The 59,469-nt window shown below is 42.2% G+C and overlaps 1 long non-coding RNA gene across 2 annotated transcripts; it reads right to left on the bottom strand.

The window, feature by feature from the left end:
• Positions 1–11,665: 11,665 nt before the first annotated feature.
• Positions 11,666–44,224, bottom strand: LOC115292880. 2 transcript variants are annotated; one of them, XR_003909196.1, is made up of 6 exons: positions 44,155–44,224; positions 38,960–39,047; positions 27,931–27,985; positions 20,862–21,003; positions 12,286–12,356; positions 11,666–11,804 (listed from the first exon to the last, which is right to left on the bottom strand). It is a non-coding gene; the product is annotated as an uncharacterized LOC115292880 (long non-coding RNA). The 2 variants fall into 2 exon arrangements; XR_003909197.1 differs by lacking the exon at positions 27,931–27,985.
• Between the last annotated feature and the right edge of the window lie 15,245 nt (positions 44,225–59,469).

Here is a 59,469-nt window from a genome sequence, read left to right as displayed (position 1 = left end):
CAGGGAAATGTGAGTTGATGTAGGGTACAAAAATGCACGTGTGTGCTTTCATGTGGGAGTGTGTATTTGTGCTCTGGAGCAAAATATCATTAAGCTAAGATTATAGAATATAAAATATGATTGAAATAGAATGATTTGGTGACATCTAATATTTCCTTTAGGGACTCTTCTGCTCAGAGCTGTCAAAACAGATTGTCTAACTAGACTATACCGAGGAAGGTGACCCTAGTCATTGATGAAACACTCTTCTGAAAAACAGAACATAAAACAGAAGAGGGTCTCTGGGAATACAACTAAATCCTGATCCGGAGGTGGGTGCCTTAAATAACTCCTTCCCATTACTCTTTCCCTTTCAGCCAAAAGAATTTAGCTTGACTCTGAGGAAGAAAGGTCCCTGCAGGAGTCTAGAGTCAGGTCAATCATCTCCACTGAGTATTCCCTTGCTTTCTCTATGTTTCTTAGCCCCCTTGTACTTAAGTGGGGGTCACTGGAACCCAGAGAGAAAGAACAGTATGGATAAGGCCATTTTCCAAAAGCTGCAACAGAGAAGGACTTGGCCAAACCGCATTAAGCCAGAAAAGAGGAAGCCAGACTCTTGTCTTGCATCCTCCCTCCCTGGCCCCTTGCCAGTGTCCATGATAGCCTGAACCCACTGAGAAGCCAGAGAGCCAGGCAATCTTCTGATGCAGCCATACAGGTCAACCTCCTGGGCACAGGGAAGGATGGAGAAGAACAGAAGTGCAAATGGGGGCAAGGAGGAAGATGAGCCCGGCTCTTCCCTTCACCAACCGACCCCCAATGCCTTGATTACTAAAAGTCAGCTTCCTACACACCCTAGAATTGATTTGAGATATTTCTAGAAAAGATATTTCCAGCAGAGCTGGAAATCTGGATTCTTACATGAAAATTCCATGATTGTTCAGGATTGATGACTTATTTGAAAACATTAAACAACCAAACACTCCTGAAGAAGTTTCAGCTATGGAACAGCTAGCTTTTGATCCCTGACCTAGATTTAATTCTAAATTTAAAAAATATTTTTTAATGTTTATTCTTTTGTGTGTGTGTTGGGGGAAGGTGGAGGGGGAAGGAGACACAGAATCTGAAGCAGGTTCCAGGCTCTGAGCTGTCAGAACAGAGCCCAGCATGGGGCAGGAGCCCACAAACTACAAGATCGGTTCTGAGCCATGGTCAGACACTTAACAGATTGAGCCACCCAGGCGCCCCAAGATTTAATTCTAATTGAATCTCAAAAATGTCAAAAGCAGGGTTTCTGCTCCAAGACAAGATGGAGGTACCAGGATATGATTTATCTTTAAGCCTGGAAAAAATTTTTAACTGAAAACTAGGCAAAATATCAGGGAAAAAATGGCTTCCAACACACTGAACATTATGCAATGTAGAATAAACGTCCATCAGGGAAGAGAAACAGGTGAGAGCCCTAATGTTGCTCCAACTTACTGCCTGGAGATTTTTCAGGCTGCAGTTCAGGGTCAGGTTGGGGCCTAGACAAAGTCCAGCCATCTCCTCGAGGTGGGGACACAGAGTTGTGAGGCTGGGATGCCAGATGGCTGGAGCTCTGAGGGCAGAGTTCCAGAAAGGAGACTGCTGCACAGAGACACAGCGGAGAGCTGAGCAGGTGTCCTTGGACTCTCAGAGAGCTGATCAGCACATGCCTGTGAGAAAACTACCCAAAGCCCAGGGGGCAGACCACCCAAGAGGATTAGGCAGGGTTTCTCAACCCCAGCACTACTCTGGGACACATATTTCTTTATTTGAGGGGCTGCATTATAGGTCATTTAATGGCATCCTGACCTCTCCTGACTACAGGTCAGCAGCAACACCCCTTCCCGAGTTGTGAAAACCAAAAGTGTCTCCAGACGCTGCCAAGTGTCCTTTGTGGGGCAGTATTGCCCCCGCTGGGAACTACTGGCCCTTAGTGTCCCCTCTGACCGGCGCAGTCCCTGTGCCCACTAGCCAGGGTACAAAATGTCAGATTCACGAGGTGTTGGGAAGAGTACTCAAAAAGGTCCTGTCTCAGGAGTGGGCTAAAGTAGCCCGATACTATATGCTGCTTCGGTCTCATCTAATAAAGCCAAAACGTAAAAGCTAAAACTTAATTGCATCTCAGAAGAAAGCTCAACTATGTTGATAGTAATGAATGTAACAACCAGCACAAAACAAGAAAAAATAAATAAAAACTTGTGGCCTTTAGGGGCGCCTGGATGGCTCAGCTGGTTACACATCCTACTCTTTACTTCCGCTTAGGTCGTGATCTCATGGTTCATGAGTTTGAGCCCCACATGGGGCTCCACTCTGACAGAGCCTGCTTGGGATTCTCTCTCCCCTCTTTCTCTCTCTCCCAGCCCCTCCTCTTACTCTCTCTCTCTTTCTCTCAAAACAAATAAATAAACTTAAAAGAAATTGTGGCATCTAAGGAAAAATACCAAACATGCAAAGTAGCACAAAATATGATCCAGAAGAAGGAGAAAATAGAAATTATCAAAAGCAACACAAAATGACACAGATGATATAATTAGTAGATAAGAATATTAGTTATCATTATTATAATTTATTCCATATATTCAAGAATCTAAAAACAACCATTGAGCACGGCAAGTAAAGACAAAAATGATACAAAAAAGAACCAAATTGAACTTCTAGAGGTAAAAACTATAGTGTCTAAAATGAAAAATACCCTGGAGATTAGTGTCTTTAGTGTATTATGCAGAAGAAAAGATTAGTGAACTTGAAGGCATAGCAATAAAAACTAAAAAATGAAACATAGAAAGAAAAAAGACTAAATTGGTGGAAATTTAATCTTGGAAACTGGAAACACACTTTGGAGGATCCTCAAAATATTAAAAATAGAAATACCATATGATCCAGCAATCCCATTTGGGGGTATATATCTGAAAATAAGATACTAAAGTGATATCTACACCCCATGTTCACAATAGGCAACACATGGAAACAACCTAAGTGTCCATTAATGGATAAAAGGATAAATAAGATATGAGATACACACACACACACACACACACACACAGACACACACACTGTGGAATCTTATTTAGCCACAAGAAAAAAGGAAATCCTGCCATTTGTAACAATGTGGATGGATCTGGAGGGCATTATGCCAAATGAAATAAGCTAGACAGTGAAAGATAAATACTACATGATAATGCTTAAATGTGGAATCAAAGAAAGAAAGAAAAAAGAAAGGAAGAAAGAGGGAGGGAGGAAGAGAGGAAAGGAGAGGAGTGGAGAGGAGAGGAGAGGAGAGAAAGGAAAAAGTAAATCTCATAGAAACAGAGTAGAAATGTGGCTGTCAGAGGCTGACAGGAAAAATAGAAAGAGGTCTATAAAGGGATACAAACTTTCAGCTATAAAATGAGTAAGTTCTGAGGATCTGATGTAAAGCATGCTGACTATAGTTGATAACATGATTTAAGTAAAATTTGTTGAGAGTAGAACTTAAATGTTCTCACACACACAAAAGATAAACGTGTAAGATGATGAATGTGTTAACTAACTCAGGGGGGAAGTTCTTTGACAATGTATATGGACATCAAATGACTACAGTGTATACTTTAAATATCTTACAAATTTTTTTGTCAATTATACCTAAATAAAACTGAATCTTTTTTTAAATACCAAAAAAAAAAAAAAAAACCAGGAATAGGGCTTCTGTGAGCGCTCTGGAAAATTTCAACTACCTCACTTACATGTACTTGAAATCAAAAGAAGAGAATGGTACAGAAAAATATTTAAAGAAATAATGGTCAATTTTCTCAAATTTGATGTAAATTTACCAATCCAAATGGCTCAGTGAGGCCAAACACAGAAACATGAAGAAAACAACAAAAAGCCTTATGTTAATCAAATTGCTGAAAGTCAGCGATAACAAGGAAAATGCAAAAAGCAGTCAGGGGAAAAAAGAAAAGACACACTATGTACCAAGGAACAGAGATTAGAATAACGGCAGAAAATAGGTACACTAAATGACAGTGACACATCTTCGGAGCACGGATAGAATAAAGCCACCAACCTAGAATTCTATACTCAATGGAAAAGCTTTCAGAAAAAAGTGACATGAAGACTTTTCAGGCACACTGAAGCTGAAAGAATTCATCACCAGCAGACTTGCGCTACAAGAAATGTTAAAAGAGGGGCAGCTGGGTGGCTCAGTCCGTTAAGCCTCAGACTTCAGCTCAGGTTGTGATCTTACAGTACATGAGTTTGAGCCCGCATCAGGCTTTCTGCTGTCAATGCGCAGAGCCTGCTTCAGATCCTCAGTCTCCCTATCTCTCTGCCCATCCCCTGCTTGCACTCACTTTCTCTCTCTCTCTCAAAATAAATAAACATTTAAAAAATGTTAAAAGAAATGCTTCAGGTAGAAGGAAACTGAAACCAGGCGGAAATCTGGAATCTAAACCAAGGAATTAAGACCCTTGGGACCGGTAACTACCTCAGTAAATTTAAAAGACTTGTTTTCTTATTTCCAAAGTCTTTTAAAAAGAAAATCAATTGTTTACATTGAAAATATGATATTGTTGTATTTGGGTGCCTTGTTGGCCTAGTTAATGATCCGACTCCTGATTTCAGCTCAGGTCATGATCTCACAGTTGGTAAGATCGAGGCCCACGTAGGGCTGCCTGCTGACAGCGCAGAGCCTGCCTGGGATTCTCTCCTCTCTCTGCCTCTCCCCTGCCTGCACTCCCTCTCTCTGTCTCTCAAAAAAATAACAAAAATAAATAAACTTAAAAAAGTAAAGATATTCATGTATTTATAACAGAGTAGTAAAATGTATGACAATTATATCACAAAGGCTGAGAGTAGAGAACTGAAGTACATTATTATGATTACAGAAGTGGTATATTATTTGTATAGTAGACTATAGTATCTAGAGTATAACATAGTATTTAACTGTGAGAAGTTAAAGATATTCACTAAAAATCCCAAGGCAACCATTAAAATAACACAATAAAGAATTATAGCAGGCACCTGGGTGGCTGAGTCAGTTAAGCATCTGACTTCGGCTCAGGTCATGATCTCACAGTTCTTGAGTTCAGGTCCTGCATTTGAGTGAGCTCAAGCCTTGCTTGGGTGAGTCCCGCCTCTCTCTCTCTCTCTCTCTCTCTCTCTCTCTCTCTCTCTCTCTCTCTGCTTCTGGTGGGAATCTCTCTTTCTCTCCCTCTCTTTTTTCCTCCCCCTTGCTCACTTGTGCCCCCCCCCCAAAAAAATTATAACTAATAAGCCAAAAAAAGAGATTAAATGGAATCATACAAAATATTTCATTAATCCATGGGGTGCCTGGATGGCTTAGTTGGTTAGACGTCCGACTTCAGCTCAGGTGATGATCTCACGGTTCATGAGTTTGAGCCCCGCCATGTTGGGCTCTGTGCTGACAGCTCCAAGCCTGGAGCCTGCTTGGGATTCTGTGTCTCCCTCTCTTTGCCCCTCCCCCATTTGCATCTTGTCTTTCTATCTCTTAAAAATAACCAAACATTAAAATATATATTTCATTAATCCAAACAAGGCACAAAAAGAAGAAAAAGGAAACAAAGAATAAATTGGAGAAATAGAAAACAAATAACAATGTGGTAGGTTTAAACCCAAAATACCAATGATCACATTTGATGTAAATGGTTTAGCCACCCCAATTAAAATTCAGAGATTGTCATTTTTGGATTACAAAGCAGGACATAACTATATGCTGCCTTATAAGAAATATAAAGACATACATAAGTTAAAATGTGAAAGATTAAAAATATATACATGCTGGGGCACCTGGGTGGCTCAGTCGGTTAAGCATCAGGCTTCGGCTCAGGTCAGATCTCAACGATCGTGGGTTCGAGCCCCGCTTCGGGCTCTGTGCTGACAGCTAGCTCAGAGCCTGGAGCCTGCTTCCAGTTCTGTGTCTCCTTCTCTCTCTGCCCCTCCCCCTCTCATGCTCTGTCTCTCTCTGTATCAAAAATAAATAAAACATTAAAAAAAATTAAAAATATATATATATATATACATGCTAATACTAATAAAAATCTGGAGTGGCTATATTAATGTCAAATGGACTTTATTTTTAAAAATTTTTTAATTTTATTTTTAGAGAGAGAGAGAGGATAAACATGAGTAGAGGAAGGACAAAGGGAGAGACAGAGAGAATCTTAAGCAGGCTCCAAGCTCAGCGTGGAGCTGGACTCCAGGCTCAATCCCACACCTCTGGGATTATGACCTGAGTCATAGAGTTGGACAAGAGCTGAGTCAAGAGTTGGACACTTCACAGACTGAGCCATTCAGGCACCCTCAAAGTAGACTTTAGAGTAAAGAATAAAACAGGTTACTCTGTAAAGATAAGGAAATAAATTGATCAATAGGTCATAATAATCCTAAGTGTTTATAAATCGAGTAACAAAGATTTATCCCAGGTTTGTGTAATGTTAAACAAATTAATGAAATTCACAATGTTTATAGACTAAAAATGAAAAATTGTAATTATCTTTATAGAAGCAGAAAAAGCATTTGATAAACGACATCATTTATTCTTGGAAAAACCTCAAGAGGTTTTCAATCTTGAAGTAGAACTGAATTTCCTCAACCTGCTACAGGACACCCGTGAAAAACCTAGAACTAACATCATACTTGATAGGGAAAAGTAGAATGCTTTCTTCTCTAGACTGGGAACGAGGCGAGAATGTTTCCTATCACTGTTTCTACTCAACATGACACCAGAGGTTCTATCCCGTGTAAAAAGAGAGAAAGATCCATATAAGCCTCCCAGATTAGAAAGGTTGAAGTAAAACTGTCTTTGTTTGCAGGTAACATGATCATATACAGACAAAAATCCTATAAAGAAGCCATTACAACTAAGAAACCATTTTAGTAGAGTTGTAGGATAAATGTAAATGATCAATGCAGACAAGTTTGTTGTATTTTTTACATACCAGCAACAAACCATCAGAAATTAAATTTTGGATGTTCCTTAAAACTGGTATCAAAAATATGAAATTCTTAGGAAGAGACCTGACAAAAGATGTAGAAGACCAAAGCTCTGAAAACCATAAAATGTCGATGAGGAAAATTAAAGAAGACCTAAATAAACAGGGAGTTATATTGTGTTCCTGGATCAAAAGTCTCCATATTATTAAAAAGTCAGTTCTTCCTAAATTGATACATAAATTCAGCAGGATTTTTTGGGGTAGAAATTGATAAGCTGTTCCTAAAATTCCCTGGAAATGAAAAAGACTTAGAATAGCCACACACACACACACACACACACACACACACACACAGAAATGAAAGGGAGGGTACTGTCTTCAAGATTTATTATAAAGCTGCACTAACCAAGACAGTATAGGTATAATGTCATAAATGGAAACAAACAGACCAATGGAACTCAGTAGGGTGTCTAAATGTAGACTCTCATGACTGATACCTAACTTTCAGCAACAGTGCAAAGCAATTCAATGGAGAAAGAGGAGTCTTCTTACAAAAGGTAGTAGGACACCTGATAATCAATCATATGCAAGCTATACTTCACATTGTATCCAAATACTTCACATTGTTTTTAAATATCAGTCCACAATGGGTGATAGACTTAACTATAAAGCTTAACATTACAGCCTTTATAGAAGAAAACGTAGGATAAAATTTTGTAATTTTGGTCAAGCAAAGATTTCTTAGGTCTGGCGTCAAATTACTATTCATAGGAAAAAATATTGATACATTGGACTTTATAAAAAATAAGTAAGAATGTCTACTCTTTGAAAGACATTGTTAAGAGAACGAAAAGACAAAGCATAGAACAGTGGAGTTAATAATCTATACAAGTTTTACACCTTCTCCTTACTCGTCTGCAGGAAAAAAAAATGAGTTGTAATTTTTAGTTGTATTAATCTGGATCAAATTTATAATTTTGAGATATTAAGGCTTTCTATGCAGGATGAGCTCTCTACTTACTGAAGTCTTATTTTGTATCTTTTAATAATATGTTATGCTTTTCCTTTGTAGATCCCAATTTATGTTTTTAAGGTAGTTTTTAAGAAATATTTTTAAAGTCTTAAAAATGTTGATGTAATTTTGAAAGAAAGAGAGAGAGAGAGAGCACCAGCGGGAAAGGGCAAAGAGAGAGGGAGACACAGAATCTGAAACAGGCTCCAGGCTCTGAGCTTTAGGCACAGAGTTCGTAGGGGCCCCACACCTGTGAACTGTTGAGATCATGACCTGAGGGAAAGTCAGACGCTTAACAGACTGAACCACTGAGGCACCGCTGAAGATTTTTTATTTATTTTGAAAGACACAGAGAGAGCATGAGCAGGGGAGGTGCAGAGAGAGAGGGAGAGAGGGAGACTCCAAGCAGGGTTCCTAGGGAAGAAGCTGTGGCAGTTGGGGACATAAGGGAGACACTGGCTATTTACTAAACAACCTATTTGTATATTATTCTTTTAAAAATTGCTTCAAAATGTCTACCTCTCTTTGGGTTTATTCTAGTGATATTTTACTAAAAATCATTCATTTCTTTCACTATTCCCTTATAACCACTTTATATTCAGACATGTCTGTTTTATAGCTTTTTTTTTTTTACAATTTCTAATTTTGTGTATTTTTAATTTTTCTCTGGTTTTCCATGGTTTTCAGAGTTTTACATACATACAGTTTTTTTAATAAATCAAGGTTTTTCTCTATTTAATTAAGTCCTAATTTTATTTTTTATTAAATTCTCCTAATTGGGGGTTTATACTATTCATAATTTCTTATGCCTACTTTGTTCATTTATTTTCACTTTTTAACTTTTACCGATAAAAGCATTTAAGGCTACATATTTTCTTATAAGTATTTGATTGTCTTAAATATTTTTTAACCTTTGTTCTAGACTCAGCTAAATTCCCGCATTTTAATTTGTTGATGTTTCTCAAGTTCCTTTTAAGTTTTTTCAATGTGCTTCTTTATTTTGAGAGAGACAGGATGCAAGCAGAGGAAGGGCAGAGAGAGGGGAAGAGAGAGAATCCCAAGCAGACTCTGAATGCAGGGCTCGACCTCATGAACCAAGATCATGACCGGAGCTGAAATCAAGAGTGGGGTGCTTAGCCGACCAAGCCACCAAAACAAATTTCTTTGTTTAAAACCAACTTTACGAAAGTGAAACTTACATAAATAAAACGAACACATTTCAAGTGTGCAGTTGAATGGGTCTTAACAAATGTGTACCCATGAAACATTCCTCGGACCTCAGAAGGTTTCTTTGTGTCTTTTACCAGTGGAGCCCAGGGGCATCCGCCGATTTGGGTTCCACCCTTTCATCTTTGCACAACCTCACACAAAGGAATCGTACGGTGTGCGTTGTATTGTATCTAACTGCTGCTTAACGTTAATCTGCGACAAGGAAATACATAGTTCTAAGCCTGTCATGTTAAGTGCTTAATAAATCCTTGCTAGTTTTAATGTTATTCCCCGGCTCAATTATAAGCAGTTTAGTACCTCTAACTCTGTGCTGTGCACTAATATGGGCTCAACATACACTCCTTAGTTCAACTGTGGGATATGATGAATTAAAAAAATTTGTTTAATGTTTTTAATTTATTTTTGAGAGGCAGAGACAGTGCGAGTAGGGGAGGGTCAGAGAGAGAGGGAGACACAGAATCCGAAGCAGGCTCCAGGCTCTGAGCTAGCTGTCAGCACAGAGCCCGACACGGGGCTCAAACCCCCACCTGTGAGGTCATGACCTGAGCTGAAGCCGGACGCTTAACCTACTGAGCCACCCAGGCGCACCGGATATGATGAATTTTTGAAAAGTATTCACAAATATTGTGTTAGGTATAACTACATTGCAAATATTGATTCACTAATTGCTCAAAATGGCCCAAGAAGAAAGCATGTTCTCCGCGGCCAGCAGGAGGAACTGAGGTACAGAGAGCAGAAAACACACCCATACATCTAGCAAATGGCAGAGCTGAATTCCAACGCAGGCAGTCAGACTGCTGAATGCAGATGCTTAAACACTGTGCTAAGGTGAATCATAAAGTGCAACCTGAGCACAAATAAGTACCCAGAATGTCCTTGATTCTCATGAGATAGCTACCATTTTCCCAATATGACAGGTGAGAGAGCTGATGACTGAATGACCTGAAAGTCACACAACTTCAAAGCCACGCAAAGCTGACTCCGAAGCGGATGATTTCCGCTTCTCGATTCCGTGTCTTAACTCTCCCACAAGCTGCTCCATTTATAGAGCCACAGGTCGACTCTTGGGAGACGTGGTCTGCATACTCCGTCTGAGCCGTATTGGCAAAAATCTTGACTTGCTGGTCAGTTTTGGGGAATGTGGTAAAATCTCTGCTTTCTGGGAGCTCTCTTTTCCCCCACGCCTTATGTTCTTCTCATTGCCCACTGGAGGGCAGATTTGTGCCACTCCTTTCTTTTCCGAGAGAGGAAAAATGATGCCCAGTCAAGCAGGCAGCACCGCAAGCGAAGGGCGGACATTGCCCTGAAAACGTGGATGATCTCACCTCGTTGGTAGGCAAATGATGAGATGGAAGGTCAGTAAAAAAATCCTAAGTGGGTTTAGAGCACTCGTGCCCTATGATCACTTTCTTCCTTCTGTGGAAGGTGAAGGAAATGGTGATTTGGGAATGCCTGTGTCTGTTTTCTGGCTCATGGGGAAATCTTCCCCACTAGGGTAAGGACCAGGAGCCAGGAGCGAAAGGCCTGGGGACAGGGTGAGTTCTTCCGCTGGCTTAGCCTTCTCAAGCCTGGTGCTGGGAATAAGGCAATGTGCTGACGGAGCTGTGCACCTGTTTTCAAGTGCACACGGATGCGGTCTGCTCCCAGCCGAGTTCCAGTGCGGAGCTGTGGGGCAGGTGTCCGTGGCCTGGCTTGCTGAGCACGCTCCACAGGCAGCTGGAGCCCCGACGAGCCCCAACAGGATAAGACAAGGGCCCATGTCTGTGTCATTGTCAGTCTGGCAGGCCCTGGTTCCTATTATAAGCTGCTTGGATTTGGGAGGGGACGGGAGAGGGGAGAGGGATGATCCAGCTGCATGAGCTGCCTTTCTGAAGGTGCCAGCAGCCTGGAGCTTCTGTCTCTCACAGGCTTTTCTAAGTGGCTTAGAGCTGAACTTGATCACAAGGTCTCCAAGGACAGTCAGGGTGAGTGCAAGGGCATCGTTCTTTTCTCCAGAACTGGAAGTAGAAACAGTTTCAGAAAAACAAAATTAAGAGCAAAACCAACACTGCAGTCTTGGGGACTAAATGTCTATATGTCTGAGAATGGGTGTCTCTTGTCGGCTCCCTTCCCAAACAAAGCTGCTATTTGCAGCCCATTTCGGGCAGTGGAACCTGGGCTCACCTCTGTCATTTGAATGTATGTGACATTCTTCTGGTTCTGTTTGTTCCAAGCACCTGTTTCTCTGAGCTCAACTCTTTATGTCGGATGACTCACCCCATACCCTCATCTGTTTAAATACAAAAACTATCGGGGGAAACAACAGGCGACTCACCATGCAAAGAGGACCACGGGTTCTGGGAGCTGGGAATTTAGGCTGCTCTTTTAAAGTCACTTAAAGGCTATTACTAACACTGGGGGTCCTTAGGAACTATGACTTTTGTAATTGTGTGGTGCATCTTCCCCAAGGTTTTCTGCCAAGAAAAGAGAAAAGCGGTTTCTCTGGGTACCATTTATTTCACAAAGTACACACTTACAGTAAATACTATGGGGAGCTTAAAAGGATGGAGCATGGGGATCCTGAGTTCCAGGACCGATTCAATCTTTAATAGCTGCTTACTCTCTCTAAGCCTCAGTCTTCCCATCTGTAAAATGGGAATTTTGAAATGATCTAAGGGATAGCTGAGGAAAGGGCTCAGTGAAAGGACATTTATAAAGTGCTTAGTGTGGTGCTTGGCACATTATCATTCTCAAGAAAGGGTAGCCATTGTGTTATACCTTGTGGAATTCTGCAGTCGGTGACTTCTAGACCTTGAGTGTTCCCACTCGTTAACTGTTTTCTTGGAAACGCTTCAATTAATTAATTTATTAATTAATGGATTTGATTTTTTTGTGAGTATACTTGACTTCACTCCCAACACGGAGCCCAATGCAGGGCTTGACCCCACCACCCTGAGATCAAGACCTGAGCTGAGACCCAGAATTGGACGCTTCTGATGGAGCCATTCGGGGGCCCCCTTTAAGCCATTTTTAAAACTCCTTGTCTCTCCGTGGTAGAGGTTGCCTTATGTGCCTTTCAGAGCACCGCCAGAGAAGCTGGAAGAAAGGGAGGGAAAATATGCCTACCTCTGCACGGGCCTTTTCCATGCTCCCCGGCAGGAGTGATGACAAAACCGAGGTCAGAGAGTTGGAAACGCCTGCGGGGCAGAACCAAGGCCTGAGTCATATTTTGTGTGGCTATTAAAATTCTCACCCACCCAGATCCTGTTCCTTATGAGTCCTGTGTAATTTATTTCAGGGCCTGTGCCTGGTGAATGTGCGTGTTTGCTCTAACATGTACTTATGATGCAGCAAATCTTCCTTTCGCCGTCTTTCCTCCAGAGCTGGTTCACAGCCCAGGCCCTCCTTTGGGCTGGGTATTACTCACGTGGATTCTCCTTTCTCTTCGGCTTGTCCTCTCCCTCCTGCTAGTCAGGACAGGGGTAGAGCACTCCAACCCTCTGTCACAGAAGTCAAGACCTTACTGATTTGTGAGGAGCTCAGGTGCGACAATTGTCCCCTCCCAGACGGGCTTTCGAGCCAGTCCACAATATAGACCACAGTCTGCTTCAGCGACCTCAAAATATGTGCACATCTGGGGGTACATGTGTGCAGTATAAACATGTTTGATTGGGGGTATGTGTATTTGTTGGGGGTACTCAAGATGAAATAATAAAGCCGGACCACGGATGTGTAGTCTTTTATATGTATCATCAACAAACATTTATTTAGCCCCTAACCTGCACAATCACTGAGTTAAGGAGACGCATTACGTGTGGCTGTTAACCTTGAGATCCATTCCAATGAATATGGAGAGAGAGGATATGTGACTGTATTAGAAACAAACATGGATAATAATCGACAGTAAGGAGTACTTCAGGAACTCAGATGAAGAAGACTCACGAAAGACTGGTGGAATTCTAGAAGGCTTAGAATAAGGATAAAGCATTATTTTAATTGGAACTTATAGACAAATTAGGAATCAGATTAGCAGTGTGGACGTACAACAACGTTGTGTGCAGGCTTGCTTCACAAGACACTAAATATACTGTGTTCCTGGTGTTATCAGTCAAAATTCTTTTGGCTGCCCAGTAACCAGGATTCCACTCAAATTAGAAACAAAACCAAAATAACCCATATAAGCTGACAAGTTCAAGGCATCACGCGCACTTCAGTTCTCGGCGCTGCCGTTAGGACACTGCCGCGATCCCTTTGGCCCTGTCCTTCCAAGTGTCGGCTTTATTTTCATGTGGACACGCTTTGTAGATAGGGCTACTTGGGTAGAATTTAATTCTACCAGCACAATGTATGCATCTTGCCCCCAGCAGTGTTAACAGAACTTCAAAGATCCTCATTAGCCTGACTTGGGTCGACCATTCATCCATGAGTCAATTACCACGATCAGGGGCATGGAATTCTCCGATGGCCAGATCTGAGTCATGTGCTCACTCCTAGAGCCAGGTGGGGGGAGTAGTCCAACTCGTACCGCATGACCTGGGAGTGGGAGAGGGGAACTCGAGATGGTACTGCCAGGAGAAAGGAATGGTATCTGGGCAGACGAAAACAACAGATGTCCTCTGTCATCTCGCCCATTAGCAATCTGTTGGCAGCGATCTATATCGACTCCTTTCTTGAATTTCATCTTTCCTTTATACGAATATCAGAGGTTCCTGAACAGAACCGGTCCCCAATATTTGACTCTAGATCTCAGACAACAAGGGTCTGTTCTACTGTTTTATTGCTAGGAGATCCATCTGATGATTCATTCAGGCCCTCAGAGAAAGGAGCATTAGAAAATTCTCATTCATGAAATTAGGACCGCACTATTTCCTTCTAACTATGAATGTTTGACCAAATGATCGAGATCGAGTAATACTTTGGCAATCACGGTATATCCCAGAGGGGAAACCTCCTAAGAGGTCACCAGAGGACGGTTCAACCCAATAGGAAATGGGAATCTACATACATTTCTGGATACTTTTGTCCCTAAGGATGGTAGCCACCAAAATCATAACTCTCTGACCAAGGGACGAGGTCATTGTTCTATTATTTTTTTTAATAGAGAAACACTCAGGATCAAGATAGAAGTGCAAATGAGCTGAATTGTGCTTGCAAATTGGGACTTGGCAAATGTATTTTGACAATGAGCCATGTTCTTTTTTATTCTGAAGGCTTGGCATTGATGAGAGATGCCTGAAGCCACACTCAGCATCTGTATCATTAGGGTTTTGGAAACTTAGCAAATGCACGAGTCTGCTGTTTCAGACTCCAAGCAATTTGTTCCTCTGGACATTAACACTCAAGCCTTTAACTGAAGTAATAATACATATCTTATAGACCCAAAACCATGTCAGGGTTGAAATAAACCTCATGTTTATTTGTATTTTTGTTTCCAATCTTTGTTTTGAACAGAGAATATTTTGGACTTCTTTACTGTCTTCACCAGGCAGTGGCAGATAAGTGCTAGGTACATGCAAATGTACAAACAATATTTTTAATGTCCCTTTTAGTCCCAGACCACACCTATAAAATGTCACCACATTGAAGTTTCTTAAATGAATCCAAGGTTTTGACATGTTTAACAGGCTTTTCTTTTCTTAAAAACATAATTTAAGTTGGGGGTCTTGGGTTGGCTCAGTCGGTTAAGCATCCAACTCTTGATTTCTGCTCAGGTCACGAACTCACAGTTGGTGAGATTGAGCCTCCTGTTGGGCTCTGCACCGATAGCACAGAACCTGCTTGGGATTCTCTCTCTCCCTCTCTCTCTGCCCCTCCCTTGCTTGCTCTTCCACGTGCATACATGTACTCTATCTCAAAATAATTATTAAAAAATTTAAATTTGATGCTCTACATCAATACATTTTCCTTTTTAAAAAATGAACTATTATAAATCAAGCTAAAATTCTCCTTCCTCTCCCGCCCCTAACTCCCAGTCCTGGTATTTTACCCCAGCTTCTCCCTGGCCAACTTTGTTCCCTGTTTTGGAGTATGTCCTCCATACCCATGTGCCATATACCCATGGAAACTTGAGAGTATTATTCAATGTGCATTTATTTACATCAATGATACTATACTAAATGTATCTATATCCAACTTGCTATTTCTGTATCCCCGTATGCTTTCTGGATCTGCTGATATTTTTACAATGTATACATTTAGCCAGTCTTCAGTTATGGACATATGGGTTGTTTCTAATTTTTTACAAATATCCTTGAACACGTCTCCTTGTGTATGTGCATAAATTGTTCTGTAGCTAGATATGGAAAGTGTCTAAGTCAGAGGGAGTGTTCACTTTAGGTTTTAATAGATAATAGTAAACTGCCATATAAAAATAGCCATAATAATTTTTCCCTACTAGAGTCCCCATTCTCGGAACATTGTTAATATTTTACATTTTGTCAATCAAATATGGATTCGCCAACGTGAAATGCTATCTCACTGCTCTGGTTCAAGTTTCCTCAAGTGTTAGTGAGGATGTTCCTAAGATACACTATCACCTGAGACAGGAAGGGGCTTACTGTGCTGCCAGTAAGGGCCAAGTTCGCAAGAGGACTTTTCTGTGGTAGATATGATTTCTTGTTCACTTAAGAGAAACTCACCTCAGGTGCCCGAATATCCTATGTTTAGTGTTGTAGATATCTAAGAAAGCAATATTTGATAATTACTCACACAGAAAAGAAAGTTCCATAGAGTTGCAATTCTGGAAACCCACAGGCAAGACGATTATTGACTAACATCTTTTTTAGTCCATTTCTATTTGTAAGAAAACAATGGATTCTTTGTTTATGGGGTCAAAAGGCTAGATTTGAAAATCTGTGTGACTGCCACCTGTAAATAATTTGTTTTTGTCTTGCCCAGGGGACACTGTGTCCCATTATTTTGAAAGATTTCCAGGAAATGATAATATTGAATCCAGAGTACTTTTGTGATGTGTACTGAGCCCTCTAAAAGGAAACATTGAAAACTGATGAGCTTTATCATGATGGTGTCTCTAATTGACAAACATTCCCTTTCTTTAATCTTTGACAATCCCATTCCAACCCAGACCACTCCCAAAGGTAGGTATTTGAAGGTTATCAGGAATCTGCAATGGTCAAATCAGTGGCTTCTTGAGACATATTTTTCTTTGCTGCTTGCCATCACTGGACTTTGTTGATACTTATCTCCTTAAAACACTTTTCTCTGCTGCTTTGCTGTGATGTTCTGTGAGAAGGAGCACCGCTTAGGAAATCACAGCACCCAGGTTTTGGTCCCACATCTGCCATTTGCAAGCTAGAATGTGCCCTCTAGGAAATCCTCTTTATCTGCAAATTGGAACACATTTCCTAGATAATCTGCAACAGTCTTCCAGGCACTAAAATTCTATGGCCCAAGATTCTCTCTATCTTTTTTCTGGTTTTTTTTTTTTTGATGCTCTGTTGGTCCCCTGACCCACCCACCCCCTCTTCAGCCTAGTGAAGTTTCTGGACTCATCCCTGGCTAATATCATCTACTCCAAATGAGAGCTTCCCAGTCTCCAGGATCGACGGCTCTTCCAAAGGCTGGTGTTGTATCTCCAACTGTATGCAGGGTCCCTATTTTCCCATAGGGTAACGTCTGAGCCTTTTAGCCTGCCATTCAGGGCACCACAATCGGGTCTCAGTCTCCCCTATATGTCCTTAACCTCCGTGTCTTCCTTTGACATGCCACCTGGTCTCCTTTCCCTCCCCCAGATGCAATTTCCATTTCCTTTGCCAGGTATTTTTCTTACATGACTCATTCATCCTGCTCATCTCTTCCAAAATCCCTCTCATTCTTTAAACACGAGCCTCAATTCTGCCCCCCATAGGAGTCTTCCATAAAAACCCCGGGGTCCTCTTCTGTCTTGAAACTTTTCCTCTCCTACATTTAAGCAATTATAAGGAACACTTTTTTTTTCACATTTCAATGCTTCTAGAATTTAGACTCATGTTACAATCACTATTGGCCGTGTAGCACTCATGATACCGTTATGTTTGTCTGGGTGTATGCATCAAAATTTGTAGATGAGGGGCATCTGAGTGGCTCAGTCGGTTGAGCATCTGACTTCAGCTTGGGTCACGATCTCACGGTTCATGGGTTCGAGCCCCATGTCGGGTTCCATGCCGACAGCTCAGAGTCTGGAGCTTGCTTCGGATTCTGTGTCACCCTCTCTCTCTGCCCCTCCCTTACTCAGAATCTCTCTCTCTCTCTCTCTCTCAAAAATAAATGAACATAAAAATAATTTTTTTAAATTTGCAGATGAGTTTTCAGCATCTCAGAAGAAAATTTTGGAATCAGTGGAACACATTCCAAGATTGCTGTATCACCAAAACCTTTGACAGGACAAAGGACAATACTCTGTAAAAGATTTGGAAGAGTTAGACTATAGTAAGAAAAAGTTTCTTTAACAAATTTATTTCACTTTTTCTTTTACTTCATATATCATGAAAGAGTGATAGATGATAAATGTCAATGTATGAGGTCTTTCGTTAAGTACAAAATGAAAATTCTAAATGAAAAGGAAGCATCATGCCATAATTTAATTGGCCACATTCTTTTCCTAGTGACACACCATGTAATTTGTGACTTAAAATTAATGATGTTTTAGATTTGGTGAGTTGCAGTGCGTTGGTGAGATGGCAATTTTACCACTATGTTATGATTACTGGGAACCTTCTATCTCATCAGCTGAGTTAGAAACTCTTAGAAAGTGGAGCTGTGTGGGGATCAAAGCCCTCTGCATATAATAAGCATTTTACACTTACTTGTCTTTTTTTCCATTTTCTAAAAATGCTTTATTTATTTTTGAGAGAGAAAGAGTGCAAGTGGGGAGAAGCAGGGGGTCGGGGGCAGACGATTCCAAGAAGTTCTGCACTGACAGCAGTGAGCCCAATGCAGGGCTCGAACTCCATGAACTGTGAGATCATGACCTCAGCCTTGCCTTTGTGGAGTTTACTGAAGATACACATAAGGCAAATACAATGTATTCGGAGAAAATAAATTTTAAAATTCAGATATCCTATCTAGACCAGCACGATCACAGAGAACAATGCTAAGAATTCCTGCAGATACCCATCTAATATCCATGCATGAGAGATTACCAAGAAATGGTGGCAAAAAATTATGAAGGCTTACTCAGCATTGATGAGGTGGTTCTGAAATAAATCGTGGGTCCCTGTTCACAGAGGTATCTTAGGTCAGGTCCCCTAGAAGCAGAGCTCCTGAAAGTTTAATTAAGGCAGTTTTCTCAGGAGAAGGGAAGGGTGAGAGGCTGCGGGGGAGGGAGAAGGCTTTGTGTTACTCCTGCATCCCACGCAAATGTATTGAGAATCAATGATGTGTCAATTTTGTGTTTAATATCACAAGAATAATTTGGTCTCAATGACTGACTGACTCCCTTTTTCCTTAAATTCTAGGAAGCCGAGAGCTTAATATTATGCTCAAGGTAACCATAGAATTTGTCTACCTTGGGCGGATGTAATAATCATCAATTACCACCACTACTTCCCGCCCCACATACACATCCCTTATATATAGATTTTAATTTTCCACATAAGTTTTGCTCTTACATAGGTATGACTTATAACTACACGATAATAGTTCTCATTTACAGAGAAATATTATACTAAATTCTTTGTATCTGCCATCTTATTTAATCCTCACAAGATTCCTGTAAAATCTAGATTGCACAGATAAGGAAACTGAGGCCCAGAGGGGTTACTTGATCAAGATGATAGTGATCATAGCGACATAGCCTGATTCACACCCAGGCTGTCTGACTTTTATTCACCCTTTTTTTTTTTTTAAGTTTGTTTATTTGTTCGAGAGAGACAGACACAGCACAAGTGGGGAGGGGCAGGGGGGTGGGAGAGAGAGTCTCGAGCAGGCTCCCTCCTGTCAGCACAGAGCCCAATGCGAAGTTCGAATCCACAAATGGTGAGATCATGACCTGAGCCGAAACCAAGAGTCAGACGCTTAACCGACTGAGCCACGCACGCAGGCGCCTCTATACACTCTTCTTATATCATCACCCCTACTTCCTTTATTTTTTGCTAATTGGTAGAACTAAATTAGAGGTAAACATGAGCAGTAGAGGCGATGATGGTCGCCTGCCTGTTGATACAGGTTTTCTTGCGCAGCAGTGGGTGAGCTGCGAGTCCTCCGCCGCATCCAGGACGCGGAGCAGAACCACACTCTCTGCGCAGGCCCAACGGAGCAGCATGGCTTTGCTCCCAGAGGCCCTCGGAGACCCTGGCAGACAGTTCCGCCACCTTCCATCATCATCTTGCCGGCGGTCGCAGCCTCAGGGAGGACTTGCCGCCCTGGGCCACACTTGAGCTGCCTCCCGTGAGTCAGCGTCCTGTCTGAAGCTCTCCTTAATGAGTCTTGCCAGCCCTAATGAGCTCTGTTTGAGACCCTGTAAAAGGCCCTCTCTCACCGTCTGCCCTCAAATGACACCCATGTCTTCTTTGTTCTTGCGTTTACTTTCGTGGGCGTGATTCCTGGTGTTTTGATAATCCTGCTGTGCTTTTGAAATTTTCCGACATCAGCCATACTTTCCTGTCCCATCCAAGGACAGGAAATATTCTGAACTTGCCAGAACTCCTCGAAGATGAAAAGGTAAATGAGGCAATGTCTGGAAAGTGACTTGAGCGAGTGGAAGGTGTGCAAATGTCCTGTGGCAGTGTGATCCGCATGTGATTCTAATTTGTCTCTGTTTTGACAAGTTTACATTTGATATCGACTTCTTAAATCAGTCCACCTGTGTTTGTTTCAATATCAGTTATAATTTTTTACTTTTTTTTAATGAGACAGAGGAAATTTTAATTTGTCAAAGGAAGTGTGTGCCAACCAAAGGAGCTATACTAAGAACTCAAGTCCCCCTTGGGGCGCCTGGGTGGCTCAGTCGGTTGTGTCCAACTTCAGGTCATGATCTCACACTTTGTGAGTTTGAGCCCCGCATTGGCTCTGTGCTGACAGCTTAGATCCTGGAGCCTGCTTCGGATTCTGTGTCTCCCTCTCTCTGCCCCCTCCCCTGCTTGCATTCTGTCTCTCTCTCTCTCTCTCAAAAATAAACAAACATTAAAAAAATAATAAAAAAATTTAAAAAACTGAAGCCTTCTTCTGTATGTGTCTGAAGTGTCTACCTGTCTTCACTCAGCAGGTTTGTCACCTGCTTTCTGCCATCAAGAAGTTGGATATGCAAGATTGCCTTTAGGTTTGAAAAATGCATTGACAGTATCATATATTCTGGAGTACTCAAGAAATTCTTTTTTTAAATGTCTATTTGTTTTTTGAGAGAGAGGGAGAGAGCATGCAAGAGGGTGGCAGAAAGAGAGGGAGATATAGAATCTGAAGCAGGCTAGTCTCTGAGCTGTCAGCACAGAGCCCGATGCAGGGCTTGAACCCATGACCTGAGACAAAGTTGGACGCTCAACCGACTCAGCCACCCAAGCATCCCAAGAAATTCTTTTAATTTAATGGTCTGGCCACATAGCCATGGCATCAGTCTCTGAGGTAGCCCTGGGAGCATGCTTTGAGACAAAAGCAAAAACTGTTCTGCACAACAGAACAGTCTCTGTGGGTTCATTTCCTTTGATCCCCTACTGGAGCCTTATTATTAGTTTTTATTTGTTCAAATTGAAGAATCGATAGAGACCTACCTTCATAGAACATGGTTGTGATGGAACACGAAACACTTGGCCAGACCAGAGCTTGGTGGGGTGGGAAGATGAGGGGGACTCCAAGGCGAGGGGGAAGGATGGGTGTGGGAAGGAATGTTGCTTCTCAGATAAAACTTCACAGCTGGGGAACAAAATCTCAAGTTAGTCTCTGGTTCCATTGGGTTAGAAACTGTATATGCTCTTCTAGGTTTTATACAGTCAGATACCAGAGCTGGGTTTGGGGCTTGCTAGTTTTAGCAGATGACTTTTTTCTCCCCATACCCCGCTCCACCCCGCCTTCTTCCTCTTCCTCCTCCTCATTCTTCTCTTCTGCTTACTCAAGCTCTGATATAAATATTGCTTGATAGAATTTCCAGCTTTCAACTTTGAATGATATTATCAGAAGGCACCCATACTGTGTCCTGAAGTTTTCTGGCGCTTACCCAAATGATAAAATTCAGGGTCTAGAACGCCAACTTTCCACAACTGAGAACACAATCTCTCGTGGAGAAAGAAAACCATGTCTGAGTCTTAGTGAGGGTAAGGAACTCAAGGGGAAAGTTCTTTTAGGAGAAGTGACATCTCATAATTCAGCTTCTATTCTCTTTCCACATGATTGCTTTCTGACCCACTCACCCCTATTCGCATGCGTGCACGTGACGGTCAGCATGCCCCAGTGATTTCTGGGTGCACCCCTTCCCCAGCCGCGCCAGGAAATGAACACCTCCCCAAGAGCAAGCCTCAACTACGGACCGATGGAATTGGTGTGCAAACATCCCAACTCCCTCGCTCTTCTCACGGGATGACTAAGGTGTGTGTGCTGTACGGACTCTCAAAGTTGCCCCTTGGGGGTAAGCTCCTGTTGCCCACAGTTGTAGCTGCCTTGGTAAATATCTTCCTTTTCTATCTCCTTTCCCACTTTCTCCCAGGCAAGTACTAACCAGGCCTGACCCTGCTTAGCGTCCGAGATCAGCTGAGATCGGGCTCATTAAGGGCGGTATGGCCATGGACTCACGTCTCACTTCCTACTGGTGCTCCCTGCACCTCCTAAATAAACTCCTTGCTATGGAATCCTTATTTCAGGGTCTGCTTCCAGGGGAAGCCAATGAAGACAGCTTGAAAACATTCATTTAACCAATATTTATTGGCTGCCTATTGTATACCAGGCACTGTGATGAACCAGATGATGTGGGTCTTGCCTGTTTTAGGAATTTTTTTTTTAGAAATGTTTACTTATTTTTGAAGGAGGGAGAGAGCATGCGCGTGAGTGAGAGAGGGAAGGAGGGGCAGAGAGAAAGGGACAGAGGATCCAGTGCAGAGTCCACGCTCACAGCCCAGAGCCGGACAGTGAGATCATGACCTGAGCTGAAGTTGATCTCTTAATGGACGGAGCCACCTTGGTGCCCACCCCAGGTCTTGCCTGTTTGAAAAGACAAATCCTCTCCACCTTCTCTCTTCCTCCTCACCGTCGAAATCTTCAGGCTATTTCTTCTCCATTCTATCCCACACATGGATTCCCAAGTCACCATCATAATGTAATTCTCATTATGACCCGTTGCAGCTGAAACACCCATGACAGCTTCTCATGACCCCAAAATCCCAACTTCAAACTTTTTTAAATGGCACATGAGGACATCATGATCGAGCCCCAAGCTTTGCTTCTCAGTGTCTTATGTCTTGTTTCTTCCCTTCTTATGTGTCCTACGGCCTGGCCTTTCCAGAGCAGTCAAGTGAGCATGGCACCAAGGTTAGGAGCATGCGCTTTGGAGCCAGAAGCATGGCCCTGACACCCAATGTCAATACACCATGACCTTCGGCAAGTGATTTTACCTCTCTGTGCCTCAGCTACTTTACCTGCAAAATGGCATAGCAGTACTTAGCCTATTGAGTCACTGGGACAGAACAGAAGCTGGGCATGCCATAAGTGCTGTTACTATTGGTAGTTTTTGAGAACATCACAACTGAACCACACAACGTGTGCTTGTGTTGTGTGCCCTGCCTGGGCAATGTTCCCCCTTTCAGTCCATTTCACAAACTTCTCATTCAAAATTGCACTCAAGTATCAACCACTCAAGGCAGCTGACCAACTCCTTATACCAACCCTAAGTAGTAATTGCTCTTCAATTCTATGGTATCTTACATATATTTTTTGTACTGACACTATATTATGGCTAATTGAGTGTGTGTGTGTGTGTGTGTGTGTGTGTGTGTGTGTATCTCCCATGTGGACTATAAGCTCCCTCAGGGTGGGGACTGTATCTCATTTGTCTTTATATCTCCAATGTCCAATATAGTACCTGGCATACAGATGGTGCTCCATAAAATTGAGTTTAATGTAAGAAGGAGCAAGCGTATAAATAAGTGAAAGAAAGAAAGAATGAATTAATGAATTAATGAATTTATTGCAGGATATAGAGTCGGACCTACATCTAAAGCCCACCCATCTTCTGTCTTTCTCTTGAGACCTCCCAAAGAGCAGGTGACATCTGTCCTGATCCTCCAACGGTCTATCTGCTTCATGCCCCTCCCCAGCCCTGTCCCTTCCCTCTCTGTGCATCCACTTTCTCGTACTTCTACTCTGGCCTGTAGAACATAAGGATATGATACTGAAGGACGCAGAGCATTGGAGCAGAGAGGCCGGTTCCCATGGTAACCATCCACAAGAACAGCGTCAGCAGGTGCTACTGCAGATGGTCCCTGACTCACGGCTCTTCATCTTTCTATCTTATCATGTTGTGAAAGCGATACACATTCAGTAGAAACTTTGAGTTCTGAACTTGGATCTTCTTCTGGGCTGGCGCCGTGCAGTCAGATCCTCTCTGATGATGCCAAGCAGTGCAGTAGGTGCCGCTCCCTGTTGGTCATGCGATCCCCAGGGTTGACAACCAGTGCCCGCATAGCCCTTCTGTGTCATTTTTAGCGCAGTATTCACCAAATTAGGTGAGATGGTCAACACTTCATTATCGAAAAGGCTTTGTGGGAGATGATTTTGCCCAGCTGTAGGCGAATGGAAGTGTTCTGTGCACCCTGAAAGGCAGCTGGGCTAAGCTGTGACGTTTGCTAGTTTAGGAGTACTAAACACATTGTGACTTAGGATATTTTCAGTTTGCGATGGGTTTCTAGGGCCGTGACCGCATCATAGGTGAAAGAAGACCTATTTCTCTCTTTACGCCTCTGCTCCCTGCCTGGCCGAGGCTGGGGGCAGGCAGCACAGGGGCACTGGGTGGCATCCACATTACTGTGCCCCTGCCTCTTCATGTCATGCTGCTCTTGCGAGTTTTTAGAGCTTGCTTTCCTATGGGGATTTTGTTTCCGTAAGACGTGAGGCCGTGGAAGAGGGGAGGCATGGGCCCAGTGACCCCAAGTCACCTTCTTAAGTGGTTTTTAAAATAGCAGGAGCCTACCCTTGATCTCCTGTTCTCCTGCTATGGAAATGCTTTGGGGATTAATGAGAGAAAAGCTCCTTTGGCACTTAAGGACTCTTCGTGGGGAAGATAGCATTCCTGTTGAGCCAGAAACAAGCCATAGGTGTGTTGTATGCAGTCGAGCATTGGCAGATACTGGGAAGGACTCTTTCCTCTGACCTTGATCTCAAGACTGCTGTTTACTGGGTCTTGCACCAGAGTCACATGGGAAATGTCTTAGCATTTCCTGTAAAAAACGACTGTAGGGAGACTTCCTTAGAATAAGCAAGAGTCTGATGATACATTCTGAGAACTCGGAGCCCAAGAAAAGTTTGTTTCCTTGTCTTGATGAACCATGGCTTATTTTTTTTTTCTACTAATGGACAATGAATGTCATATGGCTGCTGGAAGTTCTCAGCTACACATTATGTTCCTGGTGCTGTTGTCCTCAGCCCAGCAGGTCTTGTTACAAAAGATTCACATATATACATATTCACACACACATTTTTGGCCTTTTTTGGAAGCTGTAATTTTATTAGAAATTAGTTTCTCTCTGATCAGTGACTGGGAATGGAGCAAAAATGTATGAGTCCCTGGTTATTGAAGAATTCCAATCATGATATGCTGTCCCCATCAATTCAACCGACTGTGCTGGATTAAGGCCCCCGTCTAACAACGCGGCCTTTGCCTTTGTAAAACAACCCGTTTTCTTGTTTAAATTTAGCCTGACTTATTTAAAACTTCAGCCTCATTTCTGATCCACATGAGTTCTCCTCCTTCTCAACCATCCCCCGTAGACTAGACGTGGGGGTCTGCCAGTTAGGGGTGAAATGGGGGTTGGGGATTTGGGTTGGGAGGATTTTAAGCCTTTGCCCTCACTCTTTGCAGTGAGCTACAATGGGCGCTGCTGACAGAGGGCACCTCTAAGTAGCTCCCCACGGTGTGAGTGGTCCCTCTGGCAGACCCCCAGCTGGTGGCAGCATTGGTCACACGTGGGAGCCCCCCTCCCCCACTTGCTGTGGTAGTCCCAGGCAAGGCTGTAGCTGGACATCTCCCTTGGGCATTTGGGCATGCAGGCACCTCCTGCTTACCTCTGGGGAGCTGGGAATGATGGCTGTGGTGCAGGATGGTGAGTGTGCATCCCTGAAAGCCCGCACTACACTGCGTCTCTCCCATGTCACTTCCCTAGTCCTGGTGGCACACAGGCAGGCGGGCAAGTGTGGTAGCTACACAAAGAATAAAATGCCAAACTGCTCCAACCATCATAGATGACTCCTGTACTTGGGAAGCAGGAGGAGGAAAGACAGAACAGTTTCACTTTGCAAACGCTTCACGCCCCTCCACCCCAAAAGCAGACCCCTCCTGTCTCCTCAGGCCCCTCCTGTGTACAAGGCCGGGGTACATTGAGTCAGGAGGTGGTTCTGCCAACATGACCCCTTCTGGCAAGTCCGGGAAGGAGGCCGTTGGCCCCAGCGTCTGTGGGTTCTCTGAGGTGAGACTCTGGGTGGAATTTTGTTTTCAGCGATGACCCTTATTCGCAGTTCTGGGAAAACAAGGGGGAAACATCACACACGACCCACCATCCCATCCTGTGACATAAGCACATTGTCAAAAATCGTTTCCTGATTACTGAAGATTTTATGGCACCAAAAAAAAAAAAAAACCACCTAGACTTCTGTTTTGTTTTCTTTAGTTATTTTTAAGCAGGCTCCACACCCAACGTGGGGCACAAACTCCCAACCCTGACATTGAGAGTCACACGCTCTCCTGATAGCCAAGCGCTCCTTGTTTTGTTATGTGGGAGTCCTTCCCTTTAAGGAGGTCACATCTTATTTTAAAGAAAGGACTAATGAAAACCTGGTCATTTGCAGTCTTCCGTCTGCCTGTAGGGGGCAGTCGCTCCATCTAGAGTTCCGGATTTTGTGACCTGTTCGGTAGGCTTCAGACGTACTTGGAGGCTCACTCCTTCATTCTCAGTTCTCAGGTATGCGTGTTGCTAGGTATCTCTGGCTATGTATCAAGGACTAGAGAAAATTTCCACATTCTCCTCAGCCCACGAGTTGGGAAACATGCTGTGTGGTGAAGTTCAAGAGGAAATTGTATTTCTGAGGAATTAAGGAAACTGATAACGAGCAGTTGGGTAAATCACTATCAAAAAAGGACAAAGGCCTAGAAATGTGCGGGAGAACAATCCTCTTCCTGTAGCTCTATAAGCCTAGTTTGGAAGTTACATTTGTTCTGTGGCTATATACCATTAGGAGAGAGCGAAGCCTACCTCCTCTAGATAGATGGGCTGGGCTGAGGGGGAAGGGGTTGTCTGTATGGTCGGTCATCTGTGGAACACACACCCTTCAGAATCTCAACTGAGATCAATGTCCCCAGGTAACATAACAGCGACCGTTTGTCAAACATTAACCGTGTCAGGGCGCCTGGGTGGCTCAGTCAGTTGAGCATCCAACTCTTGATTTCAGCTCAGGTCATGATCTTGTGGCTTGTGAAATTAAGACCAAAGAGATCCTGCTTGGGATTCTCTCCCTCCCTCTCTCTCTCTCTCTCTCTCTCTCTGCCCCTTCCTTCTCTCTCTCTCTCAAAATAAATAAATAAATAAACTTAAAAGACAAGACAAGAAACCACTAACTGTACCAAGTTCCAACCTAAATGGTGACTGGGTATTATTTCATATATTCTCAACAATAACAGCATGAAGTCCCCCCCCCCCCAGTAATACAGGTGGGAAAGCTGAGAAATAACAGAACCAGTCAGCCCTAGAGTGTGGATTTGAATGTGAGTAATTTCCGATCAGAGCCCAAATACAGAAACCTCTCTGATTGTATTACTGCCCCGGGTGTAGACAGGATTCTTTGGAGCTGGAGGTGTGGAGCAACCTAGCGATAGCAAACTAGGATAAAGCCCGCCGGCCAGAGGGGCAGAAAGCAGTTTATTGTATGGTTCCTGCTTTTTTTTTTTTTAATCTACATATTTTTTCCTTTTTTTTTTTTTTTTGTAGACCTGATTATACCCTTTTTAAATTTAATTAGGGAGTCTGTGAGAATAGGGTTTTTACAGTTGGGTCAGACGGACACAGAGGGGTCAGAGTACCTTGAGGCCACCATGATAATGGCAAGGTGGGTTCAAAGTGAGACAACACAGGGGCGCCTGAATTGAGCGTCCGACTTTGGCTCAGGTCATGATCTCATGGTTTGTGGGTTCAAGCCCTGCATTGGGCTCTGTGCTAACATCTCTGTGCTAACATCTCAGAGCCTAGAGCCTGCTTCACATTCCATGTCTCCCTCTCTCTCCCTCAGCCCCTCCCCTACTCACTCTTGGTCTCTGTCCCCCCCCAATAAACATTAAAAATAAATAAAAGACTCTTCTTTTAAAAAAATGTGTATGTCTAAGACTTAAAAAAATTCTTTTAAATGTCTATTCATTTTTGAGAGACAGAGAGAGACAGAGCACGAGCAGAGGAGAAGCAGAGAGAGAAGCAGGCATAGACTCTGAAGCCAGCTCCAGGCTCTGAGCTGTTAGCATAGAGCCTGACGTGGGGCTCGAACCCATGAACCATGAGACCATCACCTGAGCTGAAGTAAGATGTTCAATTGACTGAGCCACCCAGGCGCTCCTCAGACTTTTTTTTAAACAAGGTAAGCTGTGTATGAATTTACCTTTTCGGTGGGTTTCAGGGTCATCCATCTGAGGAGAAAGGAACTCATGTTCTCTCTGGTAGAGGGAAGGTAATGAAATAACATAAATGCCAGGACCCTGCATTATCACAGGCCTAGGAGTGCGAGCTTCAGCTGAGCATGTTTGAAGTGGGGAGGGAGGCAAGATTGTAATAAGGAAATATTTGCATGCAAATATTTCTGGTCAGTTGCCAAGAAATCTCGGAAAACCCCTTTTTTCAATCTGCAGAAGTCTAGAAATTTGGTGTGTATTCTCCTATCTGAAATAAATACTCACTTTTAAACCTACTTGTGCATTACGTATTTGTATTCTTTTTCTTCAAGAAAGTCCCTTAAGTTGTAGACACTTTAGATCCTACAATGATCCAGGTCCACTCCCACTCAAGGGCTAGGGAGTGGTGTAGGGCTGTCCTCTGGTTGTGGGGCTGGATTCTTAGAGGGTTTTTTTTTTGTCATCACTCCGTTTTTTCCCCCTGTGGCAGGATGCTTAACTCCAATAATACTAACATTTTCTTTGTTAATTCCCTTCTGATCTCGTTGGCGCTGGAAAACCATATAATGAAGCTTTTTAGAGTTACTTAACTCTGGGTAAGAGATTAACAAAGTTTCTTGTGTTCGACCACAATGCCTAGAATTTTTTCTGCTCACTTCCCAGCTCCCACATATACTTCGGATGGTTGATATTCCTACACAAGTTATTACCACATGAGTTAGCTTTTTATCATCTTTTGCTTGTTAATAAAACAGGACATTTTATTTGGAAAAAGCAAAGTAGGGTGTGAGGACTTCATACATTTTTAGGACAGGTTCTAAACCTTTAAGCGGCTTCTTAACAGCCATCCTGATTCTCCAAAAAGCACTCAGCAGGATACAGGCAGACGCACACTTTCCATTAACAGTTTGTGGTTTTAGAGACCCTAGGCGCGGCTGGCCCTGTCCATGTCAGGCTCTGGCTGTAAGAAGTGGGGCGAGCTTTGTAAGCACATCACATCTCCATTCCATGGTCCCCGGTGCTCCTGTTCCTCCAAGCCCTGTAATTCTAATGACTGTCTCGGGATTGGATCTTCAAGGGATGATCAGTGATGTCACTGCAGCGTGTGGCCGGCAGGAGGCTCTGGCACTTGGTGGCCTCCCAGGCTTTAGGCCTCCAGGCTGCAGAATTGACAAGAACAAGCAAGGGTACCTGTCCATTCCCAGAGCTCCTCCCCTCTATTCTTTCTGAGCCTTATTCTCCATCTCCGCCTTAAATCTGGTGTAGAAATAGATACTAGAAGTGAATAATAACTACTATTAATATTAACTACTAAATAATTAATAAGTTGTAATGAATGCTTGCTTATTATTAACAACAATCTAGACAACATTTCTTTTCCGGTTGCCGGGTTGAGTTAATCTCAGTGAAGAGGCCGAGGGCTGCGGGAAGCCAGCAGGTCCCTCTGAGCTGAGTCAGATCAGCCTCCTTCTATTCCATCCAGCGCCTGACATAGTTGTAATAGGCACACCGTGAGTCACAGGCCTCCCATCCACGAGGTCTTTGGGCCCATTTCTGCCTCCCAAGCTGATGTTGCCAGAGATAAGAACCTAAGAGGTCTTAGCTATTTGGTTAATGTTAACCTAGGCCAGCTGAGATAATGGGAGACATTGTGTACAGGACGGGGGACACCCACACTCGTCTTTCTAAGGGACCGACTCTACTGAGAAAGCCTTTCTTGTCTGAGTGACAGTGAGGCAGGAAATTTAGTGACAAGAGCATGGGTTCCTTATCGGGCACTTGAAATCAGGTCTGGCTACTAAATCGTTATACAATCTCAGCTCCTCTGTTGATGTCCCCTTTCCCCATTCTCATCTGGAAACATGGGTTTTACAACACCAGGACCTTGCTTAACACACTCGTGTGTTTTTATCTGTCTTTTAAATAATTTACTGTCATTGCCATTGATGTGGGCTAATAGATTCCAGAAGTAAAGCTTATCATCGCTACATACCTGGGGTGTGTCATGCACTGAGGATAATATTGCTCATAATGTCATTTGTCAGACAGGACCAAGCCACCAACATGCATCAGACATTGTATTGGGCGTTGTTTTTGTACAAATCAAAGCGGTCATTATCTTCACCCTCAAGGAATTTACATGTTAGTTGGTGGGGGTGGGGGGCAATGTTGTGGGTGTAGTGCATGTAGGGAGTACAGGGGGCTGCCTAGAGGGTTCCCTCTCTCATACTTGGGGCCAGAGGAGACTTAAGGAGCTGAATTTTGAAGGAAGATTAGGAAATAGCAGGATGAAGAAAAGCCAGGGGGCCTCTGGGGAGCAAGAACACAGCCAGACAGAGGTGTACTGTTGGTTAGCACCAAACTGAGTGTCTCCTTAAGTAAACCAAAGGTAATTCAGCTCTCTGGTCCAGAGGTCAGGAAATCCGGGGTCGCGGCCTGGCACTGTCAACAGCTTTGTGAAGCTGGTCCACCCAGTCACTTAATTGCTCTGAGCTTGTTTACTCAGTGATCCATGGGAAGGCAGCTTGCTTATGCTCAAAAATGGCCCCAGGCCTAACTTTCTATACGATTCTGCATTTGGGGTTAGTCCTCAGACGCCGAATAAGGGTTGCAGGTGTCCGGTGACGCTGGATGTTGGCTGGCAGTGGAAGGTCATCAGTCGAGTCTGTAGCTAACTCAGGGCCATGCATAGTACCACTGCCCAAACGGTGTTTTGGAAAACACTGGAACTCAGGACCCCACCTTCCTTCTGTGGGGGATGGAAATAGCAATAATCATGTAGAGCCCAAGAAGTCTGGTACATGATGTGTTGGCCAGGAGCAAGGTGCTGAGTGACGGGGCAGAGCATTTTGGATTTCTGTCTTGAAATTGTTTTATGGAAAAGGGTGGAAAGCCAGCCCTACCCCTGACAGGTCCCCAGCATTTCTGATGGATGGGGATCTCCAATACCCATTCAGCTGCTGGAGGGTTCAAGACTTTAACCTTGAATGTGGCTTTTGGAAATCTCGAAAGCTAGTTTCTACTGACTCAGTCAGATATGATACAGTGTGTATTGGGCTGCTGTGGGAGGAAAAATAAATTCCTGGGCTGGCGGTGGGAGCGGGGCAGGGAGGGTGGCCAGGCAGGATCAGTCTTTATCTGTCCCTGGTGTTGGCAGCCCGTGCTTCCTTAACTGATCAAAACAAAGGGACTGTGACATCTTGTACCCCTCACTCGCTACTCTCCTCTTTAGCTCTTGTTCTGGCAATAGCTCCTGCCCTTTGTGGGTCAGATCCTTTAACTCTTTAGATCTGGTTGTGAACAGCCTTGGTTTCTTTTCCCCAAAAAGAAAGCCCTTCCCCATTCCTGCCAGAAAGCACCCAAGAAGTCAAGAAGAAGGGAATCGGACCAGAAACATACATTCCTGTTCCTTGATGATGGACATAAGGCCAAGGGCTTCATTCTCTGAAGCTGTTCAACGGAAAAAGCAAAAGAGGTTTTAAAAACATAAGGGAGTTATGGGGACTGGGGGAAATTTTGCTTGAAGTTTTAACATTGTTACTGTACTTTTACACTGAGTCCTTCATGACCCTACAGGATCAAATGGTGTTTCTCCATGAACTCTGAGCAAGTGTTCTAATTATAATCGGTGCTCTCCAGAGAGACCTCCAGGCAGGCAAAGTGAACCACACCTGGAAGCGTATCCTAAGAGTACAATTCAAAACCTGCAAGTTCTCACTGTTTGCTATCAAGGAAGATACGGGAGGAAAAGGTAAAGGGAGACAAAGGATCAGTAACCAGGACAAGTGGGTTATTTTCCAGAGTTTCTTCTTGCAGGCAAAACTCCATTAAAATCACCTTGGTTTCCATTGCAACCTCTAGGGTCAAAGAAGGTCCATTTGAGATTTGGTTTTCTCTCCTTCATCACCCTTGAACTACACTTAGGCCTCCGGGTTTAGGATAGTATCCGGTCTAAAACTGCCTGTTTGAGAAAACCTTTGTACCTTATTGCTGATGTAGGTGACACTGAGGATTAGTGACGCGTTGGGTGGAGTGTTGGAAATGAGATTAAAACGCAGCAGAGCAAATTGTTGCTTCAGCTTGAATTGATGAGGGATGGGCCAACTGAAGGGAGGGGGCGTAAGTAAAAGTCTGGCTTTCCTTGCCCTCAGGAAACTGCTTTTCAACCAATAAACAAAATGGCTCCCGCCTTAGAATGGTGACTACATTTGGAAGTCTGTAGATGAGTCTTTGACATGGCGCCAAACCCAACATCAGGTATAAGATGGTATCTGCTCATTAAAGCACACTACTGCCTTGAGGATACTCTGGTTGCTTGGGAGGCCGAATTGAAGAGGTACTGGGCGGTGGGGTGTGGGGGTGGGTCTGGACTGTTGTGACGAAAGCAAGGTCTTCCTTTTGCACATGGGAATGCTTCTCGGCTTGCGTTCCATCCTGCATCCTGGTCCTCAATGCCTCTCCCTATGTTAAGAGGCCTCAGTTGTGAGAAACAAAAGACTGTGTTTACACCAATGCACAAAGCATAGGGAACATATCTTGGAAGGCAGTCCTTCTGATTATTTTGCACTGTAATTGGAGCCAACTGCTATTTTTCACAAGTCATGGGTGAGCTGCAACGCACCCTAAAGCACTTTTGCTTAGAATGTGGCATAACGTCAGACTGTTCCCTGCCGTGTGCATCCTTCTACCGGATAGAAGGTGAAGGGCAGCTCAGTTAGCGGGGGCTGTTCTACTTGCCCTGTGTTGTCTCTCTGCCTCTGTGTATAAATAGCACAGTCATGAGAAGCTGCTTCTTTGCAAACCACATACAGGAGGACTTGTCAGCAAGTTGTCTAGAAGTGACTGGGAGTTGACTCGTTCCGTTACTAGAAGCTCAGTTTTCTTCTGGATGAGGCTGACACACCTTCGGAGGTGTGTGTCACACGGAGCAGAAGGCTGTCTGTAGGTCTAGTGGCAGTCGCCCAGCTCTTGGGGGTGGCAGTGAGGCCAGACAACCAGGCTGTGTCCTCCTTCGCCATCGCCAGTGAGAATTTGTGGCTCTCATCTATCTGGTGTCTTGTCCCCAGGAACATTTTGATCATCTTTTGGGAGACAATGCGGGCAGATGATCACCTCCTGGGGAGTTGACACTCGGCCTCTCCACCAGGACCTCAGGGGCAGACAAAGGTACCGAGCGAGGGCATGGGGCTTGTTCCAGAAGGGTGGAGGGTCATATGGTCAGCACTGCCTGCCTCATTCTAGGCCCGCTGTGGCTGCTCCCATGAGCCTGGGCTCCCGGCACTGGGTCCTCAGTCCCCGCAGGGCTGGAGTGCATGCACGGCCAGCTCCTCCAATCCTCCCCTCCCTCTTCCCTTCCCCCCTTTTTTCTTAGAGCTGGAAGTGGTAGAGTGCAGCCATGACAGCCCAGATCTTTACCCCTATATTTACAGTGCCTAGCACACCGTCAGTCCTGAATCAACACTGCTTGGTTGGTTGGTTGGCTGAATACTTCACTTCAAACTCTTCACTCCTTTCCCGTCTAGTTGTGGATTTTCTAGATTTCTCTGAATCTAATCTTAACAATAGTCCCTGGATGGATTCTCTGGGTATTTTACTCTGACTTTCCATGAGTCCAAACAACAGTGGGAAAGCAAAGGTTCTGAAAAGCAAATATGACCCAAGGGCCCAGTTTTTCTCCACAAAGGCTAAGAGCTACTAGCAGAAAATGCAGTTACCTTTACAAAGCTGGTAAGCAATTGATTTTTCAATTCAGTAAGTTATGAAACATTTTCAAGCCAATGACAACACTAATTAACACCAAAGAAGATTAGGCAGGCCCTCGAGTTTTCCACTAACTTTAATGAATTAGTTGCGTTGCTGGAACATTACTCAGCTCAGGAAGAATAAAGGACAGAGATGTGCTCCCCATTCTGCTGAACATGATAATGAGGTCTGCACCTCATTTGTAGGGGAAATGTTCTTTAGTGAGCCTCCGCAACTGAGATAATGAATCTATGCCCAATTTTACTTCCGATTTTATTAATGGATTATTTTACAGACTAATGCAATTATAAATTAGCTATTCAACAGCACACAATGGAATTCATGAACAAATCTGGTTAAATGCTTTTCTTGATTACACTGCGTGTATGACATCTTTAAAACAGGGATTCTATTCTTAATTCACACCATCAATTAATGTTTGCACACATTGTATTAATCAGTTCCCGTTGCCAGGAGGAGCCTGAGTTGTTTATTGGGAGGGACATATTAGCATTTGCCGGCATCTCTAATTACTAATCTGAAATTCCTGGAGAAAGGGGGAAAAAAGGTTTTTTCTTTCAATTTGTGTGGCTACACATCAAAACACTCTCTTACGTTCATGATCTACTAAGAGAAAAATGCAAGTTCAAAACAATGTGAGTTGCAGAATGCCCTTGTCATTTATTATCTAAAAGAGTCTAAAAGCATCCTAAAATTTTGACCATGGTTATTGCCAGGCAAACGATTCCCTGGTGACTTAGTTTATCCTTGCTTTCCTGTATTTGTGGATATTTTTCTCCATTTGGACAATGATATGGAGAGCCTTATATCCATATGCTAAAATACGCTAGCTAACAACATACAAAGCATCATATGGCTTCTAGGAATCCTAATATTCAATAAACCCTTGTGTAAGTGGACTATAAAAATCTATTACATCCCAGAATGGAAGGCTGACTGTGATAAATGAATTTAATTGTATCACAAATCTAAGCTATAACCGCACCTAAGAAGGAAGGGAAAAGGAGCTGAGCAACCTTAAAAGGAGCTTCTGAAGATGGTGCTTTGGGTACTGTAAGACTAAAGGCACAAGAATTCTGCATAAACACCTTACTCCCGTTGGTAAATTTGTTTCTTGCAGGGCTGTGGATTAGCAGTTATACCAGGATTGGTCAAAGAAGTAAGTACTGTCAGAGAAAGAAGTAGAAGGCTAGAATGTGCTTTACCATGTTGGGCTAGAGTAGAAGATAGCAGTTAAATTTATGTTTATTTTAAGATGTGTATCTTAATATATACTTAATATATACATATGTATTTTATTTACTTTAACATCTATTTTATTTTTTTAATTTTTTAAAATGTTTTTTATTTATTTTTGAGAGACAGAGAGAGACAGCGCGAGCAGGGGAGGGTCAGAGAGAGAGGGAGACACAGAATCTGAAGCAGGCTCCAGGCTCTGAGCTGTCAGCACAGAACCGGACGTGGGCCATTGTCCAAAAAAAGAGCCGAGGCTGCTCAGAGAAAGGGCTGAGACAGGGAAAATGAGCATCTTATGGTTTCATAAATGAACGAATTCTTTCCCCCCACCACTCACACAGAAAGGCATAGAACATCTCAAAAGGACACAGGGGACCAGCCTGAAACTGCTCCCAGTGGCCAAAGCTGGACCAATTTTAGCAAGAAAATAAATAATGATGATATTAGATTATAATACGAGTAATAAAAGAAATATCCTTGAGTACAGATAGGTATAAATAAATGATTAAATAAATAAGTAAATGAGGGAGAAGGGACCGATCTTCTATGCAGAAGAATTACAATTAATAAATGTAGAGACTCCCCACTGCAGAAAGTGAAACTTCATTCCTCTCTCCTCGAGTGTGGGCTGTACTTAACAGTGACTCACTTCTAGGCGCCTGGTGGTTCAGTTGGTTAAGCATCTGTCTCTTGGTTTGGGCTCAGGTCACGGTCTCACGTTTTGTGAGTTTGAGCCCAGGGCCCCACTATGACAGTATGAAGCCTGCTTGGGATTCTATCTCTCCCCCTCTCTCTCCTCCTCCTCTGCCCACTCTCTCTGTCTCTCTCTAAATGAATAAATAAACTTAAAAAAATTTTAAACAAACAAATAGACAACAACAACAAAACTTGCAATGAATAGAGTATGGAAAGGGGGGATGGTGCCTTTACACTGACAAAGCCCAGCCCCACCCCCTTAACCAGGTGACCAAGGTTAAGATCACCGGTGACATGTCATACTGATATCACACTGTCCCTAATATAATAAGATGAGGAGGGCACTTCGTATTCTGGTTTTCTTCCTCCAGACTCAGTTCCCCAGTCTCGTCCTGCAAAAACCTGTTAGACCAACCCAAATTGAGAGGCACTCTACAAGACATTTGTCCAGTCTTCTTTAAAATTGTCAAGATTACAGACATCAAGGAAAGATCGAGAAACTCTCTTGAATTGGAGGGACCTGGGGAGGCAGGAGAGCTAAATATAACACAGCATTCAGGATTAGATCTCGGAATAGAAAAAGACATTTCATGTAAAACTGGTAAAATTGGAATAAAGTCTGTAGCTGAGTTAATAGCATTAATTTCTTGTTTTTATTGAACGTGTTGAGGTTAGATGTTTACATTGGAAGAAGCCCAGTGGAGGGTATCTGGGACTTTCTGTAGTTTTGCAAATTTTCTATAAACCTAAAATGACGGAAATTTAAAAAAAGACTTCAAATCTTTCCTAGTATTTTATACATGTTCTAATTATTTCTGCTATTGAAAGAAATTGTTTGTTAATAATCGCTCTCTTGTGTTTCACTATTTAGCAGCAGCAGATGAAGAACTGAGGCTCCCTGGATTTGAATCCTCCTCATTATATGTGACCTCAGACAAGTCATTTAACTTTTCAGTGCCTCAGTTTCTTCATCTGTAAAATGAGAGTAATGATGTATCATAGATATAACAGAGGATTAAATGAGATAATACTCAAACAGTAGAGCTCTTCTAAAATGTCCCAGAAATAACCTGAAAAAAATAAGTTCCCCATCCCCATGCAATTCTTTTACTTATGAGTCAGAAAATGGGCCCAAAAGTCAGAGATGGATAAAAAGAGGTGAAATTAACCTGTATTTGTTAAGTCCCAGTGGGTACCAGAAGGAGAATCAATTTAAGTAAAGCGAACACTCATTTCAGTCCTTTCCTGCCTTTTTAAGGTTATTTTTTCTCTTGATTGTGAACAAAAAGTATCCTAAGTTACTCTGTTTCTTCCATTTTTTTTGTTGTTGTTGTTCTATACTGTTTCTGGATCCGAGGGCCCAAACATCAGAATGTCACCTGTGACATCCCTTTCCCCAGCCAGATGTAAAAAATATTTAGCACTTATTATGAATAAACAATTACATTTTTCTAATATTCCTAGTATTGCAAAACTCAGGAGTGTTCCTACAAAGCTGACTGCATAACCCTTGGACGCTTTACCTTTGGGCCCCATTAGTCACAGTTCTTACTAAGCAGGATTAAATTACTAAGCGGAGTTGAGATTTCATTTTTTTAAGGGTTCTATTTATTTAAGTAATCTCTACACCCAACGTGGGGCTCGAACTCACAACCCCAAGATCAAGAGTCACATGCTCTTCCGCCTGAGCCGGCCAGGCGCCCCAAAATTTCATTTTTTTTAAAGACCGCATTTGCTAGTATCTGATTGAAAGAAACACTTCTGAAAAAATTCTGCCTTTTGTAACTCACTGGCAACAAAAGGAGAGAGGTCTTCAAGAATTCTCTTTATGTAAGACAGTGGTTCTCCAATTTTAGCCTGCAAGAGAATCACGTGTGGTATGAAATCACAGATTGCCAGGCCCACCCCTGGAGTGTAAAATTCAGTAGGTCTGGGGTTGGAACCTGAGAACTGCATTTTGTCTTAAGTTTATTTATTCATGCTGAAAGAGAGGGAAAGGCTAGAGAGAGAGGGAGAGAAAGAAAGAATCCCGAGCGAGCTGCGTGCTGTCCATACAGATCCCAATGCAGGGCTCGAACTCATGAACCATGAGATGGTGACTTGAGCTGAAGTTGGATGCCTAAGCGCTGAGCCTTCCAGGTGTCCTGACAATTGCATTTCTAGTAAGCTCGCTTGTGATGCTGCTGCTGCTGCCTGACCATACTTTGGGAACCGCTATCTGTGGTTTGAAAGGACTAATGTGTTTTAGGGCTTATTTTACCTAATGGCCAATGGGAATATGGCTAAAACCACGGGATGAAAAAGGAATGAATGCAGCGTCCTGGTAAGCCTGCAAGCATGGAATCACCTGTCGTTTTCTCTAGAGCTTTCAACAGTGACACCACTTTTTTTTTTTTAATGTTTTTTTTATTTTTGAGAGAGAGACAGAGCATGAACAGAGGAGGGACAGAGAGAGAGGAGGAGACAGAATCTGAAGCAGGCTCCAGGCTCTGAGCTGTCAGCACGGAGTCCAACATGGGGTTCAAACTCATGAGCCGTGAGATCCTGACATGAGCCGAAGTCAGATGCTTAACTAACTGAGCCGCCCAGGCGCCCCTGCCGCTTTTTATTGTTTCTCGAGGATTCCTGTACAAAAGATGTTTGGCTGCTTATCTGCTGGGGTAGAACAGGCTTCCTCAAATGTCTTCTTTGTGAACAGGAATGCCGAGGGGTGTGTCTCTAGTTCAGCGGTTCTCAAATTTTATGGTGCATGAGAAGCACTTGGTGAGCTTATTTAAAAAGCATGTTTCTGGGCCCCACCCAAGAAACTTTGATTTATTAGATAATAATAATAGCAAGCACTTATTATACACTTACCTGTGCCAGGCACTATTATAAGCACTTTACTTGTATGAACTGATTTAATCCCGGCAACAACTGTGTGAGGTAACTGCTATTGTTCGTCTTTTACAGATGAGGAAACTGAGGTTCAGAGTGGTTGATATCTAGTCAACTAGTTATTATCTACTTAGTAGTGGAGCCTGGATGTGCACCCAGCAGTTGGCTCCAACGTCTCTGACCCATGATTTCACTCCCACATCTTGTCTGGTGAGGCTCCTTAACCTGAGTTCCGCAAAGGGAGCCCTAGTTGTAGGCAGTTTATTGGACTGACGGTTCCAGAGGCAGAAACAAGTAAGCAAGAAGGCGAAGGAGGAAAACTGTGCATTAATGAGCTAGTTGTTGCCTTGGGTGGCCAGGGCTCGGTCTTCCCGGGGACCCTCAAAAGGATCGTGAAGAACATACTTTAGAATTCCCACCTTAAGGGTGAGAAGCTGGAGTACCTACCTGATGCCTTTTCCTTCCTGGTTGAGGAGTGTCTTACTGAGCAAGAATTCCCTGGCACTTACATTCTTCTCTGAAGCCAGAGAAAGCCCTGGGGCAGAAGAATGGAGAGATTAGTGCAGGGAATCATCCACCAAAGCTGCAGGCCAGCTCTGAGGTGAGGCATAGGGATGGGGGCAGAGCTTTGATAGGAATCTGCATCTTAATATACCCTTCTGGTGGCTCAGAGAACACATGCTGAGAAGCATTTTTAAAGTTTGAGGATGACCTTGGGCTGCCTCAGTTTGGTAGGTCAGGCCTCAGTGACAACAGGGTTCTAAATGGTAGGAGACTGAAAATCTTCCCATTTCTCTTTTCATCCCCAGCCCACAAAACTGTACCGGAAGAAGTGAGCCAAACCAGACCAGTAATTCATTCAGATCCCACAATGCAGTCGAAGCCTGCCTCCTGTCCGAGACCGACACAGGGCGCAGCCAACCAGAAATAGCCCTATCTAACCAGTCATGAGAAAGTTAAAGTTCTCTGGATGGGTGAGGAAGGGGCAGAAGTTTCTGTGCTTGCTTTCACTGTCTAGGTTTTGCATTTCAAATACGTTTAAAAATGTGTCACTGCCTCTCTCACCAATAAAATTGAACTAACTCAGAACCCAAATCGTTGGGAGGATAGAGGGTGAGGCTTAAGAGGCATCTGAAAGTGCACAGCACTAAGCAGGCAGTGAGAAAGAACTAGAACCAGAGATACTGAATGGAGGACCTAGGAAAGATTCCATTTCAGGGCCTGCAAACTCAGAGGCCTTCACGACCCAGGCGGGTATCATGGCTGGGTATAAATCCATGCAAAGCAATTATGAAATCAGTACAGAATGGGGAAGCCTGTGGCAACCAGAGAATGCACACTCTTTCTAATTTTCAGTAATGCTGGGTTGGCTAAAAGTCAACATACAAAAAACAGTTTGGGGCTCATGTTTGCACACTACTAATATGTGCCTATTTAATTTCACTTATGCCCCTTTAGTTGAAAGGAGACAGTTTTCTGGGGTCACTCAGGGACTTACATTCTGCTGGTATATGCTGCTAAGGCCATACTTGTTCCGAATGGTCAGGGCCTGGCTGTAAGTATTTGGCTAAAACATTTGACTATCACCTCTGAGTTCATGCAACTAGCAGACTAAAGGACTGAACGTATACCCACACTCTCCTCTGTCGTCTGGCCTTAAAAACATATTTTGCATTCATAATGTGGAAAAATTTTTAGGTGAATAAGTGCATAGATAAATGTATTTATCTGTGTAAAATAAGAGATGCAAAGGAACTTGGTTTTTATTACAAACTCATTGTACCTGACTGGCGCAGTCAGTAGAATATGATCTCAGAGTCGTGAATTTGAGCCCCACATTGGGCATAGAGAGTAGTTTAAAAAATAATTTATTGGAGCAGAGCCTGGGTGGCCTGTTGGTTAAGCATCTGACTCTTGATTTAAGCTCAGGTCATGATCTCATGGTTCGTGGGTTCAAGCCCCACATCTGGCTCTGTGCCGAAAGCACACTCTCTCTCTTCCTTTCTCTCTGCCCCTCCCCGCTTGTGCTCACTCACACATGCTCTCTCTCTCTCTCTCTCTCTCTCTCTCTCTCAAAAATAAATAATCTTAAAAAAATTTATTGGAAGGCCAAATCCATCAGCAGGAAACCATTATTGATCTAAACATTTGTTGATTTTCCTATTGTTGACAATCACCTTCTCAGTAGAATACCTGCACTTGTGTTCTCCTCAGGGATACATCAAAACATGGTGGGGGAAAAAAAAACATTTCTACCTTAGTTTTTTAAAATGTATGTTTGGGGCGTCTGGGTGGCTTATTCGGTTAAGCATCTGGCTTCAGCTCAGGTCATGATCTCACGTTTTATGGGTTCGAGCCCCGCGTCAGGCTCTGTGCTGACAGCTAGCTCAGAGCCTGGAGCCTGCTTCAGATTCTGTGCCTCCCTCTCTCTCTGACCCTCCCCTGCTTACGCTGTCTCTCTCTGTCTCTCAAAACTAAATAAAAAAAACATTAAAAAATTTTTTTAAATAAAATGTATGTTTATAAGCACAAACTCTTGCTGTGTCTACTCTCTAGAAACTTCAGTAAAAATCCCCATGTTTTGGCATCAGTCACCAGTTAAACAAACCAGTAGGTTGTACCACCAGGATGCAAGCTTTGGGAGGTAGGGATATATTTTGTTTTGTTTACCTCCCTGTCTCCAGGCACAGAGACGCTCAGCACTTTGCCTTTGTTCCCATTTGCTCATTTGTGGTGGGTATCAGTGGCCTGGAGGATTTACATTCTGAAATACATTCAAACCAACTTCTGTTATGCAGAAGACCTGTATCTACTGGATGCCAAGGAAAGAGGGAAGTACAAGAGGGGATGATACAGTACAAGGTTTCAGTAAATAGCAGAGTTGATGGCAGAGTTTGAAGGGATAAGGGTTAGTAGTTGAGATAAAGGAGAATTAAGAGAGATGGGCATTCTGAACATATATGCAGTGATTCAGAGTGAAGTAGAGAGAGAATAAGGGATCAAAAGTCAGATTTTCTCAGGCAGGCAGCTCAAGGCAGAGGGGAAGGAAAAGACGAGGGGTTGAGGGAGAGGAGTACTTGGCAGAAAAGTCACTTTGCCAGGCGTCCTGGTGTCTCTCTAAGGTTTGCTAGTCCAGAGCGCTCTATATACAGGGAATGCGAATTGTTGCCTAGGTAATGTATACTTAAACTTAAAAATACCCTATAGGGTGCCTGGCTGGCTCAGTCCTTACAGCAATGGACTCTCGATCTTGAGCTCGTGAGTTTGAGTCCCACGCTAGGGGTAGAATTTACTTTAAAAAATATCCTATTGAAAAATACCCTATAAGGGAGATATCGCTCTACACCCTGGGCATATGGGTTGGAACAGCCAGAGAGAAAGACAACTGGCCAGCGGGCTTGCTTTATGGACCAAGAAGCTGCCGCCCTAAGCATGGAGAAAGCCCACCTGAACCACTATCATGTAAGTGATGGATATCTCTTCTAAACTCCCTACCAAGATGATCTGGGGAATATTTGTCAGAAACAGAATCCTGAATAACTGTTTATGTTGTCACTCTTTAGTCCAATAAATATGCCCATAGAAGTTAGATTAGGCATTACTTTTTTTTAAAAAAAATGATACCATAAAGATATTCCGTAAAGCCTTGTATCAGTGCAATTCGGCAAAGGAAAGCAGGTCCTAGGGAAGGTTCAAATAACTTTGGATCCCATGAGAGCTGCTGGGAGATTCGCAGAGCAAAGCCGGAGAAGCTTAGTGCCTAACCAGGACTTAATTTATGATTTGAGAGTACAAACCTCCTTCAAGACCATACAGCTGACTAATGAATTTATTAGGGAGATTAATGCTTATTACCTACCATTTCAAGCTGTGCTGGTATGTGCTAACTTGATTCTTATACCTTGGAACATGCTGAAACGTCCCCAGGTGCTTCTGACCGGCGGGTGTGTTTCCCAAGCCCAGAGCTCCCACAGTTTATGGTTGAGGGTTGAGAGGAGTCAGTCTCCACTCCTGTGTTGGCTTCTGTGCCTTGAAGCCCATTTCCATGGGGCTAGCACCTGCCCACCCACACAACAGCCTTACTCTGGGCTGGCCTTGAGTAGGTGCAAGCAATGTACCCACTGGCAGTAATTGTCACCACCCTCTGGCAGCCAAGTGGCCTCAGGGATGGTAAACAGATTTCTTTACCATCTCCACTCACCTTCAGCCTCCTCCCCATCCCCATCTCATGCACAGGAGCAAGTGAACCACGCGGTATATCTAGATGGAAATGACTTAATTAAAGCAGAAATTAGCAAGGCAGGTCTAATCACCTGCTTCATCTGCAGAGTCACATCTACAAGGGTACAGTAGGGTCCCCCTCATCCACATATCTCTTTTCCTTTGACTCCAAGTCCCATGAAAACAGCCAGGGAGTTAATAAAGAAAGACCGAATCTAGGCGATGGGGTAAGAACCATGTGCGTTTGGTCTTTACGTTTTGCCTCGACCAGGTAACTTATGGCCCAATTGATCAGCTCAAGTGGATTCAGCCCTACTGATGTTATCAAGAAGCACAGCATATCTCTCAAGGACCGACACACCACTCCTTGAATTGTCTAAGAACCTCGGGGACTCACTCAAACCAAAGTGGGGGAGAGAGCTGAAATGTACCACAGGGTCATTACCATGTGAAGTTACAATGAGAATTCAGCGCAGGTTAAGGGCTTAGTCCCATGAGCCTGCCTCCTGCTTCACATGCCAGTCACCAAGTGGCTGTTGAGTCTGATCCCACACAAGCTAAGGGACATTCGTCCCCTATGACAGGGAGACCCTTACTGGTCCAATGATGCCCAAGCCAGTAGTGCCCCACTCAAGATAGATTCAAGATTACAGGTCTTTTAATTAATCTTCATGTGCTTCTCATCATTCCTAAGGCTGCCCCTACTCCTGGGTGTTTGACCCAGTTGTACGCTTTGCCACTACTAACCCTTCCCCAGACCCTCTCCCACCTCTTTCTGCAGTGGACATGCATTACCATCCTCCACATTCTAGTCCCTCATGGGAAGCTCCTTTTTGAGGCTTTTGCTGATGGCAGGTGTCAGTGGACCTCTCTCAACTGAAGACAGATTCTCAAGGTGTTGAATCTCAAAGAGTAAGAACTGGGGCTTCTCAATCCATCTTGTTGCCTACAAACTTTTCCTACCTCTCCCTTAGAGGACAACTCTGTAAGGGGCCAGGGTCCCAGAGCAATGGACACCTCTCACCTTCCTTTGTCCCTAAGAATTCCTGAAAAGAGATTCTTCCCTGAGCACTAAAAAGCTGGCTATTTTTCACTGCCCTGTCCCCACTCCTTCTCAAAATAACAAAAAAGACGGATGTCGTTTCTGCTCCGCCAGGTACCCCACCAAGAACAATCTGTAGTGATTTTGGTTCCTTCTGCTAAAGAATTATTGTTGAGTGTTAAGGGGCAGGCAAGAGGTCTTAGCTGAGGGAATCATCTCTCTTCTGCTACGGTCTGGATTTTTCCACTCTACAATATCCTAAGGCTCAAATCTGTTCATGCACTTAAAGTTTGAATTTTATGAGCTTTCCCTTGCTTTCTTCACAAATAGGAACCCACACGTATGCTCTGGAAACTGGGACTGCTATGCTGCTCATTACCTCTGGTAGGCTTGTCTTCTGTCTGTTTGAAAGGTGCTGCAGGTCTGCTCTCTAACCTGGGCCGGGGTCAGGGTTAGGGACTAAAGGTTTGTGTGCTCACAAACTTTATATTGTTGAAATCTACCCTCCACCCACCCCCTCCCAAATGATGGCATTAGGAGGTGGGGCCTTTGTGAGGTAATTAGGATTAGATGAAGTCGTGAGGGTGAAGCCCTCATGGTGAGATTAGTGTCCCTGTAGGAGTCGGGAGGAGCTTGCTCCCCTTCTCTGCTCTCTGCCACTTGAGGATACTATGAGAAGTCAGCCGTCTGGAAGCCAGAAGAGGGCTCTGACCAGTACCTGACTGTGCTCACACCCTGCATTGAACTTCTAGCGCCAGAACTGAAAGAGATAAATTTCTGTTTATAAACTGCTTGTCTATGGTCCTCTGTTACAACTGAAACTAAGGCAGTAATCTCACTTAGCGTGCTGTAATAATAGGTCTGTGAGAAGGTGGGAGAGATCCTTATTCGGCTGCCTCTGACACGAAGAGTTATTCCCTGATTGAAGTCTGAGCTGAGAATATGTTTTTCCTTTCGAAAGGCAGGAATGAAAATACTATACCACTTCCTGTAGAACACGACTCAACAGCTGCTCTGCTTCATCCGGTTCAAGGTGCGTATCTGTTGAAACGTTTCGTGCACTATGTCATCTGGGTCTTGCAAACCTATTTTGGTTTTATCATTGGCAACCTGTGCACTCCTTTCCAAACCTGAGAGAGGAAGGAGCCATCCATTCAATTGGCCCCAGGGTCCAGACTGTCACCAGGGTCTTAAATTATCTTTCAACGCACACAGTTTGCATATTGAATATGCAGGACCATTCCTGAAGTCCAAAAAGAAACTTGTGCACTCCCATTTTCCTTGCTCATGATCTATCTCTTGCTTTTTCACTCTTATATATATGTATATAGAAATAAATAGAAATTTATATATATTTTAGAAAGAAGGGCAGAGGAGAGAGAGAAAATCTTAAGCAAGCTCCACGCTCAGTGCTGAGCCTGACATAGGGCTTGATCCTATGACCTAGGGATCGTGACCTGAGCCAAAGTCAAGAGTCAGAGACTAAATCGAGTGAGCCATCTAGGTGCCCCACTATGTCACTCTTAATAAAGACATGAACCCAGGTAAATAATTCTCTACTTCAAGAAAAATAACAGCAAGTACAAAGATCAATAAATGAAAACCAGCGCTGAATAGGAAAAGTCACTTCTTGTGTTTTTCCTTTACTCTCACGTATTGTCACACTCACACTTCTGACACCAGAGGTGTGGATTTTTTTTTTTTCCCTGAAGATACCAAGTAATTCTCTATGAGACCAGCTGGGTGTCCTACAAGCCAACTCAATTCTGAAACTAACTGGAGTTAAGGCAGACCGCACAGGTTAAGGGCTTAGGCCCACGAGCCTGCCCCCTACTTCAGATGTTAATCACCAAGTGGTAGGTCCTCAGGTTACCCACAGCTTCTGTTCAACTGGCTGCAAATCAGAGGTTCCCATGACCCTTCCCTTGGATTCAATTATTTTCAAGAACAGCTCACAAAATATAGGGAAACATGTTTACCATTCATTCTACCATATAGGATATGATTAAAGGATACAGATGAAAGCTACATGGAGAGAGGGATACATAGGGTGAGGTCTGGAAGGGTCCTAATCACACAAGCTTCTGTCCCCATGCAGCTGGGAACCCTACCAGCATGTAGACGTGTTCACCAAGCAGGAACCTCTCCAAATCTCATCCTTTGGCATTTATTATGGAAGTTTCATCGTGTAGACACAATGGGTCATTAACCACTTTTCCACCCCTCTTCCCCCCACTCTCCAGAGTTGGGGGCAGGGCTAAATGCTCCAAGCTTCTAATTATATGGCTTCATCTTTCTGGTGACCAGCCCCTATTCTGGATCCCGCCAAGAGTCACCTCATGGGAAAATAAGATGTTCTTATCACCCAGGAAATTACAAGGGATTTAGAAGCTCTGTGTCAGGGACTGGGGTTAAGGGCCAAATATTAGAGTAAAAGATGCTTGTAGTACTTCCATGACTTAGGAAGTTACAAGAGTTTTGGGAGTTCTGTGCCAGGAACCAGAGGCAGAGACCAATGTATTTACATCCTTATATCTATATCTATACCTCTCTATATACTTTCTCTTATTTCATAGGCTCTTAACCTCAAAGCCAGGGAAGTGATTGGGAATGGTGGGGACTGTAGTACCCAGGGGTCCTCACTAGCCAGTTCCAGCTGATCGCTGTCATACAAGGAATGTATCATTTCCCTATTTTTAAATTTTGGCTGAAATTTTATAAAAACACTGGGTAGTCCAAGCTAAACATGTCTGCAGACCAGATCTAGCTGGAAGGCTTCAAGTTTGGAACCTGAGATGGGAAACAATCATGTCTGGGAAGCATAATTAGTTGCAGCAAAATAAGCTGTAGGCCACTGAATTCACTTTGTGATTGTTTCCCGAGAGGCCAACCAGCATCTTTGGCATTGAAATTCATCCGAGTTACTTCTTTTCCTTGAGGAATAGATCACCTGAATTATGAAAAGCAATGTGTGCAACTTTTATTATCTCCTAGCTGTAGCAGACAGAAATGAACTGTATTCTTTCCTTTTGTCCAGGGAAAAAATGATTCAGACAACAGTTTGCCTTGGTCTGAATTAGAATTTCTAATTTAGAAGTAGCTAGGTGATGATGGGTGGATCATGTTCCTTGGTGCTTTCCCCCTCTGCATACGGTGGAGAGGGTGCAGCAGTGCCTACACGGTGAAAGAAAATGATGGGATGAAAATGGCAGAGGTATATTCAAGTACAGGATATTTGCAAATATCTGGGAGGCTGGTATCATATAGTCAAAACATCTGGATGAATCACTGAAACAGTCGGCTTCTGGATATACGGCTGGCACAGGAATACCAGGAGGGTGCTCTTTCCACTTACAGATGTGATGCTTTTCCCTTTGTTTCTTCATTCTTTCACCCAACGAAGGAACCCAGAGTCACTCAAGTTAGTATTCCTGTGCTCTTAATAAGATACTCATGAAGGCTAGTCTACCCCTACCTCTCATAGCCCCAGGGTGCCAGACCATTCTTACTCACCCTCTAAAGTAACATCCTAAGGGCTCCTATTGGGAGGACATGTATAACACTCATGGTGCCTAATTGTAAATGAATAGGTTGCACATTGAGAAATCTGGCTGGCATCTTGCTCGTGATGGCCCCAACAATGAGCAATGTCCAAAATTAAATTTAAAAAATGCATAAAAAGAAAATCCACAGGGAACCTGGGAGGATCAATTGGTTAAGAGTCTGACTGTTCATCTCATCTCAGGTCTTGATTTCAGGATCATAACTTCAAGCACCACATTAGGCTCTGCACTGTGTGCAAACCCTACTGAAAGAAAGAAAGAGAAGGAAAGGAGGGAAAGAGATAGAGAAAGAAAGAAAGAAAGAAAGAAAGAAAGAAAGAAAGAAAGAAAGAAAGAAAGAAAGAAAGGAAGGAAGGAAGGAAGGAAGGAAGGAAGGAAGGAAGAAAGAATCGAGATTAAATAATAAAGAAGAAAGTGGACATGAATAAGAATAAACACAACAGAGTTTGACTTATCAAGCAGGAGAAGACAATTTAATTATTCTTGAGTGCATAAAAATAATGCTAATGGGTACATCAAACTAGGTAAACAATACATGTGATCTGACAGTGCTTTAATTAATGGATACAACTTTTAATTAGACCGTCAATTATCTGTAGGCAAATGAGTGTTGGGAAACTACTTGTTTTCTTTAATCCAGATTTGTATCCTTGGAGTCGCATTTGAGTCATCTCTATCTCTAAATATATCAAGATACCAAAGTTCTGCTCCTTGTTACCTTCTTATGCTTTTCAAATCTACCCTTCCCTCATTCTGTCAGCTCACACTAGCACTAGTCCAGTGCTTCCCAAATTACATTATATGGACAAATCTTGTGGCGATTTTGTTAAAATATATATTCTAGTTGTCCCAGACTTCCATCCTTTAGTAGCATGTCCTAGCTTACGCTTTTCTCTGTACCCTACCCTCAACTCTAACCACCTTACCCTCTAACCTCTAATTTGGTCCCACAGGTAAATCTCTCTCTCCCAGGCTCTCTTGTATGCCATTGGCAGATAAATGTTTCTTCAGTACAGCCCCGGTGGTTTCAGGAAGGGGTCGATCAACTTCCCTTAAAGGGAAAGATGCAGGTCATTCTAAGAGTTTCAGGGGGCACATATTGACTAGCTGAGTTTTCAGGAATAGCTCTGCTGCCCAAGTAAACATGTAGTCTCCTCCTAATCTCCCCCATTCTCTGGACAGTCTTTGTGATCTCCACTGCAGTAGCATCAGTCCCAAAGGGTTCTCTGTTTCCACATTTAAACCCTTTCCTAAGAACAGTCCAAAGCTCCCCCTCCTTTTTGGGGGGGGCGGGTTATATTTAGCACAGAAAAGGAAGTAGTGATAGAAATTCTGAAGGACATCATGGGGATCAGATTCAAGATCTGATCTTAAGGCAACACATTCCAGTCCGAAAGCCCAGTATAATTTACATAGAAGATGATCTGACTTTTCCTTTCCAAAGCTAACTTCCATTCTGATGGGCACCATCTTATTTCTAGTGTCCTAGGAGCTGTTTCCCCAGTGCAAGGCCCAGATGGAAGCCTTTCAGACACTAAGTTCTGCTTCCCAGTTGGTCAGGGTGAGGTGGGAGCGGGGAGCTGTTTCATGGCCACGGCCAAACGGTAGACACAACACATGATCTCATCCGTTCTGAGCCCGCTTTGCCCACATGCAAGTGTTTGGTGATCCAGGTGAGACCTACCTCTCCTCCATAAACGGAGAATGGTTGGTCCACGTATATAAAACCGCCATACCAAGTCTTTAACCATAAAATCTCTGTAAGGTGTATAAAACACACATTAGCAAACATTAATTGGGGCCAATTTATCTACCAGACACAGCAAGCACAATGCCTAAGGCCCATGATACTTCTAGGGGACTGTAAAAATGCTTTAATTTCTTTTAAAATAGGAAGAAAAATGAACTACAATAATATGAATGTAATAATAAATTCATCCTGGATTACATTAATCTTTATATGAATGTCATCATAAAATAGAATATTTTTGTATTCTTTATGAAGGGAAGGAGCCCATAAAGATGCAAGTGCGGAGGGTTCACAAAAGTCATATTGGAATCCTTTCCGTAATAAGAGGGTCATTCTGTCTGAATTTATCCAAAGCCCTCTGGCTGACTGTAAAGGTCTTCCACAATCTGGCGTCACTCCACATGTATACTTTATTATTAATTTTCCTCTGCTTGGGCCCTCTGAGCTAGTCAGTCTTTTCCTTTACCCACTATTATTTCGGCAAGAGCCCCGGGTCAAATTTTCTTTTGTTAGAGTGTCTTTCTTCGTCTCTCCTTCCACATCTGGAAAGCTTTCCACTCCACTAACATGGAACCTACTCCTTTTCACCCCACCTTTTTTTCTTTTTTTCATGCAGCTGCACTGCAATTTATCTGTATTCCAAGCAACAATTATCTGTATTGGAATTAATTCCGATTAGTTCCAGTTAATTTGCCGTACATGCCAGAACACAGGTAACCCCAAATGGGAAATGCTCACTCATTTTCCCCATGAGAAACTGTCTCTACCAAAAAGAAATCTGGCCAAGTTACATTCATAAACTTCTGGTGATGTAGATGAAATAGTCAAATGTCTGCTTGCTGTGTTTAATCCATTCATTGAGACACACAGAGGTTTTTAAAATAGCTTTTTGTATAAAGTCATATCTTGATTTGGAAATACTCCCTTTTGGTCTTATCTCACATTTCATGAGACAGTTTTATTTAAAATTTCATTGCAACTGAAGTTCTTAGTCATCACTAGGCTGCATTTTGAGTCATTAATTGCAGTGTCTAGATGATATCATCTTTACTTCGAGCTGAAGTCTTTACTTCCAAATAAGTCCCTCTTGAAATCCTTTATGGGGCCACTGCTAGAAAACATATTCCAAGCTACAGGTAGCTATTCATGTAATAGTACATTGCTTACTATTGCGATTTCCTCAATGTGATCACTGAATTGCCTTTAAAAAAATGCTCTCGTTTTAAACTTGCTTCTTTACAATAAACAGCCAACATTTACAACTGAGAGGAATAATTACTACATTTTTATTGAATTTCTGCATTGCTTTTAAAACAGCTTCACCACTTGATAATCTGTAACTTTCGAGCTAATATTGACTTAAGTGGCTCTAGGTTAATAAATAGTTCCCCATAAATACATACTGTTCAAAATAAAATCATTGAGACAGAGACCCATGTCAGAGACTTTTAAGGGCTAGAATTTAAAACCACTCACCCCTTTGTTGAAACATAGTTTAGGGGATAACATTTTGCTGTTTTCAGCCTGTGTGTAGGTCCCAAGGTCTGTTTGGTATGACTCGCTAATAGCTTCACATGTGACCATTTTTTGTTTTCCACCCCCAATCTGATTGTTCTTATTTTCCACTTTTTATGATGGAAATTCTCAAACACATACAAAACATCGAGGTGGTAGCTTAATAAATCCAACGTCCCTACACCCCATCTCTAACAACAATCAGTATATTTCCAAACTCATTTCATCTATAACGCACGCAGCCCCCAGACATTATATCACCTCATTTGTTAATATCTTAATGCTCCCCCAACAATCATCCCTTAATATAATCAAATGTCCAGTGTTCACATTTTTGTTTTATATACAGTATTTACATTTTATTTATTTCATTCTGGATCGAAATAATGTCCATATATAGTGACTGCTTGATTTGTTTCATCTCTTAACCTATAGATTCCTCTAAATTCTTCCTTTTATTTTTTCCCCTTGCAGTTTTTTGTAGAAGTAACTTGAGTGATTTGGCTTGAATTTTCCCACAGTCTGAATTTTGTTACTGCATCCCTGTGGTGTCATTGAACACATTTCTCTATGCCTTGTATCCTCTGTAAATGCATAGTCAGCTCAGGAGGCTTAATCAGGTTTAGCTTCAGTTATTGTTATTTTGGAAAAACTGTGCCGTAGGTGGTGCTGTGTATTTCTCCTGGGAGGTATGGAATGTCTAGCTTTCTCTCTTTTTATGATATTATCAACCACTAATGACCATTGCCTACATCTAGTAATTCAAATGTTAGTATTTTTTTAAATGTTTATTTATTTTGGAGAGACAGAGACAGAGAGAGAGAGAGAAAGAAAGAGCAAGCAAGTGAGGGATGGGCAGAGAGAGAGGGAGACACAGAATCCAGAGCAGGCTCCAGGTTCTGAGCTGTCAGCACAGAGCCCAGTGTGAGGCTCGAACCCACGAACTGCGAGACCATGATGAAGTTGGTTGCTTAATCGACTGAGCCACTCAGGCGCCCCTCAAATGGTAGCATTCTAATTTTATCACTCCTTCTTTATTTATTAGCTGCAATTTTCATAGAAAGCGTAACTTCCCATATCAACTATTTGGTCATTTTTTGCTTAGTAAAGGCAGGATAAACATTTGATTTTTTAAAATTTGCCATTAAAAAAATAATAATGAACCAGGTCTCTAACATCTCCAAAAGGATTCAATTCATTGACTCGATGTTCTTTAAGTATTATACTGAACTTTTGGATTTAAACATATCTGAGTATTTTAACTTACTATTGATGCTTAATTTGTTCAATCTTTGGAGGTTTAGTGTGACATTTGCTTTCTTAAAACAACGCTAGTGGTCTTTCCAACTACCTTGCTTTATGGCAAGGACAAAATGCAGTAAGTTCATTCTGTATATGGAAATGTACATGTTCCTGACCAGTATTAGTGATTTTCCAAGGTATCGCAAAGTGCTAGCGTATCCACTGCAAAAGGTTGATCGCTGTTGCTAGGCCTTCTCAGTGGACAGAACTAAGAAAGACAGGTTTCTTTGAAATTCAGGTGTAATTAGTAAACAACAAAATTCATACATTTTAAGAGTACAGGTGAAGACTTTTGACAAAGTTTATATCTATGTAAGCATCAGTCCAATCAAGATACAGAGAATTTCCATCATTCCAAAAAAAAAAAAAAACCCCTTATACTGTCTTCCTTCTTTCTGCCTCTCAGGTGGTCACTGACCTGACTCATTTCACTACACATTGTTCTTTTTTTTTAATATTTTATTTAATTTTGAGACAGAGAGAGACAGAGCATGAGCAGGTGCCCCCAGGTGCTCCACGCTAATACATTGGTTTTGATGCCTACAGAAGTTCATATAAACCCAGTCAAACAGTATATACGCTTTTTATTTTTAATGTTTTTTATTTATTTTTGAGAGACAGAGACAGTGTGAGCAGGGGAGGGTCAGAGAGAGGGGGAGATACAGAATCTGAAGCAGGCTCCAGGCTCTGAGCTAGCTGTCAGCACAGAGCCCGACGCGGGGCTCGAACCCACCAAACGTGAGATCATGACCTGAGCTGAAGCTGGATGCTTAACTGATTGAACCACCCAGGCGCCCCTATATATGCTTGTGATTACATTCTTTTGTTCAGCATATTTTTAAGATTCATCCGTGAAGTTCACTGTACTGATATATGCATCAATAATGCATTCATTTTTATTGCCAAGTAGTGCTCCAATGTATAACTGTATTTATAATTTGCTTATCTATTTACCTGTTGATGTTATATTTGATTTGTTTCCAGTTTGGGACTATTGAGAATAAAGCAATGCATATAAACCTATTACTGAGCATATATTTTTATTTCTCCTCAATAAACATCTAGAAATACAGTTACTGGTAAATGCATAAAGTTTTAACCTCGTAAGAAATTTGAAATGCTTTCCAAAGTACTGTTATCTAACACTCCTAATAAAAAAAAGTATGAGCCTTTCAGTCACTCCATATCCATTTTGAGTCAACATTTGGGATCATCAGAAGTTTTCATTTTAGCTGTTATAATCAGGATGAAGAAAATTTCATAGTGGTTTTAATTTTCATTTCTTTTAAGAACACTTTAACATGTGCCGTTTGGCTGCATATGTGTTTGTGTTGTGTGTGAAGTCTCTGTTTAAGGTCTTCCATGCTTTTTAAAATATTGATTAACTAGTTGGTTAATTTTTGAATAATTAGGGGTTACAGGGAATAGAAAAAATTAACATGTAAATATCAGATTGTATAACTTCTTTTCTTAAAACTGGCCAATTTCTTACCTCATTGGAAGAAAAAAATCAGACACCAAACACCTGGAACAGAAAGCATTTTTTTCTGTTTTTAAATTACATTTGTGTTGACTTGACTACTTTTCAGTTGAATGTTTGTCTCTTATGAGTGAGTTGTGAAAGTTCCTTGTATATTTTGTATACAAATCTTCTGTCAGATACAGGTATTATGTATATTTTCTCCTAACCTGTGGCTTACTTTTTCTTTTATTTTCTTAATTTTTAAGTTTATTTATTTATTTTGAGAGAGACTGAGACAGCGTGAGCAGGGGAGGTACAGAGAGAGAGAGAGAGAGAGAGAGAGAGACAGAGAGAGAGGGAATCCCAAGCAGGCTCCACACTGTCAATACAGAGCCCGACACAGAGTTTTAACCCACGGACCATGAGATCATGACCCGAGCCGAAGTTGGAGGCTTAACCGACTGAGCCACCCAGGCGTCCTTTCTTTTCTTTTTCTTAAGGAAGAGGAGATCTGGTTCTCTGGGACCGATTTTATTTTAATTTAATATAAATTCAAATTTTATTTTATTTTATTTTAGAGAAGGAGAGAGGAAATGATGATTAGGGGAGGGTCAGAGGGAGAGGGAGAGAGAGAATCTTAAGCAGGATCCATGCCCAACAAGGAAGCTCGTGTAGGGCTCAATTTCATGACTGCGAGATCAAAACCTAAGCCAAAATCAAGAGTCAATGCTTCACTGACTGAGACACCCAAATGCCCCTACTTTTTTGTTTTTTATTTTTTTAATGATACTTTTGAAAAGAAAGTTTCCATCTCAATGAATGTAAACTTATTATTTTTTCTTTTATACATAATACTTTTTGTGTTCTGTCTAAAAACATTTTCCCTGTCTCAAATTTACAAAGATTTTTATCTTGTGTTTTCTTTTAGAATTTGTATAGGTTTACCCTCATGCTGTGATGTATGGTCCATTTTGAAAAAACTTGTGTATATGTTGTGAGGTACTGGAAGGTAATTACTTTTCCTTATAGATACCCAGTTATTCCTGCAGCGTTGTTGTCAGGTTTTTTAAAACAATTTTAATGTTTATTCATTTTTTTGAGAGACAGAGACAGTGCGAGCAGGAGAGGGACACAGAGAGGGAGACAAAGAATCCAAAGCAGGTTCCAGGCTCTGAGCCTGACGCAGGGCTGGAACTCACAATCTGTGAGATCATGACCTGAGCCGAAGTTGGATGCTTAACCGGTTGAGCCACCCAGGCGCCCCACTGGTGGCGTTTGTTAAAACGACTATTTTTTCTGTCTTTGAATTGCATTACTCCTTTTATAAAAAATCAGTCAACCAGAGGACATCCAGTTTTGTTTCATTGATATATTTATCTTTACATATCATTACACTAATGACTGAAGGTTTACAGTGAGTATTGAAATAATTTGGTGTAACTTCTCTGTATGAAAGTTCGATTATATAGAACAATTTAAAGATCACATGTAATTAAGGATTTACTACAGGGATTTGATTGTCAGCAGTTGTGCTAGCTGTTTAAAGAATCTCTGTAAGACTGTTATCAAAGTCTCCAACATGAGCTTGGAGTCCGTGGGGCAGACAGGCAGGCAGGAAATGAAGATAGAATCTAAAGCTGGAATCCATGGGGAATAGGAGTTGGAATTCTGGGTCAGTCCTGACTACCCACAATCTGCACAGACATGGCCCAGGATTCAGAGAAGCCACAGGAAGACCCAGGAGAGGGTGCAGAGCTCACTACTGCCCACGCCAACCGCACAATCCAGCAGGTAGATGGGTAAATGACAGTGTGCACTGGCTACAAAACACACCTACCCCTGTCTTCTGCACACCTGCTGCTTGGCTGCTTCTGCTCTCCAAATCTCACATACAAAAAAAAAAAAAAAATGCCCTTGAGGTCGTCCTGGAAACATAAGAGTGAAGGGAATTCTGGGGCATGTAGTTCGGCCCAGCCAAGTTGATACATTGCAAAGCCACCACCTCATCCAACATTGTTATCTTTCAAAAAATTTTTTTACTATTTTAGATCCTTTGCATTTCCATATAAATTTTAAAATAAGCTTGTCGGTACCTTAAAAAAAAACTGCTGGTTTTGGAATCACATTGTCTTTATAGGACAATTTAGGGACACTGGGCTTCCTTCCAAGCCACACATATGTCCTTTGATGTTTTTAAATCTTCCTTAATTTTTCTCAACAATGCTTAGGAGTTTTCAATGTGAAGATTTTCCACCTCTTTCAATAAATGTATTCTTAAGTAATTTATGATCTGATGCTATTGCAAATATTGTAAATAAATAAACATTGTAAATGTAGTAAATAAATAACAAATTGTAATTAATATAAAATACTATATTTTAAAATTCATTTTCTAATTATCTTTTGCTGGTATATACAAATTTAGTTGACCTTGTATCTTAAAATCTTGAGAAATTCACATATTCATTCTAGTATTTTTAATAGCTTGCTTAAGATTTTCTATGTCAATAGTTATGGTGCAAGCTGACATTTTATTTACTTATTTATTTATTTATTTATTTATTTATTTAAATTTGGGTCCATGCCCAAGACAGGGCTCCAACTCATGACCCTGAGATTAGGAGTCATATGATCTTCTGGGCCCAGTGCCCCCAGTTTTTTATTTCTTGCTTTATGTTTCTGGCTAGTTCTATGTTGACTAGAGTTGACAGGAATAGACAGCTTTTGCCTTGTTTCCAATCTTAGAGGGAAAGTATTTTCTCTTTCATCATTAAGTGTATTATTAGCTGTAGGTTTTTTAAATAATCTGGTCATTGGATTTAGGAATTTGTTTTCAATTTTTAATTTGCTGAGAGATTTCTATGATAAATATTTTTAAAAAGTAATCTATGCACCAATTTACTTTTTAAGCTTATTTATTTATTTAGAGAGAGAAAACATGAGCAGAGGAGGGATAGAGAGAGAAGGGAAGAGAGAGAATCTCAAGCAGGTTCCACATCATCAAGGCAGAGCCCAACCTAGGGCTCCAGTCCAGGTACCATGAGATCGTGATCTAAGCTGAAATCAAGTGTCGCTGGATGCTTCACTGACTGACTGAGCCACCCAGGCACCCTAACTTGCTAATATTTTTTTGCCATCTTTCACATATAGTCATTAAGGAGTCAGTAATTTTCCTATAAAGTTTTTGTCAGATTTTGATTAAGAGTTATATTGGTCTAAAAACAAGATAGGTACATTAATTTCTGTCTTCTAAACAAATGTATATATGTTGCTATTATTTCTTCCATAAGGGTTTGATAGAATTTGGTTTTGGAGCACTCTTTGTGGAAAGATTTTAAAACCTTGTGTTCAATTAGCATATACCGGGCTATTCAAATTTCCTTTCTTCTTCTTGTTCAGTTATGGTGAGTTGAGCTTTTCAAGAAACTTGTGTGTTTCAGTGAAGTTATTAAATTACCTAATGTAAAGTTTTTGCTAATATTCCCTCATTATCCTTTTGGTGTTTGTAGGATCTATAAAGATAATTCCCTCTTTCATTCCTGATATTGGTAATTTTCGTTTTCTTTCTCTTTTTCTCACTAGGGGAGTATCCCTTTGAATTATTTTTTTCTTTTTAAAAAAATTTTTTTAATGTTTTATTTATTTTTGATACAGAGATAGACAGAGCATGAGAGGGGGAGGGGCAGAGAGAGAAGGAGACACAGAACCCGAAGCAGGCTCCAGGTTCTGAGCTAGCTGTCAGCACAGAGCCTGACGCGGGGCTTGAACCCACAAATGTGAGATCTGACCTGAGCCGAAGTCAGAGGCTTAACCGACTGAGCCACCCCTGAATTATTTTGTTCAAATAACCACCTTTAAGATTTTAAAATTTGGGGGTTTTGTTTGTTTTCTATATCACTGATTTCTGTTCTTCACTTAAATCTTTGCATTGAAAGCTACAAAGCATCCGTGAGGAAAAGAAAAAAAAGAAAAAAAATCCAATGTGGAAAGCTTATAAAGAGTTAACTTCATTTTTTTCTTTCTCTGTGCTTAATTAATTTTTTCCTAGCTTACTAAGATGGAAATTTAAATAATTCATTTTAAACTTTCTTCCTTGAGGGGCGCCTGGGTGGCTCCGTCGGTTAAACGTCTGGCTTTGGCTCAAGTCATGATCTCACAGTTCGTGGGTTCAAGCCCCACGTCGGGCTCTGTGCTGACAGCTAGCTCAGAGCCTGGAGCCTGCTTCAGATTCTGTGTCTCCTTCTTTTCTCTGACCCTCCCCTGCTCACACTGTCTCTCTCTGTCTCTCAAAAATTAAAAAAAAACAAAAAAACCTTTAAAAAATTAGGAAAAAAATAAAATAAAATAAACTTTCTTCTTTGATAACATTAGCATTTAAAACTTTAGTCTCTAAGAACCACTTTAGCTGTATCCTACAAATTTTGCAATATTGTTTTTAATTATCATTCCTTTCCAAATATTTTCTAATATTTCTTGGCATTTTTTCTCTGACTCAAGAACTATTTAGAAATCCCTAATTTACATACATTGGCAGATTTTCTAGAGATCTTGTTTTGTTTTCTAATTTAATTCTGTTGTTGACAAAGAATATAATCGATAAAGTTTCAGTCTTTTGCAATCTAATACACTTGCTTTTTAGTCCAGCATATAATCTAGTCTCTTTCGGTGACCCTAGATACGATCTCTTTAACCTCAGGGAAGTGAGACTATCTTCTCTACCTCATTCTTCTTGGGTTCTACCTTGCTGCACCACGATCAGGACATTTTCCCTCAGCCGAGCTGGGACAACCCAAGGGCTTGTTTCAGGAGCCTCCATGTTTTTCAGGGCGCTCAGGATTACAAACACGTCAGTCACGGGCTCCTGGGTGACTCAGTCACTTAAGCAGTTGACTTCAGCTCAGGTCATGATCTTGCTATTGATTTAGAGCCCTGTGTCGGAATCTGTGCTGACAGCTCAGAGCCTGAAGCCTGCTTCGGATTCTGTGTCTCCCTCTCTCTCTGCCCCTCCCCCGCTCATCCTCTCTCTGTCTCTCAAAATAAATAAGCATTAAAATAAAAAAAATAAGTCAGAGAAAGAAATATCATATGATTTCACTCACCTGTGGAATTTAAGTAACAGATAAACTGGGGTGGGAAGGAAAAATAAGATAAAGGAGAGGGAGGCAAATCATAAGAGACTCTTCAATACAGAAAGCAAGCTGAGGGTTACTGGGGGGGGGAGGTGGATGGGGGGATGGGCTAAGTAGGTGATGGGCATTAAGGAGGGCACTTGTTGGAATGAGCACTGGGTGATACACATGCGAGTGATGAATCACTAAATTCTATTCCTGTCCATTATTACACTATACATTAACTTAGATTTAAATAAAAATTTAACAAAAGATTCTCAGGCTTACACTGCTTCTTATCTAATGCCAGAAAACATTTGCTTCTTATGTTTTGTCCTTTTTTATGATCGTTTATAGTGAAAGGGTTCGTGTAGTTCAGATTACTCCATGAGAGCCAGAAACAGAAATTTATTGACTTTGTGTTTCTCTCTTTTGAGCTTCTTTCTCTGTAGGTGTTATCTATTGGGCCTATTTCTTCTGTGTTTCTGTTTGGTTTTTATTTATGAAATGATTTTTTCTTTTATTTGTAATTCTTTCCTATGTTAAGTCCCCAGTATTTTCATTAGAAAAAAAATTTTTAATGTCTTTATTTTATTTTGAGAGAGAGAGAGACAGAGAGTGAGCAGGGAGAAAGAGAGCAGGAGATACAGAATCTGAAGCAGGCTCCAGGCTTTGAGCTGTCAGCACAGAGCTGAATGCGGGGCTCAAACCCAAGGCTGTAAGATCATGACCTGAGCTGAAGTTGGACACTGAACCAACTGAGCCACTCAGCCCCCCTTCCCCCTCCCCCAGTATTTTCAAATAGTCCTTTGCTCCAGCGGCTTCCTGGCTACAGCTTTCCAGTTTTGATTTATGCTCCTCTTTCAGAGTTTCTATTATCTTCTTACTGTATTTTAGCTCACTTTTAAACATTAGTTTTCATCTATGTTGTGGCCGTGTGTTCTTGGCACGATTTCATTGTCTCTAAGGACATTACTCTGCTCCTTACTCTTTT

This window comes from Suricata suricatta, chromosome 5 (assembly GCF_006229205.1).
Source record: "Suricata suricatta isolate VVHF042 chromosome 5, meerkat_22Aug2017_6uvM2_HiC, whole genome shotgun sequence".
In the NCBI taxonomy this organism is placed as follows: Eukaryota; Metazoa; Chordata; class Mammalia; order Carnivora; family Herpestidae; genus Suricata; species Suricata suricatta.
This window is presented reverse-complemented; position numbering and strand designations above follow the sequence as displayed.